Below are 65,766 nucleotides of genomic sequence, written 5' to 3'. Positions count from 1 at the left end.
CGCTGAGAAGCGAGTTCTGATCAAAGCATAGCGTTGTGGATGTGCGATCCAGTTCTGTTTTTCTCCCTGAGATAGCTGCTTGAAAAGGTCCGTCTACATTTGCAACAATTGTTTCTTCTACAAACCGGATTCCAAAAAAGTTGGGACATTAAACAAATTGTGAATAAAAACTGAATGCAATGATGTGGAGATGGCAAATGTCAATATTTTATTTGTAATAGAACGTAGATGACAGGTCAAACGTTTAATCCGAGTAAATGTATCATTTTAAAGGAAAAATACGTTGATTCAAATTTTCACGGTGTCAACAAACCCCCAAAAAGTTGGGACAAGTAACAATAAGGCCCCTTTCACACGGGCGAGTTTTCCGTGCGGGTGCGATGCGTGCGGTGAACGCATTGCACCCGCACTGAATCCTGACCCATTCATTTCTATGGGGCTGTGCACACGAGCGGTGATTTTCACGCATCACTTATGCGTTGCGTGAAAATCGCAGCATGCTCCTCTTTGTGCGTTTTTCACGTAACGCAGGCCCTATAGAAATGAATGGGGTTGCGTGAAAATCGCATGCATCCGCAAGCAAGTGCGGATGCGGTGCGATTTACACGCATGGGTTCTAGGTGACAGTCTATTCACTGTATTATTTTCCCTTATAACATGGTTATAAGGGAAAATAATAGCATTCTGAATACAGAATGCTTAGTATAATAGTGCTGGAAGGGTTAAAAATAATAAAAAAGTTAACTCACCTTCTCCTCTTGTTAGCGTAGATCCCGGTCTGTTCTTTAGCTGTGGCTGAAGGACCTTTGATGACGTCAGATCACATGCTCTATCACCATGGTGATGGACCATGTGATTGGAGCATGTGATCTGACATCACCTCAGGTCATTCAGTCCACAGCTAAAGAACAGACCGGCATCTACGCTAACAAGAGGAGAAGGTGAGTTAACTTTTTTATTATTTTTAACCCTTCCAGCACTATTATACTAAGCATTCTGTATTCAGAATGCTATTATTTTCCCTTATAACCATGTTATAAGGGAAAATAATACAATCTTCAGAACATCAATCCCAGACCCGAACTTCTGTGAAGAAGTTCGGGTCTGGGTACCAAACATGCGTGATTTTTCTCACGCGAGGGCAAAACGCATGACAATGTTTTGCACTCGCGCGGAAAAATCGCGCATTTTCCCGCAACGCACCCGCCTCTTATCCGGGCAAAAAACATGACGCCCGTGTGAAAGAGGCCTAAGAGGCTGGAAAAAGTAGATTTGAGCATAACGAAGAGCTGGAAGACCAATTAACACTAATTAGGTCAATTGGCAACATGATTGGGTATAAAAAGAGCTTCTCAGAGTGGCAGTGTCTCTCAGAAGCCAAGATGGGTAGAGTATCACCAATTCCCACAACGTTGCACAGAAAGATAGTGGAGCAATATCAGAAAGGTGTTACCCAGCGAAAAATTGCAAAGACTTTGCATCTATCATCATCAACTGTGCATAACATCATCCGAAGATTCAGAGAATCTGGAACAATCTCTGTGCGTAAGGGTCAAGGCCGTAAAACCATACTGGATGCCCGTGATCTCCGGGCCCTTAAACGACACTGCACAACAAACAGGAATGCTACTGTAAAGGAAATCACAGAATGGGCTCAGGAATACTTCCAGAAACCATTGTCAGTGAACACAATCCACCGTGCCATCCGCCGTTGCCAGCTGAAACTCTACAGTGCAAAGAAGAAGCCATTTCTAAGCAAGATCCACAAGCTCAGGCGTTTTCACTGGGCCAGGAATCATTTAAAATGGAGTTTGGTAAAATGGAAGACTGTTCTGTGGTCAGACGAGTCACGATTCGAAGTTCTTTTTGGAAATCTGGGACGCCATGTCATCCGGACCAAAGAGGATAAGGACAACCCAAGTTGTTATCAACGCTCAGTTCAGAAGCCTGCATCTCTGATGGTATGGGGTTGCATGAGTGCATGTGGCATGGGCAGCTTGCATACCTGGAAAGGCATCATCAATGCAGAAAAATATATTCAGGTTCTAGAACAACATATGCTCCCATCCAGACGTCATCTCTTTCAGGGAAGACCCTGCATTTTTCAACAAGATAATGCCAGACCACATTCTGCATCAATCACAACATCATGGCTGCGTAGGAGAAGGATCCGGGTACTGAAATGGCCAGTCTGCAGTCCAGATCTTTCACCTATGGCCTCATGCACATGACAGTATTTTTTCACGGTCCGCAAAAACGGGGTCCGTAGGTCCGTGATCCGTGACCGTTTTTTCGTCCGTGGGTCTTCCTTGATTTTTGGAGGATACACGGACATGAAAAAAATTTCGTTTTGGTGTCCGCCTGGCCGTGCGGAGCCAAACGGATCCGTCCTGAATTACAATGCAAGTCAATGGGGACGGATCCGTTTGACGTTGACACAATATGGTGCAATTGCAAACGGATCCGTCCCCCATTGACTTTTAATGTAAAGTCAGGAGTCCCTTTATACCATCGGATCGGAGTTTTCTCCAATCCGATGGTATATTTTAACTTGAAGCGTCCCCATCACCATGGGAACGCCTCTATGTTAGAATATACTGTCGGATATGAGTTACATCGTGAAACTCAGATCCGACAGTATATTCTAACACAGAGGCGTTCCCATGGTGATGGGGCCGCTTCAGGTTAGAATATACTAGAAAACTGTGTACATGACTGCCCCCTGCTGCCTGGCAGGTGCTGCCAGGCAGCAAGGGGCAGACCCCCCCCCCCTGTTTTTAACTCATTGGTGGCCAGTGCGGCCGGCCCCCCCCCCCTCCCCCCCTGTAGTTAACTTATTGGTAGCCAGTGGGCCCCCTCCCTCCCCTGTAGTTAACTCGTTGGTGGCCAGCCCCCCCCCCCTTCCCTCCCCTGTAGTTAACTCGTTGGTGGCCAGTGGGCCCTCTCCCCTCCCTCCCCTCCTAATTAAAATCTCCCCCCCATCATTGGTGGCAGTGGAGAGTACCAATCGGAGTCCCAGTTTAATCGCTAGGGCTCCGATCGGTAACCATGGCAAACGGGACGCTACTGCAGTCCCGGTTGCCATGGTTACTTAGCAATTTGTAGAAGCATCATACTTACCTGCGAGCTGCGATGTCTGTGTCCGGCCGGGAGCTCCTCCTACTGGTAAGTGACAGATCATTAAGCAATGCGGCCGCACTGGCCACCAATGTGTTAACTACAGGGGGGGAGGGGGGGCAGTCATGTACACAGTTCTTTTAGTATATTCTAACTAGAAGCGTCCCCATCACTATGGGAACGCCTCTGTGTTAGAATATACTGTCGGATCTGAGTTTTCACGTGGTGAAAACTCAGCTCTGAAAAAGCTTTTATGCAGACGGATCTTCGGATCCGTCTGTATGAAAGTAACTTACGGACACGGATGCCAATCTTGTGTGCATCCGTGTTCTTTCACGGACCCATTGACTTGAATGGGTCCATGAACCGTTGTCCGTCAAAAAAATAGGACAGGTCATATTTTTTGGATGGACAGGATACACGGATCACGGTCTCGGCTGCAAAACGGTGCATTTTCCGATTTTTCCACGGACCCATTGAAAGTCAATGGGTCCGCGAAAAAAAACGGCACAACAACCACGGATGCACACAACGATCGTGTGCATGAGGCCTATAGAGAACATTTGGCGCATCATAAAGAGGAAGGTGCAACAAAGAAGGCCCAAGACGATTGAACAGTTAGAGGCCTGTATTATTCAAGAATGGGAGAGCATTCCTATTTCTAAGGCCTCATGCACACGACCGTTTTATTTTTAAGGTCCGCAAAAACGGGGTCCGTGATCCGTGACCGTTTTTTCGTCCGTGGGTCTTCCTTGATTTTTGGAGGATCCACGGACATGAAAAATGAAAAAAAAAATCTAAGTCAAGTTTGCCATTGAAATGATAGGAAAAAACGGACACGGATCACGGACACGGATCACGGACGCGGATGACAATCTTGTGTGCATCCGTGATTTTTCACGGACCCATTGACTTGAATGGGTCCGTGAACCGTTGGCCGTGAAAAAAATAGGACAGGTCATATTTTTTTCACGGCCAGGAAACACGGCCACGGAAAACGGCACAACGGCCACGGATGCACACAACGGTCGTGTGCATGAGGCCTAAACTTGAGAAACTGGTCTCCTCGGTCCCCAGACGTCTGTTGAGTGTTGTAAGAAGAAGGGGAGATGCCACACAGTGGTGAAAATGGTCTTGTCCCAACTTTTTGGGGATTTGTTGACACCATGAAATTCTGATTCAACATATTTTTCCCTTAAAATTGTACATTTTCTCAGTTTAAACTTTTGTTCTGTGATTTATGTTCTATTCTGAATAAAATATTAGAAGTTGGCACCTCCACATCATTGCATTCAGTTTTTATTTACGATTTGTATAGTGTCCCAACTTTTTTGGAATCCGGTTTGTGACATAAAAAATATGAAACACCATTCTAAATAGTTTTGATAACAAATATCCTATTTTATGGAAGCAGCTCATATGCAAACATACTGTATGTGTCCTCAAGTTGCAAACAACAAACCGTGTGTAGTCTGATCCTGCACCTAGATTTCTCTTATCTGCCCGCTCTTCTACTGGCAAAATGGGGTTCCGTTGTTCTGTGATCCTTTTCCGTTTTTGTTTCCGTGTGTCTTCCTTTATTTTTGGAGGATCACCAGACATGAAGGAAAGTAAAAAAAAAGTCCAAGTCAAGTTTGCCATGCAAATGATAGGAAAAAAACGGACGCGGATGACAATCTTGTGTGCCTCCGCGTTTTTTCACGGTCCCATTGACTTGAATGGGTCTGCGAACCGTTTTCAGTGTAAAAAATAGGACAGGTTATATTTTTTTGACGGACTGAAACCACGGATCACGGATGCGGATGACAAACGGTGCATTAGCTGAGTTTTCAACGGACCCGTTGAAAGTCAATGGGTCCGCAGAAAATCACAAAAAACTGAACAACGGACACAGAACACAACAACGGTCGTGTGCATAAGGCCTTATGAAGATTCATTGTTTCTGTGCAGCAGACCTTGTTTACACTGTGGACAATGTGCTGCCCAGAAACAATCAATGAACGTTCACAGGATTTACACTATCACCAGCAAGATCTCACGAGGGACTAAATCTGTCGCTAAATTCTAATATGTTACTATTGCATTTCCAGAGGTTTCCCTCCATGCATTGCAAAGAAATCCATAGGTGTAATTGCATCCTCAGGCCTAGTTTCCACGTCAGTGATTTCCATCACAGAGATAGGCCTCATGCACACGGCTGTGCTGTTTTTTGCGGTCCACAAACTGCGGATCCGCAAAAAATGGAAGCCGCCCGTGTTGCCTTCCGCAATTTGCGGAACAGAACGGGCGCCGGCAATATAAATGCCTACTCTTGTCTGTAAAGCTCGGACAAGAATAGGACATGTTATATTTTTTTTTTTAACGGGGCCGCAGAACGGAGCCTCGGATGCGGACCCAAACAACGGTTGTGTGCATGAGGCCTTAGGCCCCTTTCACACGGGCGAGTATTCCGCGCGGGTGCAATGCGTGAGTTGAACACATTGCACCCGCACTGAATCCTGACCCATTCATTTCTATGGGGCTGTGCACATGAGCAGTGATTTTCACGCATTACTTGTGCATTGCGTGAAAATCGCAGCATGCTCTATATTCTGCGTTTTTCACGCAACGCAGGCCCCATAGAAGTGAATGGGGCTGCGTGAAAATCGCAAGCATCCGCAACATGGTTATAAGGGAAAATAATAGCATTCTGAATACAGAATGCAAAGTAAAATAGTGATGGAGGGGTTAAAAAAAAAAAATAATTAACTCACCGAGTCCACTTGATCGCGTAGTTGCGGATCTCTGTCTTCTTCTGTAATGTTGAGCTGCCGGCTAAGGACCTGTGGTGACGTCACATCACATGGTCCCTCACCATGGTAATGGACCAAGTGATGACCAGAGTGACGTCATCAAAGGTCCTATTCCTGTGCACAGCAAAGAAGAAGACAGAAGAGAAGACGGGCTGCGCGATCAAGTGGATTAAGGTGAGTTAAATTATTATTATTTTTTTAACCCCTCCAGCCCTATTGTACTATGCATTCTGTATTAAGAATGATATTATTTTCCCTTATAACCATGTTAGAAGGGAAAATAATACAATCTACAGAATACCTAACCCAAACCCGAACTTCTGTGAAGAAGTTTGGGTTTAGGTACCAAACATGCTGATTTTTCTCACGCGCGTGCAAAACGCATTACAATGTTTTGCACTCGCACAGGAAAAATCGTGCATGTTCCCGCAACGCACCCGCACCTTTTCCCGCAACACCCGTGTGAAACCAGCCTTAGGCCTCTTTCACACGACTGTATGGCTTTTTCAGTGTTTTGCGGACCATTTTTTCCGGATCCGTTGTTCCGTTTTTTGTTTCTGTTGTGTTTCCGTTTCTGTTCCCTTTTTCCGTTCCATTTTCCGTATAGCATATACAGTATACAGTAATTACATAGAAAAAATTGGGCTGGGTATAACACTTTTAATAGATGCTTCCTCAAAAAACTGAATGGATACGGAAGACATACGGATGCATTTCCGTATGTGTTCTGTTTTTTTTTGCGGACCCATTGACTTGAATGGAGCCACGAAACGTGATTTGCGGGCAATAATAGGACATGTTCTATCTTTCAACGGAAATACGGAATGCATACGGAGTACATTCAGTTTTTTTTTTTGCGGAACCATGGAAATGAATGGTTCCGTATACGGAACACAAAAAAACGGTCCATAAACGGAAAAATTAAAAACGGTCGTGTGAAAGAGGCCTTAAGGTATAATGGAAAGACCTGTTTTGGGTATTTGACCAACACCTGGTATGGACCAGCTTCACAATCCTACCGATCAGCTGTTTCCTGCAGTCACCGGCACCAGCAACATGCTGCTGTATTTTCTCCGTCCAAAATTCCGGAACACTTGCCGGAATGCCGGATCAGGCATTAATTCCTAATGAAATGTATTAATGCCGGATCTGGTAACAAGCGCATGCACAGACCTTTAAAAATGCGAAAAAAATAAATACCGGATCCATTTTTCCGGATGACACCAGAGAGACTGATCCGGAATTCCAATGCATTTGTCAGACGGATCCGGATCCGTCTTCAATTGATATCCATTTGCACATGGATTTCCGGATCCGGCAGGCAGTTCCAGCGACGTATCCTCACAACACAAGTGTGAAAGTACCCTTAGGCCTCCATCAGTGACTCTCTCTGATATTCTATCCAGACAATCATCTGTGAGCTACTGTCAACAGCCTGGACTCCGGACTGATACATTTTACTGACAGTAATACATTGTAGCAATATGTTTAGCACGGAGAGAGAATTTCACCGCGGTTGTTGATGTAGCTGTATTATCAGTCCCCGGTTGTAAACGAGTTTTCATTCACTGGCAGCAAACAGAGATCTTTCCCATGGTGAGAAATTGAACCAAAAAGTATGTTAGAAAAATTTACAAACCTTTAACCGGTATAAAAATTATACCTATCCTATACAGACTATCAGGTAAAAATTGGCAATTTATGAATTGGCCCATTTTGTGCATTTCTGCTTAAGGCTTGTAATGCTGCTGGGCACTAATGGGTTAACTAGAATTAAAGACAGTTAGCCGGGCAAAGCCAGAGCACAAATTCTGTCAGATGGAAATGCATCTAGACAGAAATGTATCCAGCGAAGATCTATCTGCGGCGTATTAGCTTGTCACAGCAGAGCATATCCCCTAAAGCTTTCTCACAAGGTGACATAATCTTCCATAAGGAGCCAGCGAACAGGCTGGAGAATCGTCTTGCCCAATCAGATAGATCTGCTCAGTGACCAATTAGGGCGCAGCTTACATGGCAACTTTAGAAACTGAATAGTGTGATGTTGGATGCCCAGCATTCCTGCAGCTCTGCCATGTACCAGTGTCAGCCATGCTCTGACTTACGGCTTTGCTGAAAAAAGAAGGCTTTTCCCACAGCATCAGCAACAAGTTAGGTAAGTGTGCTCTGCCCTGCCATGATTTACAGATTGGGGCAGGGTAATGACGATGAGCCTCATCGTCCATTAACCCCTGCCTGCCAGCATCCCGAGCAGATGCATAACGACAGCCAGAATGAGGCTGTCTCCCTGGAGATTAACCCGTAAATGCACAGCATCGAGCAGAGGACAGCCATGACAGCTCTGCCTGTAGTCCTCACATTTTCGATGTTCTGTACCTTATGTGGGATAATCCATGGTGTGTTTGGTCTGTGATGAATGCCATTACCTCCTGAGGCAGCTGCGGTTGCATGGTTACAAATCTCCAAGTGGGAATAATCTGCGGTGTGTCTGCTTGTTTGTCATTTTCACATATATATGTGTATCTCCGATCGGGAAGCCATGCAGAATACGTCGCTGAAGTCTAACACGTATATACTGTTAGCAGTGTGTTCTTCGCTTATTTAGGATACCAGGCATTTATTACATTATTATTTACACTCTATACAATGCAAACATGATTTATATAGGTTTCCGATTTCATCAAATAAAGGTTATTCCGCACTAACCTGTTTCTAATTCATTCCATCAGTTTTCCATGTCATCTAAGATCTCTGCTTGCAGTCATTAAATAAAAGCCTTCATGATTTACTGGAAAAGGATGAAGAGTTCTGTGATTTTGCAATAAAAATGATGCACCATTTATTTTTTAATTATAAATGAAAGCGCTGTTCGGGTTTTACATATTGGGGGTCATTGATCAGGACCGGTTCTGATATTCCACTGTGCTGCCGGAGGATGCGCTTACTTTATGATGAGGCGCACGCCGTTTCATAAATTTAGCGCATCCTGCAGTCCGAGGGCCTAGATTGAAATCTATCCCAGCTCATGTCTGTGTACATTTCAGTTATCAATTACGACAGAAAACGAGTGGAAAACTGGATAAATGTGCGAGGGCCAATGTCGCCGCTCCCACCACACCACGCTTTTCGGAAAGTGCCAAGGGTTGTGTACAAACAGATTTAGGAGCAATGATGATTAAAAAGTCAAAAACCCAGGGATTGCAACTTTTTATGTCTGAAAAAGGAAGTAGAAAGATGATAAATCTCCCCTATTAGGCTGTATTCACACGTCCGCAATGTGTTTTGCGGATACACGGAGACACGGATCCGCAAAACACGGAAAGCGGCAATGTGCTTTCCGTATTTTGCGGACCGCACATTGCCGACATAATAGAATATGCCTGTTCTTGTCCGCAATTGCAGACAAGAATAGGACATGTTCTATTTTTTTGCGGAAACGGAAGCACGGATGCGGAAGTGCGGATCCGCAAATGTGGATGCGGACAGCATATTCCGTCCCCATAGAGAATGAATGGGTCCGCACCCTTTCCGCAAAATTGCGGAATGGATGCGGACCCATTTTGCGGACGTGTGAATGGAGCCTAATTCTTTGTGGAGTGAAGAGTTATACAGTTTTCTAATATAATTTCTACATTCCTCAGCGTTTCAGGATCTTCGCCTATAGTCGTGTAATGGAAGGGGACTCTCTCCTGGCCATGTTATGATCACAGAGGTGCAGAACCTCATAAAGGTAGAGTAATCAGAGCTCCATCTCATAATGAGGTGAAAACCTGTGTGATCAGCACATGACCAGAGCAGTAACCTTGGAAGTAAAGTATGAATAGTTCAGTTGAATGACAGCAAGCAGAGATCTTGAAAACTATTAAAAAAATATATACAGAAAGCATATTGGGAAAGTATGAGTATTCATTATAAAAGGAGTCATAGTTATGCATTGAAACCGGAATACTCCTTTAAAGGGGTATGACCACCCTGCAATCCATCAGTGCTGGTCGTGCTTGCACGCTATAAGAAAAAGCACTAACCTATAAGCAGTCCCACGGTCCCGGCCTTGAAGGGTGGTCGTAACCATGAAAACAAGCAGTGTATAATGTGATGGAAAAATTAACTCAGCCAGCAAAGGAGACAATATGGACAATAACAATACATTGCCATTGCTGATGTGAGACAAACCCTTTAAGCTTTCATTATCTAATCTTAAAGGGGTTGATCCATCTCATACATTTGGGTCATATTACTAGGATATGCTTTCAGTGTCAGATAGGTGTGGGTCCCACATCTATCTCTAGAACAGGGCCCCCAAAGTAAAAGAGAGAGATGGCCACTTTTGCACATAAACTTCTATGGGAGTTCCGGGAAATATCCAAACGCGTTCGCTTGTCTCTTTTTGGCACTCCTATAGAAGCGAATGGAGGGTGGCCGCACTTGCTTTGAGGGCTCCATTCTAGAGATTGGTGCGGGGACCAGCAACTATCTGATATCGGTGATTTCCTAGCGATATGCCACTAATATGTGAGGTGGGCCAACCCCTTTTATCTGGCCATACACATTAGACAGCTAACTTTACTGATCCTCCCATACATATGCATGCTCAAATCGGGAGAGTATGCATACAGTATGTAGTGAAAGGGGGTAGAATGTGGCAGGCGCAGCACTATGAAGTGCCTTTTGCGCTGTGGCATTAGAAGGATTTTTATATCTCTGACTTTTAGTCTAACCAGACTGTCTATTACTCTGTAATTCCTCTAGCGCCGTTCTATGGACATGGTAGGTTTAAAGAGCACAACAAATGCTTGAAATAACTACTTTATTAACTTCAACTTTTCTTCATATATATAACACTGCCGCCTCTGCAGCAGATAGTCTATGTACATAACACATGTTGAAAATATATCACAAAATGGCAGTATGCGTAAGATGGTGGTTCAACTGTTCAATCTTGTCATTCAACATAAGATGGTGGATATATTTCTCTCTTGAGTATCTGTACTCTCACTTTAAGTTATTTAAGCACTTTATGATCTCTCTGAGAGGTATATCTGAGGTCTAACTAATAGTTCACTTGCTGAATTTAGTTGCAATATGCAGTTAGCAGTAACTATGATGATCTGGTGTGGTTGTATAAAATTTGGATTGCAATATGGAATTTGAATGGTTGCAATTGTTTGTATGGTATTTGTAGTTTGCAATTGGTGGAACTGTAAGTAAACACACATATAACTGGTCCAGTATACAGTTCTAATCACTATAATTAACAGTAGGAACATTATATAACTGTTTTAAATACCTATTTTGGCCTCTCTGCTTCCATAAAACACAGCTCTTAGTGAAGTGAATGTCTGTTCAGCTTCTCTCCTCTGGTGTAATGATTCTATCAGCTCCTGCTAGGGGAAATTCCCACACAGGCTGTGTGTGAGGCTGGCTGTGATTGGTCAAAACTCTTGCTTTGTGTAACGCTAGCTGTGATTGGTCAAAACTCCTGTCCAGCAACAACAGTTTAACTCTATGCTTTCTGTTGTTTCTGCTGTGTCATTGCGCTTAACTCACATTATATAATGAATCTTAAAGGCATATTATCTTTTCTGCTTCTATGAACACAATATATATTACAGTTATATGACATCCAAACATGAAGTCACTGTAAATAACTCTGCTTTTGTCTTTAAAACACAAACATAGAAACTGTATTAAGGTTATTGGCAGGTCTAGCTGTATAAACACACAAGCTATATTAGCAACCTAGGACAGGTCTTAGCTGGCCAGCTACAGAGATGGTTTACCTCCCTACTAACTAACAGGACCAGCAAATGAATCCAACATGCCCTATCAAAATTTCCCCAGACGTTGGCTGTCGAGGGACAGTCAGGTGGCCACCATACACATTACAAGGTTGACTGAGTTTGGCCAATACACATCCAATGTATTTGGCAAGCTTTAATTTTTATTTATTTGGGTACACATAGTCCGCAATGGCGGACAAGAATAGGCAGTTCTATGGGGGTGCCGGTCGGGTGTATTGTGGATACACAATACACCACGGACATGTGAATGGACCCTTAAAGGGGTTTCCCGAGTTCAAAGCTGAACAGGGACATAACCTCTCATTCAGCATGTCTGAGTGGAGCATCCAAGCACTTCTTGCTCCAATGCTTCCCCTTGCCCTGCATCACGCAGGGCAAGGTCTGTTTTCCTTGGTGATGTACCAGGCGTCTCATGGGTATGTTAGGCGGAGACTTCATGTCAAGCCACAAATGGGTGGTCTGCAGTGCTGCCCTAGGCTATTTTAGAGCCTAGGGCAGTGCTATAGACTGCCCATTTGTGCTGGTGATGTCACCAGGATCACTGCTAGGCGGAAACCTCCACCAGACAGTGAGGATGTAAACATAACAGACCTTGCCCTGCGCTGTAAGAAATGCTCTGATGGTCCACTCCGGACAACCCCTTTAAGGCCCCTTTCACACGAGCGAGTTTTCCGCGCGGGTGCAATGCGTGACGTGAACGCATAGCACCCGCACTGAATCCTGACCCATTCATTTCAATGGGTCTGTGTACATGAGCAGTGTTTTTCATCAGTTCTGCGTTGCGTGAAAATCGCAGCATGTTCTATATTCTGCGTTTTTCACGCAGCCCTGGCCCCATAGAAGTGAATAGGGCTGTGTGAAAAACGCATTGCATCCGCAAGCAATTCCGGGTGCGATGCGTTTTTCACTGATGGTTGCTAAGAGACGTTATCAAGCGTGTGAAAAACGCATCAAAACGCATTGCACTCGCGCGAAAAAAACTGAACAACTGAATGCAATCGCAGACAAAACTGACTAAACTTGCTTGCAAAATAGTGCGAGTTTCACTGAACGCACTCTGAATGCATCCGGACCTAATCCGTCATGCTCGTGTGAAAGGGGCCTAAAGCTTTGCTAAATATGGTGATGCTATGGAAATTAAGATTATTATGGTAATCTAAGCTTTATTATGATCATGTAAATTATGTTTAGCCAAACTGCATCATGCTGGCGTAATCTGTAATTTTGGCCATCCATCATTATGGCTGTTTAAGGGCCCGTTCACATCTGCGTTGGAGGCTCCATTAGGAGCCTTAGTTACAGTTTGTCAAAAATCACGGAGTGAAAAGTCCTGCATGCAAAAGGACTCATTTTTTTTTTCCACCAAAAAAATGTTCTCCTGAGCGGAAACTGAACAGATTCCAATATACTGTTAGGTTCTGTTAGTGTCAGTTATTTGCCAAATTCAGCACTTCTGTTATTTCTGTTCTTACTATAACGGAGCAGAAGAACGTAAAATAATATTGGTGATGTGAACAAGCCCTAAAGGGATCATGTTATCTGCAGTCCATGGGGGGAATATTTAAAGTCAGTTTTGCTTGAGTCTGCATTGGAGTACTTTATGCCACATTTATCAAACGTCGCATGTTGCTTGATAAATTAGTCTTCCCTTTAAAGGGAACCTGTCACCGGGATTTTGGGTATAGCGCTGAGGACATGGGTTGCTAGATGGCCGCTAGCACATCCGCAATACCCAGTCCCCATAGCTCTGTGTGCTTTTATTGTGTAAAAAAAAACAATTAGCTAAATACAGTTGAAACTCGAAAAATTTGAATATCGTGCAAAGTTCATTTATTTCAGTAATGCAACTTAAAAGGTTAAACTTACATATGAGACTCATTACATGTAAAGCGAGATATTTCAAGCCTTTATTTGTTATAATTTAGAAGATTATGGCTTACAGTTTATGAAACCCCAAAGTCACAATCTCGGGTCCCCTTTGCTTAGGGGGTATGGATTAATTAGCCGACTACAGTGTGACACTTTGAGCCTAGAATATTAAACCTTTTCACAAAATTCAAATTTTAAGCTGCATTACTGCAATTCCCTTTAATTTGCATTACTGAATAAAATGGACTTTTGCAAGATATTCTAATTTTTGGGAGTTTCACCTGTATGCTAATTAACCTGAGATGAGTCAGGGACAGGACTCATCTCAGGTTAATTTGCATATGTATAAAATCGTTTTTTTCACACAATAAAAGCACACAGAGCTATGGGGACTGGGTATTGTGGATGTGCTAGTGGCCATCTAACAACCCATATCCTCAGCTCTATATACAAAATTCGGGTAACAGGTTCCCTTTAAACCTAAAACTTTTGTCTAGAAAAGCTGCTCCAGTTTTCCTACTCCACCCTCCTACTGGAGTGAGATTGCAACTTTGTTTGCGACTTTTTAGAGTGAAACTCATTAAAGGGGTTTTCCCATCTTAGACAGTGGGGGCATATCGCTAGGATATGCCCCCATTGTCTGATAGGTGTGGGTCCTACCTCTGGGACCCGCACCTACAAGGAGAACGGAGTCGGGGAGAGTTGTGGCTGGAGGACCCCAGGTTTCCCGGGGTCCGTCCACCACCAAGCACAGCTCCCCGCCTCTCCCATTGAAGTGAATGGGAGTGCACCGCGCATGCGTGGCCACTGCTCCCATTCATTTCTATGGGGCCGACGGAAATAGCCGAGCCAGCGCTCGTCTATTTTCGGCGGCTCCATAGAAATGAATGGAGGGTGGCTGTGCATGCGCAGTGCGCCCTCCTCAACTTTCTCCGCTCCGTTCTCCTTGTAGGTGAGGGTCCCAGAGGTGGGACCTGCACCTATCAGACAATGGGGGCATAACCTAGCGATATGCCCCTATTGTCTAAGATGGGATAACCCCTTTAACATAGCTAACCACAACAACAAGTGAATGGTGTAAAATTGCAAAAAGTCGCAAAATGTTTGCACAAGTAAGCCCAAAAAGTGACTTTTTGAAGCCAGAACTCTGGAGTGAAGGTGTGATAAATCGTGGCCCATGTTCTGAACTATTTTGACATGTCTTATTTCATACTTTACAGTTTGGCTGGTGTAATGCAACAGAAAACCTCTGAAGCTGGCAGGTCCCCATGGCAGGACTCCATAAGAAATGGTAACTTATATAAGCCTTTTCGCTGCCCACAATGCGGTGAAAACGCACGTTTCAGAAGCTTAGCCTCATTGAGGGCACATCTGGACTATATACACACCTATGATGAAAGGTATTTTTGGGGGAAATCAGGGGTATTCTGCTCACTAAAAGAGGCTGATCTGGAAAACTCAACAGATCCTCTCAATGAAAAGCAGATGGAGTCGATTGACGGTGAACTCCATCAGAAAAGCTCATCATCAACTTATTGTGACTTAAAAAATGAGAGCAGAAAAGCCAGCAGCCCCATACTGATCCTGTCAGACAAGCCTTCCCCTCTTGTTAAAAGCTCCTTACCAGACAATTCTACAAAAAATCACTATATCATTGGATATCCCATGACAAGCACTAAGTTTCAGCTTGATCCTCAAGAGAAATCGGTGCTTAATCAGCTTACAGAAAATGTTGATAAAAACATAGAAAAGAAAATTGATAATCTCAATAAGGAACTTTGCCAAAAAACTTCTGAATTGCTGGAGGTACGTGCAGCCTTTCTACAACTTTCCCAGAAGAAGCAAGAAGTGCAGCGCAGAGAAAGAGCGCTCAGCCGACAAGTAGATGTGGCGGTGGAACTGATTGCAATTCTTCGTCAGCGACTCACAGAGTCCGAGCAGGAGCTCCAAAGGAAGGAGGAGTAAGTAACTATCTGCCATGAAGAACAGTAATACCGTTATTTTCTCTTTGAAGGGCATCTGTCAGCAGATTTTTACCTATGAAACTGGCTGACCTGTTGCATGTGTGCTTGGAGGCTGAAGGCATCTGTGTTGATCTCCTGTTCATATTTGCCCACATTGCTGAGAAAAAATGATGTTTTAATATATGCAAATGAGCCTCTAAGAGCAACGAGGGCGTTGTCGTTACACCTAGAGGCTCTGCTCTCTCTGCAACTGCAGCTCCATCTACACTTTCATTGACAGGTCCAGGCAGTGAAATCATCAGAACGCCTGGTCCTGTCAATCAAAGTGCAGAGAGCTGCTGAGAGAGCTGAGCTTGTAGCCACGCCTCCGTTGCTGCTAGAGGCTCATTTGCATATATTAAAAGTAAAGACAGAAGAATGGAGGATTATGCCTAATAACTGCTACTGACCACAAGACTGAAGTTCTCTTGTTAGGATTCCCTGCTATGAGACACTTCCTTTATAATTTATGTGACTACTATAAAATATTTCTATTGATTATTTATGGAAAAATGGATGAGCTTGATAGATGTGTAGGTTGTTTTAATGTACTGAAATCTGTCTAGCTGATCTAATCTTTTCCTATACATCCTTTCTCCTTCTAAGCATGTAATCCCAGATTAAACTATTCAATTCGCTGGAGCTAACACATGGCCACGTGATTGTTTAAATTACATGACAAGACAGACTTTTTACAAATGACATAGCCCTTCCCTTGCTCCATCTCTCTTCCTTATGTACATGATTTTAAACAAAAATGCACACAGCGGTCCTGCAGATCCGTGTCCATAAAATAGTGGCACAAAGAGGTTTTTTTTTCATGTGGATTTATACAGAATCCATGAGAAAAACAATTGTATGACACTGGAATTATGCCCTGGAGGTATTATTTCTAAGGAGGAATATGAAGCTGCAGATTTTACGTCTGCTGATTCTAGTCTACAGTATTACTTGTCTCCTAAGGCCTCATACACATGACCTTATTTTGAATCACGCATTTTTGATATGCGTTTTTTGTTGATTGTACACGGATCCATTCATTTCTATGGGTCCGCAAAAAAAAACAAAAAAAAAAAAACAGCACACAGATGTCATCCATGTGCTGTCCACATCTGTATGTCAGTTCCCCAAATTATGGAGCATGTCTTGTTCTTGTCCGTATTGCAGACAGGAATAAACCTTTTTAGCAATGGGAGTGAGAAAAATGCAGATTATATGGAAGGTAATAAATCAAATTACAAGCTCACCCACAGCTGAATGCATGGACATGCAGAACACACAGCGAGGTAAGTAGCATAGAAGTCCAACATTCATAAAACTTGTAGTCTTTATTTAAGCAATATTAAAATCAATCACAGGAAAGTTACAAAAAGCATAGCATCAATCTGACGGACACAGTCGTGTTCCTGAGGCCTAACCTTGGGCATGAGCATCCATTTTTCCCACCTCATGAATGTTTGATCGGTGGGGGTTCAACACCTGGGACCAGAGCATAGGTCATCAGTATAAAAGTCTCAGGAAAACCCCTTTAATGACACGTCATTATGCTTAGGCCGAATGCACGCGGCCGTTGTTCACGCCCGTGAGCGGTCCGTGGAACCACGGCCTGGATTCCTGCTGAGAGCAGGAGCGCACGGCGTCATGGGTTGCTATGACGCTGTGCGCTCCCTGCTGCCGCCACAATACAGTAATACACTGGTATGATCTATACCAGTGTATTACTGTATTGTGGCGGCAGCAGGGAGCGCACGGCGTCATAGCAACCCATGACGCCGTGCGCTCCTGCTCTCAGCAGGAATCCAGGCCGCGGTTCCACGGACCGCTCACGGCCATGAACAACAGCCGTGTGCATTCGGCCTTAAGGGAATGTATGAAGCAAGCTCACATGTTGGATGTTCGATCAGTTACTATGACAGCCTGGGGACTCTTGAATGTTCCTAGGCCTGTCATGGTTAACTGCCTGTAAAGCCGTGCGTGAGGCACAGCTCAGCAGGCAATGTCTCAGGATCTCATAGACTGCAATAATATTCTAATGCGATCTATGGGACAAGCAATCAAGAGAGTGTATGTTCAAGTCCCCTAGGAGGACTAAAAGTTATTGTGTAAAAAGTAAAAAATTCTAATCAACCCCTCCTTTCACACATAAAAATGAAACAATGAACAATGAAAAACAATGAAAAAACATAATAGATATCGCTGCATCCCAAAACTATTAAAATAAAAAAATATTTTTCCTGCTTGTTGAACGCTGTCATGAAAAAAGAAAAAATCTATGATTCGCCATAATAGGTAATATCACATCCTAAACATCTGCCCCTAACTTCTAGCTGCCTGTCCTGACCTCCTCCTGTTACCTGTATTGCTCCATTGCCGCCTGACCAGACCTGTTTCTCAGATATGTTAGTATGCTGGTGGACTGCCAGGATGATGCCCTTAGAGTTAGCCCAAAGCCAAACTGGTTGGTTGGTACAGTGGGTCCACACCTATTTTCCGTAACACATTGAATTATTGAACTTGATCTCTTCCTAGATTATAGCATATAGCCCAGAGCTGCATTCACAATTCTGGTATATTCATTGCTTGTTCAGCATTCTAATAGAGCCTTAAACTGGCCATACACATTAGACTTATGTGGGATGAATTAGCTGATTTTGGCGAGACCAGCCGACCGTCTAATAGATATGGGTGCCTCCTGCAGATGAAGTTCAACACGCCTATTTCATTGTAGTAGCTCAGCTAAGCTATTAGGGTGCCTTTACACGTGGCAAATTTTGTTGCAGAAATTTTCTGTGGCTGAACATCAGTTCCATGCATTTGAATGGGGTTAAATGGATTTCTGCAAGCCCAATTCAGGTAAATGCAACTGAATCTTCAGTCCCAGAAACAAAATCTGCCATGTATGAAGGAACCCTTAGGCCCCTTTCACACTGGCGAGAATTCCATGTGGGTGCAATGCGTGAGGTGAACGCATTGCACCCGCACTGAATCCGGACCCATTCACTTCAATGGGGCTGTGCAGATGAGCGGTGATTTTCACGCATCACTTGAGCGTTGCGTGAAAATCGCAGCATGCTCTACTTTGTGCGTTTTTTCACGCAACGCAGGCCCCATAGAAGTGAATGGGGCTGCGTGAAAATCGCAAGCGTCTGCAAGCAAGTGCGGCTGCGGTGCGATTTTTCACGTATGGTTGCTAGGAGATGATAGGGATGAAAGCAACCCGGGACCCCATTCATTAAAGTGTATTCGCTGTATTATTTTCCCTTATAACATGGTTATAAAGGAAAATAATAGCATTCTTAATACAGAATGCTTAGTAAAATGTAGATTGAGGGGTTAAAAAATAAAAAAACTCACCTCATCTAATTGATCACGCAGCCGGCATCGTCTTCTTGCTTCTTCTTTCGTCATCAAAGGTCCTTTTGCAGGTCCTGAAAGAAGAAGCAAGAAGAGGATGCACGATCAATTGAATGAGGCGAGTTATTATTTTTTATTTTTTTACCCCTCAATCCACATTTTAGTAAGCATTCTGTATTAAGAATGCTATTATTTTCCTTTATAACCATGTTATAAGGGAAAATAACAAAATGTATAGAATACAGAACCCAAACCCGAACTTCAGTGAAGAAGTCCGGGTTCTGGTCTGTGTACCACACCTAGTTTTTTCTCACACGCGTACAAGACGCATTGCATTCGCGTGGAAAAATCTGAAGATCCGAACGCAATCGCAGTCAAAACTGACAGCAATTGCGAGCCTACTCGCGCAGGTTTCCCGCAATGCACATGCGATGCATCCAGAGCAAATCAGGGACACCCATGTGAAAGAGGCCTTAGGGTTGTGTCTAATCTCATGCTGTTGACTGGCTCCAGTAGCAATATGCAAATTGGGAATGGGAATGCACCACATGATGTGAGTGATTTGCAGTTCTCCATGTGTATACATTTTCAAGAAAAGCTGTCAAACACTGTGTAGGTGGGGGCCCCGAAGGGCCTGTTAAATAATTAATGTTTTAAAATATCTTTTTTCCTTACAGGGAAGTGGTTTCTATTAATCACTTTCTGGAAGCTGCTGCTGAAAAGGAGTTCCGAGGGAAAAGGAGGCTTCAACAATTCATTGAGAACCTGCTTCAGAGAGTGGAACTTGCAGAAAAACAATTGGAATTGTATCAAAACCGACAGATTAAAAATAGTCAACATGGTCCAGAGGATGCCATGGTAAGATATTACCAGTTATGTTTTCAGGGTTAATGCACTGTTTGTTATAAACCGGACATGTACCCACTGGGGTAAATTTATCATTACCAGCACACCATTCCTGATAACAAAGTTAGGGCTCATGTACACTAGAGTGTGTGCCCCATGCCCGTATTGTGGACCACAAACAGCTTTAGACTCAAGCTTATTGTCCATCACTATTAATATTATATTTATCAAATAAATCACGAAATATGTAACTGATTTTGAATTATTTTTTCAAATCACCTGTGTCTAGATACTGCTCTTAGATAATTTTTTGGGTGCCCCTTGGTGTTCCTTCGATTCCATCTCAGAATGTCCATTAAATGTGTCCAGTGATGGTGGTCACAAGCTCAGCAGCTGAGTCCCAACTCTTGGATCCACCTGGAGTGATTCCTGCCATTGTGTAGGCCATCTAATGAGAATAAGCACACAAGAAGCAGCTCCTCCTCATCAGATCTGAACACATTAGGTAGCTGATCTTAAAAGGTATCAAAAGAACATCAGGTCGGACAATATTTTGGGGGGGATGCAATATTTTGCGTGATCTAACAGGGAAATGTAATATTTCATCATGAGGTTGTCTGACATCATCAAGTGGCATTTATCATGTAGAGACATTTAATACAAGCCACTTGCTAATGTATTGTGATTATCCATATTGCTTCCTTTGCTGGCTGGATTCATTTTATCATTGCAATATACACTTCTTGTTTCCATGACCACCCTGCAATCCATCAGTGGTGATCGTGCTTGCATACTGTAGGAAAAAGCGCCAGCCTTTGTGCACACCCACAGTTCCTATAGTGTGCAAGCATGACCACCACTGATGGATTGCAGGGTGGTCGTAACCATGAAAATGAGCAGTGTGTAATGTGGTGATAAAATTAGTCAAGCCATATGGATAACAATACATTAGTAAGTGTCTTGTATTAACTTTCTCTATATGATAAATGCCATTTACTGAAGTGAGACAACCTCTTTAAAGCGTTATGAAGTCTTTAAAGGGAGTCCCTGACCTCCAAAATCGGTTTCAGCATAAGCATACTACCATACTGGTAGGTATCCCAAAATATGACCATATTTTTCTTGTGAAAATCTAGTCCTCTATTTTCCCTAAGAAATTGATCTAATTATTATTTTACTATTATTAATATTATTTATTTGACAATAACGTTTTTGGTGCACCATGGGCAGGGCTGCTCCGTTTGGTGCACCATTGCTCTGCCATAATGGCGCCCAGCTTATCCCCTTGTTTGATTGACAGTCTCTGAGATTTCAGAGCCCGTAGCGAGGACACAAGGGAAAGAAGGTGCACTATACAGAATGGCCCTTCTCATGGTGCACCTAAAGCCTTATTTGCATAAAGTAAAAAAAAAAGGCATTTCTCAGGATCAGAGGACTTGATTTTCGCAAGAAAAGTATGCTTAGGTTTTGGGGCACCTATCTTTATGGCTGTATGGATTGGAGGTGACAGACTAGACTCCTTTTAATATGGATTGTTTCTATTTATATGATCGTATATCATGTATGGATATAACCTTATTATTATCCATCAGGTTGTACATTTTCAAGCTAACCGGAAAAGCAAGTGGCAGTATGTATATTTACTCTGTGTTTTATAAAATCTCATTATCCTTTATTAACATCACATAATCACTTGTATCACTGAACATCATCCTACTATCAATATAGTTCACCCCTTAGGCCTTAGCCATAACAATTTTCTGTTCACATATGTGGGCTTATTGATTGCAGGTTAAATTGTGTTTTTTAATGGCGCAATTTAATTAGCCACAGTTTGTCCTGGAAAATGGTAAAAAAAAAGCTGTGTGGGTGAAATTGAGAAAAAACAAAACACAATTCTACCATGGTTTTTGTATAATTTATATACTTTCTATTATGTTTTACTACTTTAATACTATAAACCTTTAAAAAAAGATTTTTCTTTGCATGGCAATATTCTGACAGCCATAATTTTATTTTTCCATCTACAGAGCTGTGTGAGAGCAGTTGTTTTTATTGGTACCATTTTGGGGTACCTACAACTTTTTACTTTTTATTCAAGTTATTTTAGGGGGAGAGCAACATGTTATAAAACCAGCAACTTGGCTATTTACATTTTTTTCTGTTCATTGCACACAATAAATATTGTTATATTTTAATAGTTAGGATGTGGAGATATCTATTATGTTTAATTATTTTATTGTTTATTTTTATATGTAAATTGGGAAAGGTAATTTGAACTTATTTTTATGCTTTTTTTTAAACCTTTTTTTTACTGTACTTTTTAATGAAGGCAACTTGAACATGTGATCTTCAGATTTTTTTTGTCCCATAGACTACAATGGAAAACAATTGCAGTCTATGGGACTTTTACTGGCTGCCTGAGTCTTGGGTACAGCTTTTCAGGCAGCTTGGCATGACAGCGCTGATAGTCTTCACAAGGTCCTAGGCTGTCATGGCAACCAATCAGAGCATCATCATGGGGCTCCAATCAGAAGGCAGAGGGAGCCCCCTACTTCTGTCTAACTCCACAGATGCTGTGGTTGCTATTGACAGTGGCCACTGAGGGGTTAAATGACCAAAGTTAGCGGTCACTGCCAGCAGGTGCCTGAGTATTAGTATTATACAGCTGGCACCTGCTATGTATGGAGCAGGCTTAGCGTATGGATTAGTCCATACATCCTCTTAACCCTCATGACTTACATGTAAGGGGTTAAAGTGTCCGTGCACTATGAAAAAACTTTTGATATGTCAAAGCGGGCCTGAGAGCTGAAACCCCACTAATTGCTAGAATAAGGAGAAAGAAGCAAAATGTGCTATGTGAGCACTTCTTTCTCCTTATTCCAGTGATTGGTGAGGGTCTCAGCACTCAGTCCCCAAAACCTTTGATAAGTCAATATGACGTGAAAAGTTTTCTCAAAGTACACTGACATTTCATGGTATAAAGTTTTGTATACCATTTATATATTTTTTTTGTGGTGACTATGAAAAAAAATACTGCAATGAATCCATTGTTTTTTGGGTTATGTTTTTATGGTGTACCCCACTCAGTGTAAAATAACTGTATTCTGCAGGTCAGTATGAATACACCAGACAATACCAAATTTATATAGATTTTTTATGTTTTTCTACTTTTGTACAATAGAAACTTATTTTCTGTACAAAATGTTTTTTTTATATTGCCGCATTCAAAGGACCAATAATTTTTCCTGAAACAGAGCTGTGTGAGGGCTTGTTTTATTTATTTGAATGAGTTGTAGTTTTTATTGGTGCCACTTTTTGGGCGCATATCACTTTTTGACCACTTTTTATTGTGTATTTCATAAGGTAGACTTAGCAAAACAATTTTTTATGATGTTCAGTGTATGGGATAAATAATGTAATCATTTTATTGTCTGGATCATTACTAATGCAGTAATATCAATTATGCATATACAGTATATATTTTTTAAAGTATGGAAATAAATGCATTTGTAAGGGAAGAAGTATGTCACCAATGTAATGAAATGGCCCAGGAGTAGGGGTGGTGGGGGGGTGTAGTTCGTACATGCCCTACGCATATTGACACTACTGTTGCTTTCATTACATTGGTGGCATTTCTTTCATGTACCCTGTTGTGCTACCATTTGCATTTTTATCTCTAACATCATTGATTTCATCTTATGTGTGCGCGTATCATGTTTGGGTTTCTTAGTGAATGTCACTCTGGATATCATTACATGTTCTATGTTTGGTCACTATCTTTCACCTGTGGTTCTCCTTTTTTAGTTTTTAATAAAGTAATTATTCGCTGAGTGTGTGCCAGGGGAGTACACAGATCTCATGAGACTACATAGCTAAACTTAGTATAGGCCCCCATGGCCCATGAAGTTTTCCAGTATACAGGCGGATTGCTAAGCATGTCAAAGCAGATGTCGGACAAAATAATTTAAAATAAAAAAAAAATATTTGAAAATTGGTAATAAAAAAGCCACCCTCCAAACTTTTGATCGGTGGATGTCTGAGTGCTGAGATCCCCACCAATCTCTAGAACGAGGGTAGAGAAGTGCTCGCTGTCCTCGTTGCAGGACAGAAATCGAGAGAGACTCAATAGAAAGTTTATGGGCCCGTCTCGCTCACATTTCATGCAGAGAGGAGAGAGAACGTGCTAAGCAACTGCTTTCGCTCCCCTTGTTCTAGAGATCATTTGGGGTCTCACCGCTTAGACCCCATCGATCAAAACTTTTGATATGTCTCTATAACATATCAATAGTTTTCTTAACGCACAGAATAAGGAATTCTCCTGCTTCCCCTTACATAGTACATTATAAAACTGGCTGCCTGCAGCCACCACTAGGGGGAGCCCAGTCACAACTGCATATCCAATACCTACTTATCACTAAACATTAAAATGCTGTTGTAACTGATCAGGCTTGGCGTATTGGTATTGTATCGCTATTATATCTATTATTTACATGAAAAAAGCCCTGGGAATTAGGTTTAGCAATGTTCTAACACCATAGAGAACTTACAGTAGTGATAGCATGAAGGCTGAGTTCACATGTAGGTTTCACTGGTGAGATGACCATAAGGCTCATCACATTTGGCTGTTTCCATCATATGCCTTCAACAAAGGGCCGCAATGTCACCCATACAGTCACTAAAGCTGGAATGATTGAAAGGGAGCTGTAGAAAGAGGAGCAGGATGACAAGGAGCATAAACAGGAGAGGAAGCTGTCTAATGCCAGACCTGTCCCCAGTGCTATAACATTCATGGTGGCAGAGGCAGCAGCACTCAGCCTGAAGGTGCCCATAGCAGAGGAGAACTTTGTCATCTGCCTTCAATGAGGTGGCACTGGCGTTTAGCGTTTCTTCCCCTTGGCTCCAGCTCATAGCTTTACGCTGTCCGTCACTGAAGTATAGGTCTGACAGAGGCCTGTGAAGGGTGCCATATTGTGTCATCCATAAAGTTCATTTGTAGAAAGAAAAGTATCATTTTTACTGGATACCATTACAAGACATTGTCTACAGTGCTATTTCACACCCCTTTTGCAGTATTATGACGTATATAGGACAGATGGGGGCAAAAAGGACACTTTTTTGGCCTGTGTTGTGCTAATGTAACCAAGAGGACATATTTAGCCTGTATTTCAGGAGCAGTTCTAGAGTTGAACCCTAGATGTAATCATAATGTAAATGATCTTTGCAGTGCTACCAGGCTGAGAAGCGTGTTCTTCTCTGTACAGCAATTTATTATCTGTCAGCTACTTCTACCATATGTCAGCAATGGCAATGCCAAGGCAAGGTAAATCCGTCTAACATCATTTCCAACCATATCTTCATTAGCCGAAGGCTACTTTCACATCTGCGTTTTTGCTGGATTCGTCATGGATCAGCAAAAACGCTTCCGTCATGACAACACAAGCGTCTGCATCCGTTATGAACGTATCCGGTTGTATTATGTATAAATTAGCCATGACGGATCTGTCTCTAAAACCATTGTAAGTCAATGGGTGACGGATCAGTTTTCTTTTGTGTAACAGAAAATGGATCCGTCTCCATTGACTTACATTGTGAGTCATGACGGATCCATCTTGCTCCGCATCCCAGGACGCACTCCAAAACGTTGCTTGCAGCGCTTTTGTGTGCGTCATGGGAACGCAATAGAACAGAATGCATTCTGGTGCACTCCGGTCCCTTCAGTTCAGTTTTGTATCAATTGACAATGAATGGGGATAAAACTGAAGCGTTTTGCCACGGAAAGGGAAAGGGAAAGCGCAGATCTGAAAGTAGCCTTATCTGTGTCTTCAAACGCCAGAAAATAAAGAGGTGGTCTTGGGCCCTTGCGAGAGGCAGGCTTAGGAACTTGGAGGTGGTCCTGGGCTCTTGAAACCATTGGTGACACCCTGCTGGGCACTTTGGGCCTTATTTGAATACTGTGCCTTTTCTGGAGTTTAAAAGTAGAGATAAAGCTAACAAAGGTATGGTTGAAATGATGTTAGATGGATGTAAATTGCGTTGCGTGGCTTACATACAGTAGAAGTAGCTGACAGAAGTATCCTCTGGTATTAGAAGACCTGCACACTCCCCACAGTGGTCTAAGCATAAAGACTAATAGTAACGTACATTGAAACATGAATTAAATGTCCTTTCTTTTCTTTATTTTTGTAGAAGCCGAGGAAGTTTCCACCTTGTCAATCACATACACGATGTGAAGCCTCAGTCTGCACAGAAAGGCCGCACTTATATCAATCGCGTAGGCATACAGCCAATGAAATTATTGCACGAGTCAGGTGATTCTCCAAGAGATATATGGAAGCCACAGAAGAAAAATGACCCAACCTCTTCTGGCCGAAAAGTTCACAGCAAGACCAAAATAGGAAAAAAGACAGGCATGTCTAATAATGTCTATAAACAATATTAAAGGGGTTTTCCAAGATTATTTTTTTTTTAATTAGCAGAGAGCAGGGAGCTGTGTAAAATCAATAATAATAATAAAAAAAAAACACCTCTCCAGTCCTTGGCTTTCTGGTCCTCTCTGGGTCTTCAGAGGTGCTGTTAGTGGTCCATGTGACTGCTGCGGCCAGTCACTTGGCTTAGCAATCACGTGTGCATGAACAGCATGTGACCACGAAGGCCAGTGATTGGCTGCAGCAGTCATGTGATCAATTAATGGCACTTGACTGCTGTAGGGCCCAATAGGGGTTTAAGATGCAGTATGAGACATTAAAAAAGTAAGAGTTTTCTCCTCTGTGCTTAATAAAAATAAAAAAATCTTAGAAACCCTTTAAATTAAAAAAAAATGTTTACATTTTGTAAAAATTATTTGTAAAAAAAAAATGGGAAAAGTATTTTATGTTTTTAGGGGGCACTGAGTAATTGTGTATGAGAAATAGCAGCATATCTCTGCTCTTCTATTCCCAGTATATACTGGGTCTGGCTATAAATATTGCTACTGTATGTTCATACTATATGCATTGCTTATGTTGGTGATTTGCACATAAACACTTAATCACTGGAAAGTTTATTTTTAGATATTATTTTAGATATTGATATTTAAATATATGTTGAGATACGGATACACAGAGGTCTTTTGTTTATGGCAAATGCAACTCCCTTCTTGTGTCATGTCATCCACTTGAATAATTTATTTTCTAATATGTAAAGGATGACCATGCAAATGTATAATAAAGGGGTATACCAGTGGACAATACTAATTCCATACCTTCTGGATGTTTGATGAATGTTAGAAGGAGGTTGCACTTCTGAGATCAACACTGACTGATCCTCTTTGAACGGACACGGAGCATAGAAAATGCATCAATAGTTTAAAAAATATCCTAGCAATTTCTCCTTCAGTCTCCGTCATTTGATCAAATATATGTGTCCGGCTGTAAGACAACTTTCTGGAGCAGCATCCTCCCCACTCTCCACTGTCTGCAGTAGGACAAAAAAATCATTATGCCCGCCTCTTAGGCTACTTCACACTAGCGTTTTAGTTTCCCGGTATTGAGATCCGTCATAGGGGCTCAATACCGGAAAAAAACGCTTCAGTTTTGTCCCTATTCATTGTCAATGGGGACAAAACTGAACAGAACGGAATGGTCCAAAATGCATTTAGTTGCATTCCAATACCGGAGAGCAAACCGCAACATGTTGTAGTTTGCTTTCCGTCCTGGGATGCGCAGCAAGACGGATCTGGCATGACCCCCAATGCAAGTCAATGGGGACAGATCAGTTTTCTCTGCCACAATAGAAAACGGATCCGTCTTGGCAATGTTAAAGATAATACAACTGTATCCATTCATAACGGTTGCAGACGGTTGTATTATCAGTAACAAAAGCGTTTTTGCTGAACCCTGCCGGATCCAGTAAAAATGCTAGTGTGAAAGTAGCCTAAACTAAACCCCCAATATCTGTTATTCCCTATTCAGAAGATGCAGAAAATCCTGCAGACAGATTACGCCCTCATGCACACGACCATGGATGATTTTGCGGTCCGCAAATCGTGGATCCACAAAACACAAATGGTGTCCGTGCGCCTTCCGCAATTTGTGGAACAGCATGGACAGCCTTCAATATAAATGCCTATTCTTGTCCGCAAAGCGCGGACAAGAATAGGACATGTTATATTTTTTTAGCGGAGCCACGGAACAGAGCAACGGATGCGGACAGCACATGGAGTGCTGTCCGCATCTTTTGCGGCCCCATTGAAGTGGATCAAAACAACGGCCGTGTGCATGAGGCCAAACTGTGAGAATAAGTTAACCCCCTGTTTACTTACATCATTTATTTCTACATTTAGTGTTCCTTTAGTGATAAAGGCATTTAAAATTGGTTTATTCAAATACATGTTTAGACATTCCCATCATGCTTTGGATGGACAACAAAATAGTTTTTACTGATGTGCTCGCTGTTATTAACTTTGAATAATACACTGTACATCACTTTCCCGAAGCATCAGGGGAAGCCAAAGTCAGGCTCAGAACAAAAGTCCATTTAAGTCCAAAATGAAGCTCAGTATCTATACCAGCATAAAAAAGTACTTACAGCTTTATAACCACTATTTTATCGTCGGAATGTACCTAAAAATTTAAAGGGCATCTGTCAGCAGATTTTTGGGTACTTTCACACTTGCGTTGTTGGATTCCGGCAGTTAGTTCCGTCGCTGAAACTGCCTGGATGCGGATCCATCTCACAAATGCATTGCAATACCGGATCCGTCTCTCCGGTTGTCATCCGTAAAAATGGATCCGGTATTTATCTTTTTCACATTTTTGTGCAGACCGCAAAGCCAGATCCAGCATTAATGCATTTCAATGCATTCCGGCAAGTGTTCCGGAATTTTGGACGGTGAAAATACCACAGCATGCTGCGGTATTTTCTCCGTCCAAAAACCGTACAGTGACTGAACTGAAGACATCCTGATGCATACTGAACGGATTGCTCTCCATTCAGAATGCCTTAGGATAAAACTGATCAGTTTTTTTCCGGTATTGAGCCCCTAGGACGGAACTCAATACCGGAAAAGAATAACGCTAGTGTGAAAGTACCCTTACCTGTTACATGTGCGCTTGGCAGCTGAAGGCATCTGTGTTGGTCCCATGTTTGTATGTGTAAGAAATTGTTGAGAAAAATGATGTTTTACTATATGCAAATGAGCCTCTAGAAGCAACGGGGGCGTTGTTTTTACTCCTAGAGGCTCACTTCTTGCTGTCACATCCTCTGCACTCTGATTGACGGGGCCAGACAGTGAAAATATCATCACACCTGGCCCTGACTAAAGACTCGTGCTGCACCTTGCACTTCAGTATTCGATGCAATACAGGAAAGAGGCTCACAGTACAGAAGAGAACTGTCGGTGAGCCTCCCTGTACTGCGCCTGTGCCGGATACTGACGCAAATGGCACAGCGTGAGACATTAGGAAAAGTCAAGACCAGGTGTAATACCACCTGGCCCTGTCAATCACAGTGCAGAGGGAGCGCCAGCTGCAGAGAGAACTGAGCCTCTAGGAGTAATGGCAACACCCCCGTTGCTCCTACCTAGAGGCTAATTAGCATATATTAAAACTTCATTTTTCTCAGCAAAATCATGCACCCCGGTTGCCATCCATCTAAATATTTCTGGACAGTCCATAAAAATAGGCTACATTTTTCCTGTGTCATGATTTTTATTGAGGCTGGTAGTATTTTACTAGATTATTTTGATGGTAATTATCATCATTTTACAGCTCACAGTAACGGATCTTTCACACGAGCGCGTCCCTTGCGATAATCCTGCTCCGTGCGATAGAGGCATTGTGCGATCTGGACCTTGATAATGCTGTGTGCCTCTGCCTGACCTTTCTGTATCGGGATCATACCGACAGCTTTATGTCAGTATGATTCCGTTATTCCGTTACAGAAAGGTCACACAGACGCACACAGCATTATCAGTGATCTGTAGTCCAGTCCGCACAGTCCCTCTCTCACATGGAGCGTGATTCCCACAAGGGACGCACTCGTGTGAAAGAGCCCTAAATGCTGGTAATGAGTTCATAGCAGCATATTGAGCCATAGACATGTATTACTATAATCGTTATCATTTATTATGGGTTTCCAATTTGCCCCTAAAATTTTTTTTGACTGTCTGTGATTTTGGGATAAATTGTCCAGAAAAAAAGAAAAATTCTGATTGACAACCCTAGCGGGCACACATGAGCTTGGCATCTGCTGACAGATGCACTTTAAGCAACTTTGCAAATAGGTTTGATTAAAGCTATACTACCGTTTTGTGTCTACAGCTCCTATGCAGACCATTGTGTTTCCACCACCATACCCTATGTAGTCTGATACTGCAGTTATACTTGGTTCCCTGTTTACTGATAGATAACTTTGCAAATGGATAAGCTGTTGTAAGCAATAGGGGAGAGGTGTCTGCAGGATGAGGCCACATAAGATGTATTTGTAGTCTATGAAAATACATAGGAGCAGTTTTATGAATCCACCCATAGCAACCATTATATCCTGTATGTCAAAATGTTACTCACCAGAGATGCACATATAACAAACAATTATATATAGTATATTGTAACTGTACAATTATATAGGTGACTCTAGATACAGTATATATTGTTCTACGCCCATAAGCTTCGATGGTACATGAAACTACATATAACTGTATAGTTATAGATCAGGAAAGTAAAAGGAGATCTCAGGCCTCTCCATATCTTCACTGCATCCAGCGCCAGCTTCCGGACTGTCTTACATTAAGGCTACATGCACACGACCGTTGTGTGTTTTGCGGTCCGCAAATTGTGGATCGGCAAAACACGGATGGCGTCCGTGTGTGTTCCGCAATTTGCGGAACGGCACTGACAGCCATTGATGTAACTGCCTATTCTTGTCCGTTTTGCGGACAAGAATAAGACAGGATATTTTTTTTTGCGGACCACGGAACGAAGCAACGGATGCGGACAGCACACGGAGTGCTGTCCGCATCTTTTGCGGCCCCATTGAAGTGAATCGGTCCGCATCCAAGCCGCAAAAACTGCGGCTCGGATGCGGACCAAAACAACGGTTGTGTGCATGAGGCCTTAGTCCGTTTTCTATGCCTCACTCAGGCATAGAAAATGACGAATGAGACGGGCCTGCCAGCCCGTCCCCTTCCTCGCCCATTCCACGCCCATAATTTTAGACCTGGCGTGAGCGTGGAGAAGTTGCAGATAGCGGCTCAACTAACTGTAGCGCCACTATCTGCGACTGCAATACGCCTAATTTAGGGTTATTTCAGAATAGTTAATGACCCCCCTAATTTATTTTTTAGTTAGTTGAGCCGCTATTTCTCAGAATGATCACAGAAGCATATTTTTTAAGACAGCCAATTACGGTCTATGGTCTATTTTTCATTATCAGAGTGAACATTTCAGAGCACATACTGTAGGTACAGAATTTTTTTTCTGCTACAAGAAAATCATTCTTATTGTAGATCGGACCGCGGCGGTGATATCGATGGCACTTTCAGATAAACATTTCTAAGAATGTATGTACAATAGAAAGATTATGAGCATAGACGTTTATTATTGTTCTTATCACCCACTTTATTAATGTGTCTAATGGCCCTTTTACCTTGTCCGATTGTCGGCAGATTATCAGGGACGAACATGCGCACAAAGGCTCATTCATGGGGTGAAACAGTCGTTCATGCAGACACCTAAATCCCTGTTTCTAGGCTACAGATCGTGCTCTGTAAAACAGAGATCTGCTGCCCAGAAACAATGAATCTGCATTAGGATGAGCGATGGCATTAGCAATTTTTCATCCCCACACAGTAGAGGGGATTGTGCCATTTATAGTCTTCTCCTCCTGTTCTCAAGAACAGTTGAAAGCATGGGTTCTGTGCATGTAATATAAAATATACATTTTTGTAGGAAAAGATTCTCTACTGATTTATTAATTTAAAGGTGTTGTCCGACCAATGAAATGCCCCCCCCCCCCATATGCCCGGGCGCCTCACACACAATTTACTTTCCTTACTCTTCGTCACTCGTGTTGCTTCTGAAGCCCGCATGGCTGCTGCTTCATCTCCCCGTTGCATGGGGGAAGGGGGGGATTCGAGGCAGCCAATGGCGGGCGGTGATGGGGAAGAACCTCCCTTGCGTTTCCTGCGATGGTAGGGAGGCTCGTTTCCATCGCAGCCTGCTATTGACTGCCCGGCATCCCCCCATACCCGACGCTGGATGTTTTTATCTGCGTGCCGTGCAGGGCTTCAGAAGCGACTCTGGTGCCCGGGTCGCAAAATAAGTACATTGTGTGTATGGGGGGGGGGGGGGGGTCATTTCAGGGGTCGGATAACCCCTTTAAGCCTCTGCCCTTCCTGTGATTAGTCGTCCAGAGGGTAGTCATATTCAGTGACAGCCAGGAGCGGACTGAGAACTTAAAGTGGCCCTGGAAAAAATACTAAAAGTGGCCATTTTTTGTAGTCGGGTCCAAATTGATGGAAGGCTGGGCCAGCAATACCATATTGAGGCACATTATACCGCCCCAACAGAGCCAAATACCACAGTCCATCACAAAATACTGCCAGCAACACAAAGTACATCCCCAAAAACTTTCACTGGCCGGCCGTGAGGAGGGTCCAGGCGGCCCCCTGTGCATCGGCCCATCGGGAAATTTCCCTGTAAGGTATATGGCCAATCCGCCCCTGGTGACAGCTATCTATGTATCTACACTCATACAAGAAAGTTATTGAGTAGGACATTAGCCTGCTCAGATCCTCCTGCTCTGTAACATGCTGCCCACATATCAAACCGTATGCTCAAAGTGACAGGTTTGCTTTAAAGGGATTGTCCGAGTAACTTACTAAAAAAAACAGCAGGGACACAATTTAAATAATAAAATGCAAAAAATATATTCGCCACCCAAGCCTCTCCTTGCCAGTACTGCTGCTCCTATTCTCCTTGCCCCTGCAGCCATAACATACAGGTCGTATCTTTGCTGAAGCAAAAAATGTGGCTGTATACCACATGTGACCACTGCAGCCAATTGCAGGTCTCAGCAAGAGATCGCTAAGCTAATGATTGGCTGCAGTGGTTACATGCACGACTAAAAAATATGTTGTATAAACAGCCAGCTCACCCAGATATGACAACGGACAGAATGTATTGTCAGAAACGGTGGGACTTTTTGTACTTCATATGTTTTTAATTAAGTAGAAATATCAAGATGAGAGCTGGACAAAGGAATAGTTTACATGGCACGTCCCCATTGCAGTCAGGTCAGCAGAGCCTGAATAAGTTTTTAAACAGACCGCACACAGATGGAGTTCATGTACCGTCTGTTTTTCCTGCAGACCCATTCATTTGATTGTGAGCTGAAAATCCCCCATGTTAATGTTGAGTGCTGGTGTTGTCAGTTAACTCGGACAGCACCTGGACGGAACCATGGCTTATGTGAAAGTAAGCTTAGGCTAGGTTGTTGTGGACTTCATACCACTCTCCAAGAGGCATTACATTTGTGCAGAATATCACTCAGTAGTAATCATCAGTGGAGAAAGTAATAATAATAGGGTATAGAGATGTTTCAGGCCTTCCCTCTTCCAGACCTTATTCTCTTAAAAAGAAGGTATGTCAATACAGGATCCATGAACATATACATGAAATCCATGTGGAAATAAAAGAGCCTAAATAGAGATAGAACAATAATGACAGATTTTAGGGCAACTTTGCTAAATACTCTGTAGGCCACATCCTGTTTTTCGCTAAGCCACACGCCCTTGTCAAATGTGTTGAAGAAAGTATCTAAAGTGTCTAAAGCTCATAAGAAATGGGGTGCAAAGCATATACACCATGAGAGCAGAGACCATACCATTTAAGATAAGGATCCTAGGACATATACAGTTGAAACCAGAAGTTTACATACACTGTATAAAAACATACATATGCATGTTTTTCTTAATATCTGACCTGAAATCAGAATAAACCTTTCCTGTTTTGGTCAATTAGGATTACCATAATTATTATTATTATTTTCCAAATGCCAGATTAATGAGAGAGAGAATGTTTTAAGGCATTTTTTTTTACTTTCTGTAATCTCAAAAGTTTACATACACTAAGATTACTATGCCTTTAAACAATTCTGGACTGCCCATATGATGATGTCATGTGTTTGGAAGCTTCTCTTAGGTTTGTTGGCAACATCTTAGAGTTAATTAGAGACACACCTGTGGATGTATTTAAATGCACAACTGAAACACACTGCTATTTTGTGTAGCATCATGGGAAAGTCTAAAGAAATCAGCCATGATATCAGGAAGAGACTTGTGGACTTTCACAAGTCTGGCTCAAACTTGGGTGCAATTTCAAGATACCTGAAGGTGCCTTGTTCATCGGTACAAACAATTTTACGCAAGTACAAACAAGATGGGAATGTCCATCATACCGCTCAGAAAGGAGACAGGTTCTGAGTCCCAGAGATGAACGTGCTTTGGTCCGACATGTACATATCAACCCAAGAACAAAAGCAAAAGACCTTGTGAAGATGATGGCGGAAGCTGGTGAGATTGTGTCAATATCCACAGTGAAATGAGTACTGTATTAAAATGGGCTGAAAGGCCACTCTGCCAGGAAGAAGCCATTACTCCAAAAGAAACATAAAAAAACCAGATTAATGTTTGCAAATGCACACAGGAACTAAGACCCACATTTTTGGAGACATATCCTGTGATCTTACGAAACTAAAATTGAACTTTTTGGCCATAATGACCATCGTTACTTTTGGAGGAAAAGGGGAGAAGCTTGGAAGCCTAAGAACACCATCCCAACTGTGAAACACAGGGATGGCAGCATCATGTTGTGGGGTTGTTTTGCTGCAGGAGAGAATGGTGCACTTCAAAAAATAGATGGCATCATGAGGAAAGAAGATTATGTGGAAATACTGAAGCAACAACTAAAGACATCAGCCAGGGAGTTAAAGCTTGGGCGGAAATGGGTCTTCCAAATGGACAATGACCCAGAGCATACTGCCAAACTGGTTACAAAGTGGCTTAAGGATAACAAAGTCAATGTTTTGTAGTGGCCATCACAAAGTCCTGATCTCAATCCTATTGAAAATTTATGGGCAAAGCTGAAAAGGCAGGTGCGAGTAAGGTGACCAACAAACATGGGTCAGTTACACCAGCTTTGTCAGGAGGAATGGGCCCAAATTCCGACCAACTATTGTGAGAAGTTTGTGGAAGGATATCCAAAATGTTTGACCCAAGTCATACAGTTTAATCCCTTCAGGACCCTGCCATTTTTCACCTTAAGGACCTGGCTCTTTTGAGCAAATCTGACATGTATCACTTTATGTGGTAGTAACTTTAAAAAGCTTATCCAGGCTGTTCTGAGATTGTTTTCTCGACACATATTGTACTTTATGACAGTGGTAAAATTGAGTAAAAAAAAATCATTTTTATTTATAAAAAAAATACCAAATGTACCCAAAAATTTTAAAAATCAGCGAATTTCTATTTCTCTACTTTTCTAATAGATAGTAATAACTCCAACAATTGTTATTACTTTACATTCCCCATATGTCTACTTCATGTTTGGATCATTTTGTGAATGCCATTTTATTTGGGGAGTTTAGAAGGCTTAGAAGTTTAGAAGCAAATCTTGAAATTTTTCAGAAAATCTCCCAAACCCACTTTTTAAGGACCAGTTCAAGTCTGAAGTCACTTTGTGAGGCTTACATAATAGAAACCACCCAAAAATAACCCCATTTTAGAAACTAAACCCCTCAAGGTATTCAAAACTGATTTTACAAACTTTGTTAACCCATTAGGTGTTCCACAAGAATTAAAGGAAAATGGAGATGAAATTTCAGATTTTCAATTTTAATCAGTTTTTTCCAGTAACAAAGCAAGGGTTAATAGCCAAACAAAACTCAATATTTATTGCCCTGATTCTGTAGTTTACAGAAACACCCCATATGTGGTCGTAAACTGCTGTACGGGCACACGGCAGGGCGCAGAAGCCAAGGAATGCCATATGGTTTTTGGAAGGAAGATTTCACTGGGATTATTTTAAGCTGCCATGTCACATTTAAAGACACCCTGATGCACCCCTAGAGTAGAAACTCCCAAAAAATGACCCCATTTTGGAAACTACGGGATAAGTTGGCAGTTTTGTTGGTACTATTTTAGGGTACATATGATTTTTGGTTGCTCTATATTACACTTTTTGTGAGGCAAGCTAACAAAAAATAGCTCTTTTGGCACCGTTTTTATTTTTTGTTATTTACAGTGTTCATCTGACAGGTTAGATCATGTGCTATTTTTATAAAGCAGGTTGTTACGGACGCGACAATACCAAATATGACTCCTTTTTTTGGTTGTTTGTTTCAGTTTTGCATAATAAAGCATTTTTGAAAAAAAAAGATTTTTTTAGTGCCTCCATATTCTGAAAGCCATAGTTTTTTTTATTTTTTGGGCGATTGTCTTAGTTAGGATCTAATTTTTTGCAGGATGAGATGACAGTTTGATTGGTATGGTTTTGGGGTGCTTTTGTCTTTTTGATCGCTTAGAATTACACTTTTTGTGATGTAAGGTGACAAAAAATGGTATTTTTGCCATACTTTTTTTTTTTTACAGTGTTCACCTGTGGTGTTAGGTCATGTGATATTTTTATAGAGCTGGTTGTTATGGACGTGGCGATACCTAATATGTATACTTTAAAAAAGAAAAATACTTCAAAGAGGACCTTTCACCGATTATGACAATGTGAACTAAGTATACAGACATATAGAGTGGCGCCCGGGGATCTCACTGCACATACTATTATCCCTGGGTGCCACTCTGTTCTCCCGCTATGCCCTCCAGTATCTTCGCTCACTAAGTTAAAGTAGGCAGAGATTTCAGTCACTAAGTTATGGTAGGCGGAGTCTGCCCTTGTTCTGCTGTAGCGCTGGCCAATCGCATTGCAGAGCTCACAGCCTGGGAGAAAATAACCTCCCAGGCTCTGAGCTCTGCGCTGTGATTGGCCAGCGCTGCAGCAGAACAAGGGCAGACTCCGCCTACCATAACTTTGTGACCAAAGATACCGGAGGGCATAGCAGGAGAATGGAGCGGCACCCAGGGATAATAGTAAGTGCAGTGAGATCCCCGGGCGCCGCTCTATTTGTCTGTATACTTAGTTCACATTGTCATAATCAGTGAAAGGTCCTCCTTAACACAATAACAGCATTTTAGAAAAAAAAAACATGTTTTTTGTGTCTCCATTTTCTGAAAGCCTGTTAACCCTTACTATACAGCGGTCCCTATGGACCGCAGCATAGAAGGGGTTAAACGGCTGACATCGATGCCAGCATCGATGTCAGTCGTTTCAAGCAGAAACCTAGAATCCTCTGATTAGCTAGTCTGTACAGAGCTGAGGTCCCTGGCTGTGTGTAACAGCGTCTCAGCGCTGTCACTATGGCTGCAGACAAGGTGACCGTTTAATGCCATGACGTGTATACTCGTCATAGAGCGCCAAGCAGCAGTGCTCCATGACGAGTATACACGTGATAGGTCGGGAAGGGGTTAAGGGCAATGGTACCAAATATTTATGAAATGTATGTCAACTTTTTGACTTTGCAGAAAGTAATAAAATGCCTTAAAACATTCTCTCTCTCATTATTCTGGCGTTTGGCAAATAATAATTATGGTAATCCTAATTGGCCAAAAACAGGAAAGGTTTATTCTGATTTCATGTCAGATATTGGGAAAAAAATGCATATGTGTCTTTTTATATAGTGTATGTAAACTTCTGGTTTTCAACTGTATATCCTAAGACCGTGATGGCGAACCTATGGCACGGGTGCTAGAGACGGCACTCAGAGCCCTCACTGTGGACACCCGCACCCTAGAAAAAGTCTATGGTGTACCAATATGCCTTAGACTTTTCCTGCCATTCATCAGCACAGAGCGCATCATGAACAGCACAGGCAGCACATTGAATGCAGGCAGGATAGTATAGCTAAATGATAACGTACATGGAAGATATACTATATTGGTATTTAGGTTAAATTGCCATGTTGGCACTTTGACATAAATACGTGGGTTTTGGGTTGCAGTTTGGTAACTGGCTGGAAGAATAGGAAGCAGTGCCATGACATAGGGGAAAGCTGTTGGTATTTTTGCTGTGGTCACATGACCCTGTAGCTATTTCTTATTTCCTGTGATATGTTCATGGGCGTGTCAAGGCAGCAACAAGGACGGTGATAGGGGAGTGTCTATGTAACTAGCTGGTGGGAGGAGCTATAAACTAGCTGGATGTTAGGGGCGGTGATAGGGGAGTGTCTATGTAACTAGTTGGTGGGAGGCGCTATAAACTAGCTGGGCGTTGTTATGGGCGGTGCTGGAGCTGTGGCAGAGCAAGAAAAATTGCATTATGGGTTTGGTTGGATACGGTAACAGGAAGTGTTAGGTACAGGATGGAAAACAAAACGGAGTGACTTACTTATATGATGAAAACAGGTCAGGAGTAGGGATGAGTGAACCCACCCTCACCAGGTTCAAGTTCGGGTAGTGAAGGGATTCCATTATGGCTTCCGGTATAACACAATATAACGGAATTCAATGACGGAATGCAAAGCAAAAGCCTTTAAGAGGCATTTCATTTTGATGTGTCATAATAGAAGTCTATGGCCAAGCATAACAGATCCATCTGGTTTCCACTATGCAGGACGGAAAACAGTTCTGCATAACGGAAACCAGACTGATCCGTTATGCTTGCCTATACACTTCTATTATGACTGATCAAAATGGAATGCCTTTTAAAGGCTCACACTTTGCATTATGTCACTGAATTCAGTTATATTCCGTTATAACAGAATCCATAACGAAATTCCTTTTACTACCCGAACCCGGTGAGGTTCTGGTTTGCTCATCCCTAGTCAGGAGTGTTTAATTTGAAAAAAATAAATAAATAACATGAGGAAGATAAAACACACCATAGTAATCCTCTAAAACCCATTTAAGACTTTATGGGTGGATTCTCGCATGGCAAAAAATGGCAAAAACTAAAACTGCACTGTGTGGGTACAACTTTCAGTATGGTTTAAAATCATGGAATGCCTTTTATAGGTTTCGTTCACACAGTGTGATTTTAGTGTAGATTTTTAAATATTAATATGTGCCTAAACTTGAAAATGAATTCTACAAACTACCTGAGTGAACAGGTAAAATTACTGCATCTATAGTGTTTGTGTGACAGTTTCAGTAGCATCATATATAGGAAAGTCATAAAATATTTTTATATAAATGGGTTGTATAATAAAGATCGTATATATTAAGGAAGGTATACGAAAAGTGTATTTGTAATGCTTTTATTATGCGGTATACAGTGTAAGCTACTCATTTCATTGCTTTAGTTGATTCTTAAGACAATCATGCTTGCACTTATGAGAACCACTGTGCTTTTTCACTTGAATCTCTGCATTTAAATGGACATCCCGGAACAGTAGTCAGTAATACTCCATTGTGCTTCGGTTTGTCTCAAACCACAAAACAATCATATGTACTTACAGTCATAAGTACCTGTGTATGCTCCATTGGTTTAGATTATTTTTTTTATCCATAGAGCAGAACTCATAATCTGTATGTGTTGCTGAATTAGCTTAATTTTTTTTGTTCCCTCATTTGTATATGTGTCATGGGTCATGGTCCTTTTGCCGTGTTTCCTGCACAGTGACGCCCCTTGATTACCACTGTGAAAAGGATTGCAACCCAGCACATTTTGTTGCTGCACCCTAGACGTGATGGGTGGCCGGAGCACTGTTGTGCTAGGATACACTAGAAAGGAACCATAGAACTTTGTTGGACTTCCACTGATCAATGATATGTCATCACTTACCATATTATGGTGGCCAACATTTTTAAAGCCTAAGACCTCTGCTGTAACTACACATATATCGTATCATCAGTAGTACATATTATTTAAAGAGTCTGAGGCTCACTTATAAAAGTCTTGGTCTTGCCAGTTTTCAGTTTGGCTAGGGTACATATGGTATTAAATATCTGCATCTCAAATATAATCTACTGTATAGTGTGTCTTTATTTCTGCAGTTTTCATCTACCGCAAATTTGTTCAATGAAGAATATACAGTGAGGAACAGAAGTATTTGAAGACCCGGCGATTTTGCAAGTTCTCCCACTTAGAAATCATGGAGGGGTCTGAAATTCACATTGTAGGTGCATTTCCACTCTGAGAGACAGATAAAAAAATATCAGGAAATTACATTATATGATTTTTAAATAATGTATTTGTCTTGCACTGCTGAACATAAGTATTTGAACACCTAAGAAAATCTGTGTTATTATTTGGTACAGAAGCATTCTTAACCCCTTCCCGACTGCCATACGACTATATACGTGCTAGCTGAACATACCCCGTGCAGCTAGCACGTGTATAGACGTCATGGCAGTTCTTTAATCCAAGCGCTGCAAAACACTTGGATTAAAGCTACTGCCCCTGCCCTGCTGCTGTCACGGACAGCATACAGTGCAGTAATGCCGGCAAGGGACCAATCAGAGTGATCCCTTGCGGCAAATGATCCGATTGGTTAGTCTGTGCAGACTAACCAATTGGATCGTGGAAGTGTTAAAATTCCAGTTTCATGCTCTGATCTGCTCTCTGTTGATCAGAGCCTGAGATCAGGTAATGTGCCTGGTGCCCCCCCCCCCCCGATCTGTACCCCCCCTGTACACCTCCAACCCCCCCCTGTGAGCCCTGCCTCCGCCATCTGTCCCCGCCTGACCCTGATGCAGTTCCCCCCCGCCCCCATCTATATCAATGTATCCTGCCCCTGATGCGGTCCCCCCCTCCATGCATCCTGTCCCCATCTGTGCCCCCTCAATGCTGGCCGTACCCATCCCCCCCTGCTTTCCAACGCTGCCCCCGATGCGGTGCCCCTGCTTTATTTGATGTCGGCGGCTCCATTCCTGAGCCGCTGACATCAGCAGCGAGTGTCAGCTGTATGCTGACACTCTGCTGTAACCCCTTAGATGCCGCAGCAGCGACATCCATGGGGTTAATAGAGGGAGGGGGCTCCTTCTCTCAACCAGCAGGGCTGCCGCGCTGCGATGGCAGCGGCCGATGGTTGCCATGGCAACCGGGCGCTTTGCAAAGACGTCCGGTGTTGCCACCTACAGGAAATCTGATAATATTATACTTTGCAATGCAAGAGCTTTGCAAAGTATAGTATAGCCATCAGCCCCACTGGATCTTCAAGATCCAAGTGAGACTTGATAAAAAGAAAAAGTGAAAATAATGTAAAATGTAAATGAAAAAAATGTATTGCCTTTTCCTTGAAAAAAATGTAAAAGGTAAAAGAAACTACACATATTACGTATCACCGCGTCCATAACAACGTCTCAATAAATATATCACATGATCGACCCCGTCCGATAAACACCATGAAAAAATATATATAAAAACTGTAAAAAAAAAGCAATTTTTGTTGCCTTACATCACAAAAAGTGCAACACCAAGCGATCAAAAAGGCGTATGTCAAACAAAATGGTACCAATAAAACCGTCACCTCATCCTGCAAAAAATGAGACCCTACATAAGAAAATCGCTAAAAAAATAAATAAAAAAACTATAGCTCTCAGAACATGGAGACGCTAAAACATATTTTTTTTATTTCAAATATGCTATTATTGTGTTATAAGTGAAATAAAATTTAAAAAAATGTACATATTAGGTATCACCGGGTCCGTAACAACATGCTGAAAAATAAAATAAAAGTGCCAAAAAAGCAATTTTTGTCACCTTACATCACAAAAAGTGCAACACCAAGTGATCAAAAATGCGTATGCCCCCCAATATAGTACCAATCAAACCGTCACCTCATCCCGCAAAAAATGATACCCTATTTAAGACAATCGCCCAAAAAATAAAGAAGCTATGGCTGTCAGACTATGGAGACACTAAAACAAAATTTTTTGGGTTTCAGAAATGCTATTATTATTTTTTAAAACTTAAATAAATAAGCAAAAGTATACATATTAGGTATTGCTACGTCTGTAACTATCTGCTCGATAAAACTGTCACATGACCTAACCCCTCAGATGAACACTGTAAAAATAAATAAATAAAAACTGTTCCATAACAGCCAATTTTATGGTCACCTTGCACCATAAAGTGCAATAATGAATTATGAAAAAATCATATGTACCCAAAAATGGTATCAATAAAAACCTCAACTCTTTCTTCAAAAAACGAGCCCCTGCACAAGACGATAGGCAGAAAACTAAAAAAAATATAGCGTTCAGAAAATGGACACACAAAACATAATTTCTTTTTCAAAAATGCTTTATTATGTAAAACTGAAACAAACAAACAAACAAACAAAGAGAGTAGACATATTTGATATCATTGCATCCATAACAACCAGCTCTATAAAAATAGCACAGGATCTACCCTGTCAGATGAATCTTGTAAAAAATTAAAAATAACAAAACGGTGCCAAAACAGCCATTTTTGGGTTACCATGCCTCACAAAAAACATAATATAGAGCAATTAAAAATCATATGTACCCCAAAATAGTACCAATAAAACTGGCACCTTATCCCCTAGTTTCCAAAATAGGGTAACTTTTTGGGAGTTTCTACTGTAAAGGTGCATCAGGGGGGCGTTCCTTTCCTTCTGCGCCCTGCCGTGCGCCCTTACATCAGTTTACGACCACTTGTGGGGTGTTTCTGTAAACCGCAGAATCAGGGTAATAAATATTGAGTTTTGTTTAGCTGTTAACCCTCAGTGTGTTAAAGAAAAAAATGTAATAAAATGGAAAATCTGCCAAAAAAGTGAAATTTGGAAATTTCATCTCTATTTTACTTGAATTCTTGTGGAACACCTAAAGGGTTAACAAAGTTTGTAAAATCAGTTTTGAGTAACTTGAGGGGTGTAGTTTCTACAATGAGATCATTATAGCTTCCACTATGCAAGCCTCACAAAGTAAATTCAAACCTGAACTGGTCATTATAAAGTGGGTTTTGGAAATTTTCTTAAAAATTTTACGACTTGCTTCTAAACTTCTAAGCCTTCTAACATCCTAAAAAAATAAACAGTGACAGTTCCAAAATGATGCCAACATAAGTAATAAATATTTTATCAGGTATCACTTTCTGTTTTAGAAGCAGAGAAATTAAAATTTTTAAAATTGCACATTTTTCAAAATTTTGGGTAAATTTGGGATTTTTTTTATAAATAAAGGTGAAATACTGTATATTGACTCAAATTATGACTATCATGAAGTACAATGTGTCACGAGAAAACAATCTCAGAATGTCTTGGATAAATAAAAGTGTTCCAAAGCTATTACCACATAAAGTGACGCATGTCAAATTTGTAAATTTTGACCTGGACACTGGGGCATCAATGACCCTTGGTCATGAAAGGGTTAATACAGAATGCTTAGTAAAATAGGGCTGGAGGGGTTAAAAAAAAATATATAATTTAACTCGCCTTTATCCACTTGTTCGCGCAGCCCGGCTAAAATAATAAAGATCGGGTCCCCGTCCTCTCCTAGAAACTGTGCGTGAAAATCGCACCGCATCCGCACTTGCTTGCGGATGCTTGCGATTTTCACGCAGCCCCATTCACTTCTATGGGGCCTGCGTTGTGTGAAAAACGCACAAAGTAGAGCATGCTTCGATTTTCACGCAACACACAAATGATGCATTAAAATCACCGCTCATGTGCACAGCCCCATAGAAATGAATGGGTCCGGATTCAGTGCGGGTGCAATGCGTTCATCTCACGCATTGCACCCACGCGGAAATCTCACCTGTGTAAAAGAGGCCTTTGCTTGCAATTGCAGAGGTCCAACGTTTCCTGCAGTTCTTGACCAGGTTTGCACACACTGCAACACGGATTTTGGCCCACTCCTCCACACAGATCTCTTTCAGATATGTCAGGTTTTGGGGTTGTCGCTGAGCAACACTGAGTATTAGCTCCCTCCAAAGATGTTCTATTGTATTTAGGTCTGGAGACTGTCTAGGCCACTCCAGAACCTTGATATGCTTCTTAAGGAGCCACTCCTTGGTTATCCTGGCTGTGTGCTTCGAGTCGTTGTAATGTTGGAAGACCCAGCCACAACCCATTTTCAATGCTTTGACTGAGGGAAGTAGGTTGTTGCTCAAAATCTCACAATAAATGACCCCATTCATCCTCTCCTTAATACAGTGCAGTTGTTCTGTCCCCTTCGCAGAAAAGCACCCCCAGAGCATGATGTTACGACCCCCATGCTTCACAGTAGGGATGGTGTTCTTGGGATGCAACTCATCCTTCTTTTTCCTCCAAACACGACGAGTGAAGTTTAGACCAAAAAGTTCTTATCTGACCATATGACTTTCTCCCATGCCTCCTCTGGATAATCCAGATGGTCATTGGCAAACTTCAGACAGGCCTGGACATGTGATGACTTGAGCAGAGGAACCTCCCGTGCAATGCATGATTTGAAATCATGACAGCGTAGTGTTCTACCGACAGTAACCTTTGAAACTGTGGTCCCAGCTCTCTTGATGTCATTGACCAGCTCCTCCCTTGTAGTTCTGGGCTGATTCCTCACCTTTCTGATCATCAGTGATACCCCACGAGGTGAGATCTTGCATGGAATCCCAGTCCGAAGGAGACTGACAGTCATTTTTAGCCTGTTCCATTTTCTAACAATTGCTCCAACAGTTGATCTATTTTAACCAAGCAGCTTGGCAATTGTCCCATAGCCCTTTCCAGCCTTGTGGAGGTCCACAATTTTGTCTCTAGTGTCTTGACAGTTTTTTGGTCTTGCCCATGGTAGTAGTTGGTGTCTGACTGACTGTGGGATGGACAGGGGTCTTTAAAGAGCTCAGACAGGTGCTACTAAGTTAGATTAATGAGTGGAGTAGAGGAGGACTTTTTAAAGGCACAGTAACAGGTCTTTGAGAGCCAGAATTCTTGCTGTTTCTCAGGTGTTCAAATACTTATGTTCAGCAGTGCAAGATAAATAAATTCTTTAAAAATCATACATGTGATTTCCTGATTTTTATTTTATTTTATTCTGTCTCTCAGAGTGGGAATGCACCTACAATGCGAATTTCAGACCCCTCCATCATTTCTAAGAACTTGCAAAATACTTCTGTTCCTCACTGTATATCAGGGGTATATGCATATTTATCCATATGCCTATGTTCATTTGATGCCAGGACTGAGATATATGTGTCCTGAAAATGGATTCAGTCATGCAGTGGTTAAAAGTATCCAGGGTATTCTGCCAGGTAAACAGTAAGCATCTGAGGACTCCACATGCGTCAGAAAAATAGATGTGAAGCTGTCCTGTCCTGTGCAGCCTTTACAATAATCCGTACCATTTATGCATTATCACAAGAGCTCATCTACCGCTAATGAGTCCTGAGTTGTATTACGGGTCTGTTATTAGAGACTGAATGCCACATGCACAGGCAAACAACCATGAAATTGGGTTAGGTTAATATCTGATTCTGAAGCCAAACACTCATGTATGTTTGTATAGAAAAATGTTTTTTAGTAAATAACGGGCAGCTCTAAGATTGGGCTTCCCCTGGGAAGCCATTCAGCCCTGCCCATTCACTACAGTGGTCGCACAGATTTGAAGGTAATAGCTCTGCAAATATGTGTGCAGACATTGGCAGACACAGGTGGGCGAGGTTGCGGCCGCCCCAGAGGAATCCGGCCTATAGGCAGTGGTGCACTTAACTCATGAAGTCACATTGCTACTGTGATTTTTCACTTTAGAAAATGAAGACTATTGCTGTATTGGGAGATATCACCTTTAACTGTTCAGCAATGTTCATGTGTTTAATGAGTTATTATGGACATGTAATTGTAACAAAATAATTTTCTGGCATATAAAAGTCAAAAATGTTGGTACAATTGCCATTTTGCACAGAAATGTGCAACTTTTTGCATTTTACTGCCACTCTTTAGTTAAAGTGGACAGAAACACTATGGCCCAGCACATTTACGAATATCTGCAACAGAAAACTGCTTCTTGCTGGTGTAAAATTTTATTTTCTGGAGAATGGACCTCCCAAGAATGCACTAAAATGATGAAAACTTCACCTTTTAGTGCAAGTATAGGGAGGTACATTAGGACCCCATAGAAGTCTATGGTCAGTGTATTACTGCTATTACAGTACATGGACGCTTAACATGATCGGGACACAAATCCAAGTGCATACTTTAAATGGAAACTGTCATATAGTTTGGGGCCACTAAGCCACCAGAATCCCATTATGCAGCTGGAGTTTAGGGTCTCAAATCTGCTCATAGCATACCCCTCTATCTCCACAAAGAATAGTAACTGAAAATCATACTTACCGGAAAAGAGTCCGTTTTTTTATTTAGGGTAGCAGTGAAGGTTCAAGAAGATTGTAAGAAGTTAAAGGATTTGAGACATGGAGAATCCATTTAAAGTGACTGTCTGAGTTATACAAAAAATGTCCCCCAGGTAGGAATTGACATAATATAATAAAATAACATATACTCAACTGTTTCACCCTGCCTCTGCTTCTAGCACCACTAATCCTCCCCGCCAGGCTTAGTCTGTTTGGCTGCAACAATGATATACCCATATACAAGTCCTTCTAAAAAAATTAGCATATTGTGATAAAGTTCATTATTTTCTGTAATTATAACATTAGACTTTCATATATTTTAGATTCATTACACACCAACTGAAGTAGTTCAAGCCTTTTATTGTTTTAATATTGATGATTTTGGCATACAGCTCATGAAAACCCCAAATTCCTATCTAAAAAAATTAGCATTTCATGAAAAGGTTCTCGAAACGAGCTATTAACCTAATCATCTGAATCAACTAATTAACTCTAAACACCTGCAAAAGATTCCTGAGGCTTTTAAAAATTCCCAGCCTGGTTCATTACTCAAAACCGCAATCATGGGTAAGACTGCCGACCTGACTGCTGTCCAGAAGGCCATCATTGACAAATTCAAGCAAGAGGGTAAGACACAGAAAGAAATTTCTGAACAAATAGGCTGTTCCCAGAGTGCTGTATCAAGGCACCTCAGTGGGAAGTCTGTGGGAAGGAAAAAGTGTGGCAGAAAACGCTGCACAACGAGAAGAGGTGACCGGACCCTGAGGAAGATTGTGGAGAAGGACCGATTCCAGACCTTGGGGGACCTGCGGAAGCAGTGGACTGAGTCTGGAGTAGAAACATCCAGAGCCACCGTGTACAGGCGTGTGCAGGAAATGGGCTACAGGTGCCGCATTCCTTAGGTCAAGCCACATTTGAACCAGAAACAGCGGCAGAAGCGCCTGACCTGGGCTACAGAGAAGCAGCACTGGACTGTTGCATGTCATTCGGAAATCAAGGTGCCAGAGTCTGGAGGAAGACTGGGGAGAGGAAAATGCCAAAATGCCTGAAGTCCAGTGTCAAGTACCCACAGTCAGTGATGGTCTGGGGTGCCATGTCAGCTGCTGGTGTTGGTCCACTGTGTTTTATCAAGGGCAGGGTCAATGCAGCTAGCTATCAGGAGATTTTGGAGAACTTCATGCTTCCATCTGCTGAAAAGCTTTATGGAGATGAAGATTTCATTTTTCAGCACGACCTGGCACCTGCTCACAGTGCCAAAACCACTGGTAAATGGTTTACTGACCATGGTATTACTGTGCTCAATTGGCCTGCCAACTCTCCTAACCAGAACCCCATAGAGAATCTGTGGGATATTGGGAAGAGAAAGTTGAGAGACTCAAGACCCAACACTCTGGATGAGCTTAAGGCCGCTATCGAAGCATCCTGGGCCTCCATAACACCTCAGCAGTGCCACAGGCTGATTGCCTCCATGCCACGCCACATTGAAGCAGTCATTTCTGCAAAAGGATTCCCGACCAAGTGTTCAGTGCATAACTGAACATAATTATTTGAAGGTTGACTTTTTTTGTATTAAAAAAACTTTTCTTTTATTGGTCGGATGAAATATGCTAATTTTTTTAGATAGGAATTTGGGGTTTTCATGAGCTGTATGCCAAAATCATCAATATTAAAACAATAAAAGGCTTGAACTACTTCAGTTGGTGTGTAATGAATCTAAAATATATGAAAGTCTAATGTTTATCAGTACATTACAGAAAATAATAAACTTTATCACAATATGCAAATTTTTTTAGAAGGACCTGTATATTCCACATGACCACTACAGCCATTCACTGCAGTATACTGCTGAGGCCAGGGATTGACTGCAGTGGTGTACAGGGTTTATGGGCACATCTTCCATGCAGTCAAGAAGATGATGTCATGGCAGGAGAGACAAGAAGGATTAGAACGGTGATGCTGGGAGGAGGAGGGGGGGGGGGGTGAAATAGTTGAGTACATGTTCTTTTAGCATTTCATGATAATCCCTGCCTGGGAAAACTTTTATAAAAGCTGGGACTCATACTTGTACCTTCCAGTTATCAATAATTTTTCATCTGTAATAATGCTATAAACATATATCATTCCTCTGTTACCACTACCTGAGAATGTGTTTGTTCCAAATTTATTGATAGGTAAGTGAATTGCCACATTTTATCATTATGTTGTGTAGGCCAAAATTCTGTGCTGATTAATGTCTTAATATATGTTTACAGCTACCATTAGAGGGACTGTGCTATTACTGAGTTCAATATGTTACAGTATATAATAAGCCCATTACCTCCCTCTACTGTAGGCAGCCTGCATGTTATCTTTTAACCCCTTTAAAGATGTTGTCTGAGTTAATTAAAAATCTCACCCAAGCCCTGAAATGGCTCAATGGCTTAAAATAAAATATTAATCTATTTCTCCTGCACAAGTACTATGTGACACTGTCAAGGTTCTCCTGCTGCTGTTGTGATGTGCCTGGATAAGTTATATGACCTTTGCAGCCAATCACTGTCCAAAGCAGTCTACTGCTGAGGACAGTGATTGGTTGCAGTTGTCACATACTGTATCACAGCACTGCACTGTGCACATTATTTTAATTTTTTATGGGATTTACCATGCGGTATAAATGATATAAATTTTATTCTGCGGTTCAGTACAGTTACCGCAATACCAAATGTATGTAGTTCTTATTAGTGTTGATCGAGCATGCTTGGCTGAACACCAGTTTGGCTCGATCATCTTGATGCTCGGCATATTGCGGTATTCGGCCGAATACCGCATGCGCTCAAGCACAATGTTCGAGTCTCCTTCCTGCACGTTTGTTGGCTGCTACGCATTATCTGCGGTATATCTCCTGGGTAACGTTTCCACATCCCAAATACCTTTTTTTATTTTTTTTCGCATACACTTACAAAGCCTACGCTACTGTACGTGTGACATACGTTCAAGCATATATAACATTTAATATTAAGAAGGCGAGCAGTAAGGGACAGGGCCGTGATGCTGATGGTGCACGCAGAGGCTGTGGCCCTGGGCGCGTTAAAACTGTGCCTGCTGCCAGAGCGCAAGAAAAACAATCATCCACGATACCTAGCTTCATGTCCCAGTTTGCAGGGTGGCTCAGGACACCACTGTCGAAGTCAGACCAGTGTGACCAGGTAGTCGGTTGGATTGCAGCAGATAATGCTTCCAGTCGGTTAAGTACCACCCTGTCTTCCACCAAGTCCAGTCTCAGTGGCCAAGAGTCTGGTCAACACAATCATCACCCTGATCCTCCTTCCTCCCACCATGGAGAGTCTTGCCAAACAAGTGATCCGACGCTTGGATTTTCCGAGGAGCTCTTTTCAGTGCCATTCCTTAATTTGGGCCTCTCGACCAGCCCTCTTGAAGCGGGACATGAGATCTTGTGCCCTGATTCCCAAACGCTTGAGCATCCATAGTCACAAGAAGATGACAGTGGAGAACGGCAAACAATGTTTCACGAGGTGGATGATGATGATGAGATACAGTTGCCAATAAGTTAACGGCAATTAGTGTCTCAAGAGGTTGATGATGAGGATGAGACACAGTTGCCAATAGGTCAACAAGTCAGGAGGATGAGCAGAGTGAGGAAGTTGAAGAGGAGGTGGTGGACGATGAAGTCACTGACCCAATGTTCCAAGAAAGGGAATAGGAAAGGTGAAAACTGACCCCACCCACTCCTCTATCCCTGCCTACTTGCACTTACCTCTCCTAGGTAATGGAGCGCAACTGGGGGATCCCTAACCTGCGTAAGTGCGGAGAGACAAGCAAACAGACATACAAAGAGAGGTCGAACTAGCAAGGTAAAACCAGGAGGTCAAGGCGGTACCAGGGAAAAAGCAGAATCGGCGTCAATGTACAATCTGCCTCCGCTACAGAGGGTAGTACCCATGGAAGTTTAATTCCATCTGTTCAGCGTGGATGGGCAGAAGAGGATAAGGAGATTGAGAGTCATCCTTCTAATGACGACAGCGAAGTCTTGCCTGTTGGGACTCTGGCACACATAGCTGACTTTATGTTAGGCTGCCTTTCCCGTGACCCACGCGTTTTACACATTTTGGACAACACCGATTTTCTGGTTGTTTACCCTTCTCGACCCCCGCTATAAAAGAGAACTTCTCATCTCTCATTCCTCTGGTGGAAAATGGTGCAATACCAGAAGGTCCCTGTGGAAAAATTGCTCCAAAAATTTCCAGCTGACAACGCTGGCAGCAAAGTACATAATTCCTTGGGCAACCGAGGAGGGGAGACGAGGGGAACACACAGCAGTTCCAACACTCCAAAGCCTGGGACAGTTACATGACACCCCACCAGCACCCTCACCCTGATGTGCAGCCTAGTGTCACAAGGAGGGAAAAATTTTGGAAGATGGTGAAGGAGTACATAGCAGACCGTGTCAGCGTCCTCAATGATCCCTCTGTGCCTTACAACTACTGGATGTCCAAGCTGGACACGTGGCACGAACTGGCGCTCTACGCCTTGGAGGTGCTGGCGTGCTCTTCCGCCAGCGTTTTGTCAGAGCAGGTATTTAGTGCTGCTGGGGGCATAATAACTGATAAGCGCATCCGCCTGTCAACTGAAAATGGCTGTCAATGGAAAGCGGCTGAACATAAATGGCACTTTAAATGTGTTTTTTATAATGTACTGAATACACTGTATTCCCATGCACCCCTTCCACCACAAAAAAGGGTATTTGGTTCAATCTTACTTTTCTCGTCCTCCTCCTTTTCCATCATATCAACATGCTTATTAGTCTGCCCTCGCTCCTAATGTTGTAGAGGGTCAGCTCACCTGCAGGCCCTCACATATAATGTTTTAGAGGGTCAGCTTACCTGCAAGCCCTTGCATGTAATGTTTTAGAGAGTAAGCTTACTAGCAGGCCCTCACCTACAATCTTTTAGAGGGTCAGCTCACCAGCAGGCTCTCACCTACAATCTTTTAGAGGGTCAGCTCACCTGCAGGCCCTCACCCATAATTTTTTCAATGGTTAGCTAAGCAGCAGGTACTCGCCCATAATTTTTTCAATGGTCAGCTCAGCAGCAGGCACTCGCCCATCATTTTTTTGATGCTCAGATCAGCAGCAGGAACTCGCCCCTAATGTTTTAGAGAGTCAGCTCTGCAGCAGTCCCTCGTCCGTAATGTTTTAGAGAGTCACCAGCAGGCCCTTGCTTTTAATGTTTTTGAGGGTCACCAGCAGGCCATCAATCATAATTTTTTAAGGGTGTATGATACCCTTCTTTATGTGTAATAAAGGGTGTATTGGAGTGCCAGTTCCTTTTCATTTTTGGAAGTCCTTTCAGTTAGTGCATTGGCTTTGACTGTAGAAGTCCCACTACCTGAACAATTGTACCACAATGTGAATGAGGCCCTCCATTATGTGATATACAGGATCTATCGGAGTGCCTCTTCCTTGTAATTTTTGGCAGCACTTGCATTTTGTATACAAGTAAATATACAGGAAAGAATGTTTCCTAACAATTTTTCCTCTAAAATATATTTTATCTTCGGTTTTGTGCGTATTATTGTCTGTAAAAGTGGCGTACTACTCGGACAACATCGTTCCCAGCAGCGAGTCCAAGATGCATCCAGATATCCTCCCATGCTGTTTCCGAACCATTTCGGTTGTGTTTTCATCAGTTTCTGACCTTTTCCTATTAGCCAGACACCCTCCTCTCTTCAGAGCAGGGAGTGCCTGGTTTAATGCTCGGGTTCTCCCATTGACTTCTATTGTGCTCGGGTGCTCGGTAGACTTTAGCAGCATAAAATAACTTTTTTCTTTGAACAATATTGTTTATATTTTGTTGCTATCTAAGACCCATAACATATTTATTTTTCTGCCCATGGAGCTGTGTGAGGGCTTGTTTTTTATGGGGTGAACTGTAGTTTTTATTGGTACCATATGGCTTTTTTGACACTTTATATTCCATTTTTTGGATGGAGAGGGACAAATTATAGCAATTCTGTCAGTGTTAGTTATTTTTATTTTTTATTGGGTTCACCCTGCAGGGTAAATAACATGATAACTTTATTCTTCAGGTTGATACAGTTACAATGTTTTATTATTTTTACAGCATAAAATCAATTAAATAATAATAAAGATAAAACAAATTTTAGGGGCTGTAATTCTTTTTCCTGTTGATGGAGCTGTATCAGGGCTGTAATTTTTATTGGCGTACAAATGACTTTGATCACCTTTTATTCCATTGTTTGAGTGGCAAGGAGGCCAATTCTGTCAGTATCTTTTTTTTTTATGGCATTCACAATGTGGGGTAAATAACATGATAGCTTTATTCTGCAGCTTTATATGATTACAATGATACCAAAGTCATATAGTTTATTTTATGTTTTGTTACTTTTGCATCATAAAATCACTTTTTTTTAATTATAAATCATTTATTTGTATCATCATAACATTTTTATTTTTCCATTGAGACGCAGTGTTTGAGGGCTTGTCTTTTCTAGAACAAGCTGTCGTTTTTACTGTTATTCTTTTAGGATATGTATGCTTTTTTTAATCGCTTGTTATACCATTTACATGGGAGGTGAGGTTACCAAAAACATCAATTCCAGCATTGTTTTTCAGTATTTTTTATGGCGCATTCAGCACAGAACTTGAAGCCTATTTAGATGTTTTCATTTATTTTTTTAAAGAGGAAAATTCCCTTTACATCATCTACAGAATACAAAAAACATTTGTTGATATTCTTCATAGCTTTAAGGGTAAAGGGAGTAATAAAAAATTACGTCTACAGGATACCGGGTGACAGTCTATGGGCTATTGATGTTTTGTAGGTCAGTCTGTGTGTTCAGATTATCTATACGTGAGACAGGAGCACTTTAGCAAGTAATAATTTATTTTAGACAAAGTACCTCAAAATCAACGATAAGTTTTAAACTATTGAAACACTTACTTCACAACCCCTTTGTCCCTGATGCAGAATTATCTACCCATGTCTGAATGCAATATGTTTCTTTTTGAACTTGTCATTGTGTTGTACAGTTTAATCAATCCTCCCTGTACAGATATTTTTGTAAATCAATCATTAAATGGTTGCAACTTGCAAGTTATTATATTACAGAAGTGGGTATGTTTATCACATTTTGTTAAAAATATATCTGGTAATATGAGTCATTTTAAATGTCCTTTTGCCATACAGTTATTTTAAAATGTAGTAAATTGTATTGAAATAATAATTGCCGTCATTAAAAGTTAATGATTTTGAATTTATTCTGTGTATGCAGTTATTATTTTGTTTCATATAAGGTATCCGTTATATCTATCTATTTATCTATCTATCAATCATAAAGTTGTCTGCTTCTTATAGTTCTTTTCCCATAAAAGACTAATCAATGGTTGTCCTGCTGTTTTAAACACTATCCAGAATAAGAACCAAGGAGGTCATTTATGAAAAAATATATGCCACTTTTTGTCGTATCTAAGACGCAGATTATGTCGCAAAGGTGTTTTGCGGCAAAATCTTCGCCTTTTTCCCCATGTATGCCTCTTTTCTGAGTTCTGAGTAAAGGGCGCGTGGCATGGATGGGGAAGAGGGCAGGCCCGCAGGCCCGTCTCATTCATAATTTTGTATGCCTGTTTTTGGCATAGAAAATGACTTGTATCTATGCCAGCGAGGGAGCTGGAGTAGATTTAATCTTGTTGAACGGACGCTGGATCATGTACCCAAGTTATGTAAAGTCTGGCGCCTCTACATAACTTCGGCGTATCAAGCTGCAACAGACAGGGACTAAGACTGGCATCTAAATTGCCGGTCTTAGTAAATGTCCCCCCCCCCCAGTTTTTAACTCTCCTGCAGCACCACTATAGGAGATATAAAGCATTACATGGTGTCCTTTCAAAATACAGTGTAAGACACAGACATGCTAGGTCTTCCAGAGAAAGGACACACTTTGTAGCTATTCTCTGCTAATATATGATGGAGCTCTCGAATGAAAGACTCCATTGTTATACTTAAGGTTTCTGTGCCAGCAGAAAATGACCTAATGTTTAATACAAGTTTTTAATGAATTTTCTGTGATTTTATTTTTTTCCCTACTATTACATGGGTACTGAGCTTCATGTTCTGTACATTTAAGTAGTCATTTCATTATCATACAGACAGAATTGCAGTGATAGGTAACATCTACATAACAGAGGATCCTCTTGAGCGTTTTAATCAACCATGGGACCTGGCGAGAATTGGGGGCGTAAACATTTGCTATTGTGATCTTAAAGTTAAAGACGGTACCTTGGATTATAAGCAAGCGGCCTTCTGGGTCAATATAAGATTTAACGAGATGGAGGGGAATAGATGGGCTAATGGCAATTGATACGCCTCTAGAGGCTGATGAGTGAGTAGCATGGAACCATTGGGAGTATTTGGTCGTGGGTAGAGAGGGGATGTGACTATGACGGAAATGAGTTTCCTGCCACAAGACTATGTCCGCCTTTTGTTTGTATAGCAGGTTGAGGAGCTATCTTCTTTTTTGAGGGGCATTAAGCCCATTCACATTATGGGACAATACTTTTAAGCTAGCCATACCACATTAGGACCAGTGAAATTGTTTGCATGCCATGAGCCTTATAGAAGTGGAGAACTAGGGGAAACCAATTTTTACAAAAAACTTTGGCAAAGAACAAGGTGTTTGCATTTACGAGAAGTATGATCAGTAGTTGAGGTGATGGCGTTTCCCCGGATCCAACCATGCCAACCCCAGAATGAAATTGAGGAGGACAGGGCCATCCAGTGGAAACACCCCACCCCGGCTGAGAGGGAAGGAGAACCTTTGGCATCTAGACTGGCTGCATTATGCATATATCTAATAATACACCTCATTGTATAACGGGTGAGAGAAACATGGAAACAAATACAGGTGAACCTAAAAAGGTAAAAAAGTCATTATGAGCGCTTACAGACTTTTACATATAGGGTTGATCACCAAAAGGTAATTGCAGATGTGTTCCCGGGCCCACCCACCATCTTAAATTGACGGCAAGCGAGCTCGGGGCCATCCGCAAGCTTACAGGAGCATTCTGTCAACGGGAACATATGATAATCATGGAACACATATACATAACTGTTAGACCGAAACAAATGGAACTTTTAGAACAGTTACTATTAGAGGATCGCCAAATGACCCCCTATGGTCAGCAGTATTGGGTGACCATGGGATTGTAGAGAGGATGATATGGAATGCTTCACAGCTTCTTCAAGTAATCTTCCTGTTCTTCGGAGACTTCGGCTTCTTAACTACCTGCCATGTTGGAATCTCAGGCAAGTCAGGGATACCCAGGTCTTATGGCACAGGTATCCAAGGCTGGACCTCGACAGGCGCAATACCAAGTTTGTCCCAAGCATCCACTAGGTCCTGCGGTGTTCTGATGACAATCTGTTGCCCTGCTTTGGAAGTGGCCAGGCCGAAGGGAAACAGCCACCTTAGTGGAAGCTTATGCGATCTGAGCGCTTCAGTGACAGGTTTTAATGCCCTCCTTTTTGCCAAGGTGCTGGACGCTAAGTCCTGGTAGAATTGTATGCGGGCCCCGTTGTATAAAACATATTTTGATTCTCTTGCGGCTCTTAATATAGAGGCCGTGTCCAGGTAGTTTAAAAGTCCGCAAATTATATCCCTAGGGGGACCATTTTCAGGCGGTTTTGGCTCTGTGGGCCCTCTCGATTATTATCTGGGAGGCTTTGTCCTCTCCCACTAGTGAGGCAAAAATGGCGGTAACTGCATTGGTAATCTCCCCAGGGGGGATGTCCTCAGGTACCCCTCTTATGCGGACATTCTTCCGCCTGCTTCTATTCTCCTGATCGTCTAAGTGGAGAAGAGCAGAAGTGATGTATGAATTATGGCCTTGCTCCGTGAGTAACTATCGCCGCCTGCATTTCTTCTAGTGCCATGACGCGCCCCCCAATTTGTTTTACCTCTGTCTTGATATCCGAAATGTCCTTGTGCAGGGGTTATAGCGCTTTATATAGCGTTTTCTTAGAGAAGGCTCTAGACAGCAGAAGGTCCACATTCTCTGCTCCCTCCGACATGGCGCATGAGCTCTCTCCGTCCGAATCTTCGGTCTGCGCGGCAGCTCTGGCACCATCTTAGATCTGTGTGCCGGGGAGAAACTTCTCTTTTTGAGGAAACGGTCCATCTCCGATTGGGTATGGCTCGAGTTTTGGCCTGAGGCCGTATCGCTTCTGTCCTTGTTAGGTTTCACCATGTTAGGGGAATATAGCACCCGTTATGCTGGAAAAGCAGCGGCTTCTGTGAGGAGCTCTGAGATCAGGCGTCCATCTCGGCTTGCGGCTAGCTCCCTGGTTTTAACTGGCAGAAAAAATTATAGGTGGCACATTTCTAATTCCTCTCTAGTAGAGATTAGTGAACGTTATGGAATTCATTTCATGTCAGATTTGTCAAAAAAATAAAATAAAATCTTGTCCGAATAGATTTTTACCTAGTCTAAAGTGCTCCAAGTGCCCTCCAAGGGCTCCTAGGACTCTCCTAGGGTGATTTTTCAATCTTGTCTTTCTTTTCTTTTTTTTCCAAATTTTTAATCCCACCCTTTTAAGCTCTTTAACATTATGACAGCAATAGCAGATAATGTCAAGGTGACACTGATATATAGTATATAGCTATGGTTAAACAATTGGTGTTTAACCCTTAGGATACCGGAGTTTTTTGCGTTTTCATTTTTCTTCCCTATATTCTTTGAGCCATAACTTTTTATATTTCCGGTCACATAGCTGTATTTTTTGCAGGACCGGTTGTACTTTCTAATGCCACCAATAATTATGGCATAAAATGTAGTGGGAAGCGGTAAAAAAAAATTCCAACTGGGCTGGAATTGGAAAAAAGCAATTCCTCCACTGTTTTACGGGTTTTGTTCCAACAACATTTTGTTTATGGCAAAACTGATCCATGCCCTTCATTCTCTGGGTCAGTACAATTACAACGATACCCCATATGTATAGGTTCTTTATGTCTAAATAGTGTAAAAATAAATTTCAACTTTGATAAAAAATAAAATTGTTATATCACCATATTCTGACCCCATAACTTTTTTATACTTATGTCTACTGAGCTGTTTACTGGGCTCATTTTTTTGCAGAACAATCAATAGTTTTTATTTATACCATTTTGGAGTGTGCGTGACTTTTTGATCACATTTTATTAAATTTTTTGGGGGTAAGAGAAGCAATGAAAAAATGACAAATCGGCCATTTTGACCCTTGTTTCCATCATGCCATTCACGTATTGGAATTTGTTTTTCTATTTTAATAGTATTATGTTTTATGTTTATATTTATTGATATTTAGGCATTCATTTTTTAATTATACGGAAAGTGGGGTGATTTAAACTTTTATATTATATTTTTTTTACTTTTTTTGTGATGATTTTGTAGCTCATATATGAGCCTTTAAATTATGTTTTTTTAATTTTTAATTTTGTTCTATCAGGGATTTCTAAAATGCCATTTAAACTCAATATTGCTCATTTCTCATCCTGACAGTGTTCGACGCAACTACCGATGCCCCAATTGGCCACACGGTTTTTGTGCATTTAGATATAGTGATCTCACTTGCTCATGGCATCTAAAGCATTTAATTACAGCGATCGGCATTATTGCTGTCATTGTAATTAGCCGCAGGTCTGTGCTGTTTGAAACAGCAGACATCTGCCGGCCATGGTGCCCCCTGCACATGCGAGCGGGCACCATGTTTACACATCGCTCCAGCACGTACATGTCCAGCGCTAGTAGCGAATGGGTTAAAAACACGTTGCCCCGTTGCATTTTTTATGGTTTTTAATATTAGAAACATTCTGAAAATTGTCTGTTATTGGGGGCAAATGGTGTAAAAACACAGTGTAATTGGAAAAAACACTGGATTGTTTTGAACAAGCATTCAAATATTATGCCTTAGTGGCAGAAGATGCCTTCCCCTGATAATACACACACAAGAGTTAGTGTGTCAGAAAAAGCAGTGGCTTGTTCTGAACGAGCCTGAAAAAATTCTCCCTTTTAATTTGGAAATGTAGGTTTGGTGGACCAAGGAGGTCCAAGAGAAAGCGGACAGAGTAACGGGCGCAAATCCACAACCAGAGATCGAGAACAAATTGGTTTATTCAGGACAACGCGTTTCGGGGTGCATGACCCCTTTATCAAGTCTGGTGGAGCCGCTCGTACCACAGCACGTGTGGTGTCTGGAGCAGTGGTTTCCGAAACGAGCGGCTCCACCAGACTTGATAAAGAGGTCATGCACCCCGAAACGCGTTGTCCTGAATAAACCAATTTGTTCTCGATCTCTGGTTGTGGATTTGCGCCCGTTACTCTGTCCGCTTTCTCTTGGACCTCCTTGGTCCACCAAACCTACATTTCCCACACTCACCCTTTCGGCGGTTCGGCACCGACCAAAGGGTGTTTTTTAGGACAGAGCCGGCGGCACCAACCAACCCTAATATTTACTCAGCTCTCATTGTAGTTGCATCCAATAGGTGCAACTTTAACAGGTGAGCACATTACCTCTCGTCTGAAAAAAGGAAAATAATCCCTTACATATTCACCCTATGAGCGCCTTCTCTTTCTTTTTGTCTACAACCGCCCTTTTAATTGGGAGCAGCAGCAGTACAGTGTGGATGTGGAAAGGGTAGGGTTATGCGGTCACAATAGTACTGGCAGCAGTAGCAGCACACCATGGAGCAGATAAGGTAGTAAAATGGATGTATGTGAAGCTGTGTAGGGGTAATAATAGTAGTAGTAGTAGTGGTGGCTGGGTATCACTAATGGTAGTGGCAGTTGGATGAGTAGCAGCTATACAGTATGGAATATAATGGTAGGCAGGCAGACCGTGGAGTGGCATAGTGGGGCCAGTGATCAATAGCCACCACCAGCAATGGCAGTTCTGTTTATTGGTCTCAGCTGGAGGAGTGTAAACATTCACACTGATCCATGCCTTATTCATTTTGCCATATGTAATGTTTTGCATACTGGCAGAGGAGAAGTTTGTTCTTTTGGGTGTGATAAGGTAGATAAGATTTTTGGCAGTATGTTGCCTCCACTCATCCTCCTCTGATGTCTCCTCCTCCTCTTCGGCACCTTGATCTGTCTCTCAGTTCTTGTTCAACACACAATCATTTTCATAGTCCTCACCCTCCATGCCACTTTTATCAGACTGTTATATTTCATTGTTGGCTCCTTGGCCCCCTCCCGATTCCCTGCTCTGTATTTTCTCCAAGTGCCACTGTTGCTACCACTGCCCCTATCACCACCACTGTAGCTACAAGCGCTACTACTACCAACAGCAACACAGTTATACATGGGGTCCCCCACTTCCGCCTGAACCTCCTCCTCATGGCAGCCCAAACACTGATGCAGACACCTCTCACACAACTAATCAACAGGGAAACTATCTTAAGTATCATCCATAGAACATGGGATTTTGCTACCTTTCCTTAGGAAAAAAGGTGCCCCAATAGGAGGAGGCAGTGAATAAAGAGATGATGCAAATGAATGGCTTTTCTGGGGCTGCAAAGAGGAGGAGCAGGAGGAATGTCCATAATCTCAACCTCTTTGTCCTCCATAATAATGTTGCACCTATTGGAAGCCAGAGATGACCGTGGCTTGCTGCTACTACTACTACTACTGGCCAGACAGCTGGCGCTGCTACTACTGTTTGCACTACTGCAGCCAGCCACATTCTGACTCTTGAATGACGAGGCCTGTATCTTTCGGTTTCTACTTCTTTGCTTGCCAGACTTTTTATTATGAGGCCTATCTAAATGTAAAGTCATAGGTTTGATACACAGATTATTAAAAAGTAGCAAAATTGCAAGTATTTTTTCTGTAATTTAAAGACAGAGGAGCAATTAAACTTCCTTTCCATTCTACAAACACACTGCAGACTGACATTGACAACTTACTATGGTAATATAATGCATTGAATGAAACTGCTGTATTGCAGTACAATGGGTTCATATAGAAGTAAAACCACGTGTTCACTAACATGTGTATACTAGTGCAGTTATTTCAGTAAAATGTGTTTGCTGAAACTTCCCTGTATCTTGAAGGAGTACAACCCATTAACTAACATGGGTATACTAATGCAGTTATTCCAGTAAAATGCATTCAATAACATTAATGTTCATATATTAATGTAGTAATTGCAATAAAATGTGTGTGCTGAAACTGCACAGTATATTAGGTTAATACAATGCATTCATTAACACTGGTATATTAATCCAGTTAATGCAGTACAATGCATTTAAACTGCACTGTATCTTGAATACAATGCAATACAATACGTTCACTAAGGCTAGTTTCATATACGTGGCAAGAGATCAGGCAGGCTGTTCCCGCAGAGAACAGCCTACCGGAGCACTCTTGTACTGGCATTGCCGGAAGGCACCACAATGCCCGCTGGCCCCATTAACTATAATGTGTTCTGGCAGAGGTCCAGATATGCCGAGAATTGGCGCACCTATTTTTGTCTGGCTGATTCTCCACTGGACCCCATTATAGATCTCTGCCAGAACAGCCTGCCAGCTTGCTTGCAGTACATGTGTTGTATTGTAGTAAAATGCGTTTGCTAAAACTGCGCAGTATACTGAAGTAATACAACGTGTTCACTAACAAAGGTATACTAATGCAGTTATTGCAGATAAATGAAATACACTAACACAGGTGTACTAAACCAGTGTTTACAGTAAAATGCATTTGCTTAAACGGCTCGGTATCTTGGAGTAATACAACGCGTTAACTGAAACACGCTGAAATGCCCAATTACAAATAGTGGATACATCGAAAAAACAGTTTTTCAGAAATAAAGGGGGCAACTGCTCAGCAGAATGTATGCTATTGATGCTGGAGGTGCTGGCAATAAGCCTATGAACTGTAGAAACTTGAGGTTTTTGCAAAAAAGGCTGGCTGGCTGTAAAATGCATTTGCTTAAACAGCTCGGTATCTTGGAGTAATACAACGCGTTAACTGAAACGCGCTGAAATGCCCAATTACAAATAGTGGATACATTGAAAACACTGTTTTTCAGAAATAAAAGGGGGAAACTGCTCAGCAGAATGTATGCTATTGATGCTGGAGGTGCTGGCAATAAGCCTATGAACTGTAGAAACTTGAGTTTTTTGCAAAAAAGGCTGGCTGGCTGTCCACTTACAAGAAAAAAAATGAGTTTTTTTTGCAGGATTTTGTAATGCAGAACTTGCCATCAACTGTATGAAACAATACACAACTCTGAGTGAGCAGTCCCTCACCCTTTAATACTTTTGTCTGATAAAACCCTAAATCTACATAATTACATCCTTATACACTCCTTATACTCTTCCCATCATACCTTGATTGCTAGCTTGTGTCTGTAATTGCTTTTTGGCAGACACAGCCAACACACATGTTATCAGATTGCAAGCTAGACAAAGATTTGTTCCTTCTGATTGGCTGACAGGCTTTCTGTCAGCCTCCAAGCCAATCAGGGCATGCCCCCTCCTACTTTCCACCCAGTGTCATCGACCTCCCTCCTATTTCCCTTGCTAACTTTCACAGTACAAAAGCTCTGGCTCTATTTTTGCTCGATTTTATCAGCAGTGAATCGCAAACATTTGGATTAGACAGATTTTTTTGAAATTCTTAATGAATCTGATTTGTTCAGAATTGATTCACTCATCTACAATCTTAAGTGATTCAACTTCCCATAATTTCAATATTCTCAACCTTACACTTGTTTAACTTCTATTTCCAGACATAATGTATAATGCTCATTACGTAGCTTCTTCATCAACCTTTCAGAAGTGAAAAACATTAACATTTAAGTAAAACTTGCACATGTAGGTAGAGCAAAATGCACACAGTATTACAAAATGATCTAATGATTAGAGATGAGCAAACCGAAACAGACAAAGTGGAATTCAATCCGAATTTCTGGAAAAATTTGATTTGCAACAAATGCAAATTTCCTTGCGCTTCGTGGTAACGAATCGCGATTTTTCCTAAAATGGCAGCTACACGTGTGAGGACTGAGGACATGGGCAAGGAACTCTGGGAAGGCGGGATCATCCAGATTGACATGCATGCAGCCAATCAGCAGCCAGCCAGCCCTATGATGTCACAGCCCTATAAATACAGCAGCCATTTTAGATTCTGCCATTTTCCAGCGTTCTGAGTGCAAGGACAGATGTGAGAAGGCGCTAGGGACATGAATAGGAAAAACCTCATTGTGAACAAAGAAATGGAAAAAACTATTTACAAGTGCAGGGAAAGGATAGGGAGACATTATTTAACAGCATCTTAGTGCAGGGAAAAAAGGTCAGAAGGCGCTAGGGACAGTGCTAGAAAAGCGATTTAGAAGTGCAGGGAAAGATTATTTTGGGATCCAAATATCTATTATACACCTGTCATTCCAGCAATTTGTTCTTGGGGTGCAAGTGCTATGTTGAAAAGTGGATTATATCTGTGGAAAAAGCAAAATATTTACGCAGTTCACTTCTGCAGTTTTATGTGGTGAAAGCGTGTAGTGGTGTATTTCAGTATAAAAAGAGAAATATATATGCAGTTCACTGTTGCAGTTATTTGCGGTGAAAGCGTTTAGTGACGTATTTCAGTACTAAAAGAAAAATATATACGCAGTTCACTGTTGCAGTTATTTGCGGTGTAACGGATCTCCTAGCATCCCGACCGGGTACCTCCGCCGATAGATGCTCCTAGTGCTTTCCGAGGACTCCAAGCACTCCACTTGACACCGTACACATGCAGACCCCACAAACTGCTGAAGCTTGGTTGAGGTCTCACCGTCTCCTACCCAACCTGGACCTACGACAAGGCTCCAGGCTACAGTAGGTGAACCTTTCCTAAAACCAGAGAGCAGGAACAGCTCTTACAAGAGCTAGCAGTTATGCCAGGGGAGTATAGCAAATCATCAGAGTATAGCAATCCCCCAGTGTCGATCAGTTACCCAAACACCAGCCTCAACTTGGTAAAGGGTAAAACAGGAACTCTTTACTTGAACACACAAGCATTGATTTATACACATCTTCCAACAAGGTTACCACCCACAGGGTTTTGTAAAAACAGCCAATAGCAATTACCTCACACTGGGTTGATGTAATCATCACAGGCAGGCGAATACACAATATCCTCTGTCCCGGAGACAACAGAGAAGTAATTCAATTATCTCTCAGGACAAAGGACATCGCCAATACACACAGAGAGACAATGGAACAGACCTCACTACTCAACGTATACAATGTCCCACCCTTTTCAATACACATAGACATTTAACATCCCAAAATGGCACAAATTAGACCAGGGGTTCAAGTTAGTCCAAGTCCTTTGTGAACAAAGGAGGCCTGGCTGATGAGAGGGCCCACAATCCTGGGGCAAGAGGCTGGTAGCCAGGCCCCTCCAAAACCCAGTGGCGAGGTTGGTTTCACCACATGCAGTGAAAGCGTTTAGTGGCCTATTTCAGTGCAGAAAGAAAAATATATACGCAGTTCACTGTTGCATTTATTTGTGGCAAAAGCGTTTGTGGCCTATTTCAGTACAGAAATAAAAATATATACGCACTTAACTGGTGCAGTTATTTGTGGTAAAAGCGTTTAGTGACCTATTTCAGTACAAAAAGAAAAATATATTCTCAGTTCACTTCTGCAGTTATATGTGTTGAAAGCGTTTAGTGGCCTATTTTAGTATAGAAAGAAAAATGTATACGCACTTCACTGGTGCAGTTATTTGTGGTAAAAGCGTTTAGTAGCCTATTTCAGTACGAAAAGAAAAATATATTCTCAGTTCACTTCTGCAGTTATATGTGTTGAAAGCGTTTAGTGGCCTATTTGAGTACAGAAAGAAAAATATATACACACTTCACTGGTGCAGTTATTTGTGGTAAAAGCGTTTAGTGGTGTATTTCAGTGCAAAAAGAAAAATATATACGCAGTTCACTGGTGCATATATTTTTGGTAAAAGCATTTAGTGTCATATTTCAGTACAGAAAAAAAATATATATATATATACGCACTTCACTGGTGCAGTTATTGTGGCAAAAGCATTTGTGGACTATTTCAGTACAGAAAGAAAAATATATATGCACTTAACTGGTGCATTTATTTCTGGTAAATGCGTTTAGTGAACAAAATTACAGAAATATAGTGGCAAATATGGGGGAACTGCTCAAACCCCAAACACTGTAGCGTGTTTTTCATTGGGGGAGCAGTCCCACCGCATGTGGACTGCAGCAAACGACCATCCCCAGCAAAAAATGCGTACAATGGAGGATGCCGGCGCGGTCCACATGCACCACAAAGGCATCCTACACAAAACGGAGCATTGTGCGGATGAAAATATAATTATATAAATCACAGAAAAAAATGCACCAAACGGATATGCCACTGACTATACTAGCTAGTCATACAAGCAGATATTAAAAGCTGAGACTTTTGCCAATATATTCCTGTCAGGAACATATCGGAGCCCATCATGCACCACGTCACGGTCTCTCAGCATGGCAAGGGTCCTACCACTACGCTAACTATGGTGTGAACACGGTCTGAAGGTGATGAAATCCAGCTCACAGCCAAGCTTCCACACAGCCGCATAGCAGGACAACTAATGCAATGTGAACAAAGCAAGACTGTAAGCCACACCCATATCAGACCGTGTGATGGAGGTTACCAGGTGCAAAAGAATGTTTAAATGCCAGGCAAAGGCACATTCAATACATATAAAACAAAATCACAGAAATATAGTGGCAAATATGGGGGAACTGCTCAAACTCCAAAAACTGTAGCGTGTTTTTCATTGGGGGAGCAGTCCCACCGCATGTGGACCGCAGCAAACAACCATCCCCAGCAGAAAATGCATACAATGGAGGATGCCGGCACGGTCCACATGCACCACAAAGGCATCCTACACAAAACGGAGCATTGTGCGGATGAAAATATAATTATATAAATCACAGAAAAAAATGCACCAAACGGATATGCCACTGACTATACTAGCTAGTCATACAAGCAGATATTAAAAGCTGAGACTTTTGTCAATATATTCCTGTCAGGAACATATCAGAGCCCATCATGCACCACGTCACGGTCTCTCAGCATGGTAAGGGTCCTACCACTACGCTAACTATGGTGTGAACACGGTCTGAAGGTGATGAAATCCAGCTCACAGCCAAGCTTCCACACAGCCACATAGCAGGACAACTAATGCAATATGAACAAGCAAGACTGTAAGCCACACCCATATCAGACCGTGTGATGGAGGTTACAAGGTGCAAAAGAATGTTTAAATGCCAGGTAAAGGCACATTCAATATATATAAAACAAAATCACAGAAATATAGTGGCAAATATGGGAGAACTGCTCAAACCCCAAACACTGTAGTGTGTTTTTCATTGGTAATTAAATGATTTTATTTCATGTTATTTCAGCCGGAATAGGTGGTTTTTTTTGTCAGTTGCAACGTATCAGGCGTAATAATCGCCATTCATCAGGCACTCTGAGGACCACACTAAGTAAACAGCCAGCGCCGGCTGTATACTTAGTGTGGTCCTCAGAGTGCCTGATGAAGGGCGAT

General features: G+C 41.9%; 1 protein-coding gene across 2 annotated transcripts; it reads left to right on the top strand.

Moving 5' to 3' along the window:
* Positions 1-7,953: 7,953 nt before the first annotated feature.
* ZNF365 (zinc finger protein 365) lies at positions 7,954-26,995 on the top strand. Of its 2 annotated transcripts, XM_044298407.1 has the most exons (5): positions 7,954-8,064; positions 14,800-15,540; positions 19,614-19,794; positions 21,375-21,412; positions 25,972-26,995. In XM_044298407.1, the coding sequence occupies exons 1-5, from the start codon at positions 7,958-7,960 to the stop codon at positions 26,222-26,224; spliced, it is 1,320 nt and encodes a 439-aa protein (XP_044154342.1). In that variant the 5' UTR covers positions 7,954-7,957; the 3' UTR covers positions 26,225-26,995. The 2 variants fall into 2 exon arrangements, with proteins under 2 accessions (XP_044154342.1, XP_044154343.1); XM_044298408.1 differs by lacking the exon at positions 21,375-21,412.
* The last annotated feature ends 38,771 nt before the right edge of the window (positions 26,996-65,766 follow it).

The sequence above is a fragment of the Bufo gargarizans genome, chromosome 6, assembly GCF_014858855.1.
Source record: "Bufo gargarizans isolate SCDJY-AF-19 chromosome 6, ASM1485885v1, whole genome shotgun sequence".
Lineage (NCBI taxonomy): Eukaryota > Metazoa > Chordata > Amphibia > Anura > Bufonidae > Bufo > Bufo gargarizans.
Note: the sequence above shows the minus strand (reverse complement) of the source record. Positions and strands in the feature narration are given on the sequence as shown.

Excerpts from the sequence above, each read along its gene's own strand:
- ZNF365 (XM_044298407.1), top strand. The coding sequence starts at position 7,958 with ATGCCCAGCATTCCTGCAGCTCTGCCATGTACCAGTGTCAGCCATGCT. Across the intron at positions 15,541-19,613 it reads GAGCTCCAAAGGAAGGAGGA|GGAAGTGGTTTCTATTAATC; the intron begins GTAAGTAACTAT and ends TTTTCCTTACAG. Across the intron at positions 21,413-25,971 it reads AACCGGAAAAGCAAGTGGCA|AAGCCGAGGAAGTTTCCACC; the intron begins GTATGTATATTT and ends TTATTTTTGTAG.